Source organism: Rhinolophus ferrumequinum, chromosome 10, assembly GCF_004115265.2.
Source record: "Rhinolophus ferrumequinum isolate MPI-CBG mRhiFer1 chromosome 10, mRhiFer1_v1.p, whole genome shotgun sequence".
In the NCBI taxonomy this organism is placed as follows: domain Eukaryota; kingdom Metazoa; phylum Chordata; class Mammalia; order Chiroptera; family Rhinolophidae; genus Rhinolophus; species Rhinolophus ferrumequinum.
This window is the reverse complement of record NC_046293.1, coordinates 53,789,030-53,857,293: the sequence shown is the minus strand read 5'-3', so window position 1 is coordinate 53,857,293 and position 68,264 is coordinate 53,789,030. Positions and strand designations below refer to the sequence as shown.

Here is a 68,264-nt window from a genome sequence, read left to right as displayed (position 1 = left end):
ATGCTGAATACACATAAGAAAGAACTTGTAACCATGAGAGTTGTTAGACAGCTGTGTTCTCTGAATACACCCGGTAAGTTCTGAGATGGTAAAATTAACCTCACAGGGTGCCTTCTAGTTCAAAAATTCTGGTTAGAAATTTCCTTTTCCCAGTGTTTGGTGGTCTGTCTAATTCCAGATTCCTCAGGCAGTGCTCACTCAGTTTCCCATCTGGCCTTGGATCAAGAAAACATTTTTTAATCATATGTTACTCCTAAACAACATCTTCCTTATCCCTAAGAAACAAAACAAAATTGAACGAATTCAGGAAAAAATCCACCAGATCACTTATCAGTTTGATGTGGGCACAGCAGGCACAGTGGACTGAGGGTCCAGAGCCTTGGTGTCCATAATAGGCTGAAGTATGTCCCCCCAAAATTCATATGGTGAAGTTCTAACCCTCAGCACCGCAGAATGTGATTGTACTTAGAGACAGGGACTTTAAAGAGGTAATTAAGGTAAAATGAGGTCAGGTGGGTAGACTCTAATCCAATATGGCTGCTATCCTTAGAAGAAGAGGAGATTAGGACACAGACACAGAGGAATGATCATGTGAAAAAGACCATCAACAACAGGCCAAGAAGAGAGGCCTCAGAAGATCAACCCTGCCAACACCTTGATCTTGGACTTCTAGCCTCCAGAACCGTGAAAAAATAAATTTAAAGTAACTAACCTGTGGTATTTTGTTATGGCAGCCCTAGCAAACTAATACGGTGCCCACATATATCTTGGCCATTCACTTGCTGTGTGACCTTGGACAAGTCATTGAAAACTCTCCAAGCTTCAGTTTCCACATGAGCTCTAAGGTCCCTTCAGTACCTAATATTCTGATTCTTTATAAAAGGAAAGCCTGGTTATAATACACAATTTTTACTTTCTTGCCAATGATGGTAGTTGTAAGCGACACAGTTCCAGACACAATGTACTCATGCAATCACCTACATAGGCTGCCATCACCACATTATCCTTCTAAGTGTACAGTCACTTACACGAACCTTTCACTACTCTAAATGCCAGTGTCGACCCAGTTTACAATGCAAACATATTTGGGTCTCTGACTCTCAGATGCTGTTGCTTTGCATCTGAGAGTCAGTTTTGTTTCTCACAAAAATTGGTTGGAATGAGAGCATTTCTGTTGCCTGGTTTTGGTGAACATAATGCCAAATAGCCCCACTGGTTTATCTCTATTTAATTGATGGATCTTGTTTTTAAACTGTCACATTCTGTCCATATTTTTTGACTCATAATCACTTTGTGGCCATGCAAGGCCTAGTCAATTCCATCACCGTTATTCTTTGAATTGATTGGTAAATTCACTCAAAAGAATCAACCCAGACAATTGACACAGTCTCACTCATGCCCAGAGAAAGCACTCTCAGGCCATGTCTATAAGATGCCAAAACATCCACTTGGGTCAATCAATTCAGTGAAAAATCAGTCTAACCTACAGCTGTAGCACAGTGTAGGCAAAACAATGTTCCCTTGTCAGCCTGAGGTGACTTAAGTCTGTACATGGCCAGTGTCCTTCCCCGTCCTCATTGAGCTGGCTTGTTAGGATAAAGAAATGTATGTTCATCTGGACACACGCACACATACATAACATAACATGCCACACTATTCTTAGTCTTGTCTTTTGAGGACAGAAAGGACTAGGAGATAGAAAACTTGTGCTGTCAGGGGCAGTGGGAAGACCTTGGATGACTTAACTCAGATGCACATTTGCATGAATGTAACTCAGATTGGAGCTTTGGCCAATAACTGCCCCATTTAATGGGATGAGAGAGAAGGAGCCAACTAGAATGCGGCTTGGCCATGTAAACTGGTTATAAATAAAAATGGCCCAACGTGTATTTGCATACCTCTAGGCTTTTGTACTTGGCTTTTTATATTTTTATTCCAGGACTTGCATGTTTGTATTCCCACATATTCACATATACCTGAGAATTTGGGTGTGTGTTCCTGTTTTCCCGCATGCCTGAATTTGCTGATATGTACTTGTACATTTGCTTCTGTCTGTGAGTGTTTGTGTGTGTTTGTACATGGACTGTGTATGAGCAGGTAGACTTGCCTGTGCCTCTGTGCATATCTCCTTTTGGGTTTCTGAAAGAAAATGCTATTACATGTATCTGCATGTCTTTGGAGATCACTAACTCCGGTGAGACTTCAGACATCTCTCAAATGGCTGGCAAGCCAAGGATGAAATCTGATGCTAGAGAATGGTTGAGCAGGCCCTCTGCTCAGATCCCCTCTGGCTCAACAACTATTTTCTTCCAAGATGAGGTCTGCAGTGTCTTCCAAGAACCCCTTCTGTCTGCCTCCATTACATCTTGACCTCTAGGGTACCCTCTCAGCCAATTTTTAATGGACCTAATGAGTAGAAAGGAGTCTTTGGAAGTGAACTGGGAGTTTAAGATGAAAATAAAAAAAGGAAACTTCATCCTTTCATTCTCCTAATTTTCCCTTACTGACATTCATCAGCCCTGAGCCCGAGGCACAGGGGAGTCAGCTACTCTGCATTTTTTAGATCTTTGAACACTTTAAAAGCTAAAAAAGATTGCTAAATATTTTTAGGTAGGTATGATAATCATATTGTGCTTATGTTGTAAAAATGTCTTTATATAGAGATGTTCATTGAACTGTTCACAGAAGAAATGATATTACGTCTGGGATTTGCTTCAAAATATATGAGGTAGGGTTGTGTTCAATTTAGATGAAACTGGATTGGCCGTGAGTTGATCATTGTTAAAGTGAGGTGATGGGGACTTGAGTGTTTGATTATATTATTCTATGATTTTGTTTGACTTTTCTCTAGTAGAAAAGAATCACATTCAAGGAAGGAAGGAAGGAAGGAAGGAAGGAAGGAAGGGAGGGAGGGAGGGAGGGAGGGAGGGAGGGAGGAAGGAAGGAAGGAAGGAAGGAAGGAAGGAAGGAAGGTCACGTTCACTCAGGCATCTCCTCCTACTATTTCCCCTCTACACTCCCCATCTGGAGGTGTAGCTGAGACTATACTGATTCCCCCCATTATCTGGATGAGGAAGTGGAGGCTCTCATTGGGTAAGTGATTTGTTTAAGGCAACTGGGAGCGGAAAGCTCTGACTAGAATTCAGGCAGCCTGTCTTCCCACCGATGGTTCTCACTGGATTATGCATAAACATGAGCCTCACACAGCCATACAATATAGAGTTTGTGAGTAAATACCTATCAGATTAATGAAAGAACTGAGAGTCCAGTTACTCATACATTTGCATGGGGCATATCTACACAAGTATATGGGTACCCGAGGGGTCCACATTTGCATCTGCAGGGACACATACACACCTCAGTTCACATAGCTATGCTTTCCTTGGTTGTACACTTTAGATCACTTATTTTGAAAAGGTGTATTAGACGTGATATACAGGGGGAAAAAGAAAGAGATCAGATTGTTACTTCCAAGTGTGCCTATTCTGTGTGCTCATGTGAAGAGCTGGGCTATCTGCATACTCTCGGTGAGAGTGTACCAACAGGGAAGCTGGAAGGAAAACATGTCCCTGACGATGGACAGATCAAGCCCAGGACCACAGACACTTGGAGAGTTGGGTAAGGAAGGAAAAACATTGGCAGACTAGTGCCTTGTATAACTCAACATAACTGTAAGTTTGTACACAGGGATACAAGATATTTTTTTCCTCTCATACACAGATATGTTCAGATTTACAAAAATCATCTATATACTTCCATAACTAGTTTGTGTGCTGCAAACATCCTCCTCCCATAAGTATGTTATGTAGCCATGTCTTTAGCGAGAGGAATTCTGAGGGGGTGAGCACAGATTTAGGAGTCAGAGGACAGCAGTTCTAGTCTACGGTCCACTGCTTGCTGAGCATGTCAATTTCAGCAAGTCACATCACCCCTCTTTGGCTCAGTTTTCCCTTCTGAAAAACAAGATTAATATTAATAGCTAGGCCATTCATATCAAATAATGTTAAACATATAAAAGCTATTTTATCTATAAATATGTATTTTACTGTACATATTCATACTAAAAATAATAAATATGCACCTATAACATACATGGCACATATGTATGTTTCTATCTATCATCTACCTATGGGTAGAAAAATTGAGTAACTTGCCTAAGATAACACAATTTGAATACGGCATAGAATAGTGAAAGGATGATGGGTTTTGGAATTAGAAACACCACTAAGGAGCTAAAAAGGTGTCCAATATAATTATTGTGGAGTACCTTCTGCTGGTTATCTCAGTTGGTTAAATTAGTGGTTCTCAAAGTGAGGTCCAAGGATCCCTGGCGGTCCCAAAGACCCTTTCAGGAGCTCTATGAGTTCCTTTTTCTCCCAACTACATATCTGCATGAGGTGATGTACTTCATACACTTCAACCAAAACAATATATCACAACAAATTGAATGCAGAAACAGATACGAGAATCCAATTGTCTTCTATTAAGCTAGACATTAAAGAGGTTTGCCTAAATGTAAAACAATGACATTCTTCTCACTAAATTGTTTTGGAAAATACAGTTATTTTTCACAAAAAAAGTTAGTTATGTTAACATGTAATAGATTTATTATTATTTTAAAAGGTTTCAGTTTTAATTTTTAAGAAGGTAAATATTGATAGGTATAACCCACCTAAAGAAAGCTCTTTGAGATTCCAATAATTTTTAAGATTGTAAAGGGGTCCTGAGACCAAAAAGTCTGAGAACCACTGGGTTAGAGACTATTGTTGCTGAGGTCAAGGACCTGCCCAGGCAAGACCAAGCCAAGTAGCAAAATCCAGGCTGCTCTAGGCTGCTTGCCCTCCTGCCAGCGCTGCCACACCTCCTCATTAGTGCTCCCTGCCAGTCTCAGCCCATCCTAACAGCCAGTACCCATGGCCATCATGAGCAAAGAATTGGAGTGGTTCAGAACACCCACTCTGGGGTCAGGCAAGTCAGATAGGAATCCTGGCGCGGCCAGTGGAGCATATCATTAGCCTCCCGGCCTCCCTTAGCTTCCCTTTTTGTAAAATGGAGATATAACAACTTCCTTACAGTGTTATTGCAAGGCTGCATTGAGATAACGAATTTAGCACAGCGCCTGGCACATAGTAAGCACTTAAGAAAATGCCTATTTATTGTTAATAATAATAATAGATAGATAGATAGCACTTACTGAAAACCTACTGTATGCCAAGCACTCATCTAAGTGCTTTTCATACTTTAATCCACTTAACCGTCCCGTACCACCATAAGGCAGTTAACAACTTTAGGAGATAGTTACTCTGCAGTTGCTGTTGCTATTGTGGTGGTGGTAGTTGTTTCCTAGGTCCTGCCTATGGGCAGAATAGTGTAGATTGGAGGATTAGATCAATGTTTGTGGTTTTGATTTAAATCTGACATATAAACGAGAATATTAAGTGGGGAATCTGATCTCCCAGAAGCCTCTGACTCCCACCTTCTTCTTTTTCTTCTTCTTCTTCTTCTTCTCCTTCTTCTCCTTCTTCTCCTTCTTCTTCTTCTTCACCCAGGCTTAAGGAGCCAAGTTGCAGGATCAAGGGGGATCAAGGGTCCTTGGACCACATGGTCTTCAGCAAAGGGTTAGACCTTTGAGAACAGTGTAGGGGAAGGGGAGACAGCAAAAGCCTCTTTCACCATTGGCATCAGTGATAAGTCAAAGAACCTACTTCATTGGTGCTCTAGTTGGGATGTTATTCTCTTTCATTCATCACCTCTATACACACACACACGCACACACTCACACACACATCACTTTCAGCAAAGTCACCTACCCATGCATATATGAACAGAAGAAATGAATGTGTTGAGGTCCTTGCATGTATGTGTTATGCATGTTTTTAGGGTGTGCCTCTAGGTAAACACATTTGCAGAGAAAAAGGACTACGTGAAGTTGTAGACAGGAGGGAGTGACTCTCCCCAGTCTTCCTGCTTCCATCCTGATTAATTAGCGAAGATGCTATAACAAAATACAGGCTCCCATCTCCTGTATTTTTCTTAGGTTAGGTTCCCCCAGAGAACATTGTGGCTGGTCTAGGTCTATCCAACCAGTGGTACGGAGGAGGGGTAGGGGTAGTTCAGTTGCCTCTCATCACCATGGAAACTGAGTGGCAGAGCCACAGGGAGCAGGAATCTGGGGCTCTCGGCCAACCACCAGCCTTCAAGGAGAGAAGAGAGGGCAGGATCCCAAGCAGGGCTGGAGAGGAGGGAGAGAGGAAGACTTACTCTTTTCCAGCAGTTTCAACTGTGGGCATTAGGACAAGGACCTCGGGACTATTCCAATCTGGTATTGTGGGGTAGTAAAGTGGGTTGTTGCTAGAGACTGGTCTACCAGGCAGAGTTCAAGAGTCTTGGGCCTGAATTATCTGGACTCAGATCCAACTCAATTGACTAAGAAGATAAAAGACAAGCTATTGTCTGTCCTGATTGGGTTTACAACCCTCTCCTTCAAGCTTTGGAGACCACATATTCCTGGGTATGAGTGGAGGAAGGAGGAAGTGAGGAAGTCATTGTTTTGTTTCTTTTTTGGCAGACAGACAGAGAAGAGAGCCCTCCGAGGTGCACAGTGTGAACACTGCCTGGTCTCCTCAGTTTACATTGTGGAATTCTGGGAGGAGCTGAGGGACATTCTCATTTCTCAGCAAACGTTTCTGCAACCAAAGGAAGGGGCAGGAGAGGTGATAAAGAATGACCAGGTCAAGAGGTTAGAAAAGGCCATCTCTCATTTATGGTCAGAATATGAAGATATGTTCAAAATCTGGAGCCCAAAAGAGCCCAGCAAAGAACTGGGGCAATTATCTACATAATTCAGCACCAAACCCTCTGACCTCAGATGCCTTGCTTTCACCTGAATTTAATGGATAACTGTCCCTGAGAGAGAAGAGAGTGGTCCCTGGCCAGGCCAAGACTCAAATTGTGCAATTCCAGGACCCTTTCCAGCTGAGACAATGCAAGTGACTGGGAGTTGGGGAGAGGTCTCAAGATTTGGTCTCAAAGGTCTGTGGGCCCCAGGGTAGCAGAACAGGATAGAGGACAGAGGCTTTACATTTGTGGGCTTCTTTAACTGCTAGAGGTGGAGGGAGGGGGGGAAAGGGGTGTTGGGGGAGGGGTGGGCAGGAACAGATGCTTCCAGATCTAAAGAAATAATTTGAGGAAGAAAGACAGGAAGGATCAAACAGAGAAAGAGGAGGGGGAGGAGGGGGGAAAGGAAAGAAAACAAAGGTATAGTGGGGATCGGAGCCTCTTTGGTGGAGGAGAGATAAAGGGGAATCCGGGTGAGATGGCTAAACCAACATCTGCCCCCAGCTATAAAACCTGTCCTATTCGCTGCTGGCCCAGGGGCCACTATGGGGTGGTCATCTCAGCCCCTGAGATGTCCTAGATTGGAAGCTCAGCAAGAAACCTTTGAACCTCAGCTGTCCCTCCCAGATTGCCCCCACCTATGCCTTTTGGTTCCTCTTCCTCAGCTTTCTCAGTTGGAGGGGAGTTTGAGGAGGAACACTGGGGCTGGGGATTGTCCCAGAGGATTATTGCAGAATGAGAGGGAAAGAGGAGCAAGGATATGAGGAAATATGGAGCACAGAAAGCAGCAGGAATGCTGAGCAGAGAACTTGAAACAGCTGAGCAAAGACAGACAGACAGAGCTGGAGGCAGTCACATTCCAAAACAGTTCATATCATCAGAGAGACTGAGTCCAAGAAGAGAGGTTTCCTGCTGAGAGACCCACATCTCCCCATCTCGCCTTGAGCCGGGTCAGGAAGGTTAGGGTGAGGCAAGGGGCTGGAGAAAGGCAGTAAAGGCAGGAGCAAATATACATGGGAATATGCCATAACTCCGCCATTTTCTCCTCTCCCCACACGGTCTGCCTTTTTTCCCTCCAGCTTGAATTCGACCCCTATTCTGTAACCTTATTTTCCAAAGTGTTCCAGCTGAATGGAAAGACTCCACATGTAGAAAGTAAGAGCCATGGGGTGAGGAGAGATTGCCCCAACAAGAACGAACTGGCTGGTGGGGGACATCTTCCAAGTGACTCACCCCTGCCCCCATGGATAGCGCAGCCTTGTCCTTGCCCTTCTGATTTGAGAACGTGTTTCCCCTTTTTAAGAGCCCTGATCCTAACCTGGCCTCCAGAGACAAAAGCCAGGGGAAGAGGGAGGCAATTCTTCCTATGATTTGGAGTGGAGGTTGCGGGAGGACCCACTCTTGGCCTGGAATTCCTCTGATGGAGGAGACTGGGATTCTGTAGTTGCCAAGTCCCGGTTAGGGACGCTGCCACCACTAAGTAGATCTCCCATCTCCATCCCCTCAAAAATCTTGAGAGGGTCCCATTTCCTGCTCTTGTAACTCAGAAAACTCTCTTTTCATTTTTAAAGAAAATGAAATCTCCTTATCTGGTGATGGTAACAGCAAAGTATTGGTCAGTCAAGGAGCAACTGAGAGTCCGCTCCATTTTCTTGAAAAAATGGAAGGTGGAATAGGGCAAAGAAAGGGGAGTTGGGGCTCTAAAGGGCGAGACCCCGGGAGTTTACCGCGCAGTGAACCTGCTCCGAGGGCCACGCAGACCGCTGCCCCCGCCCCACGCGCTATTGTCCGCGTTCCGAGCCCGGGGTCGTGACCCAGCTGCACCCGGGACAGACGAGGTGTGGAACCCGGAGGAGGAGTCGGGCCGGCGCCGGCCTCTCGCTCTCGCCTGGGCCGGTGCTGGCCCCATTTCCCGATCCAACAGATCTCTGCCCCTCCGAGAAGGGGCGCCGGGACCCTGGAATGAAGGCAGCCGCTTTGTGCCCCATTCTCTAGCCCCCGGCTTCCGGGGAAGCCAGAAGTGGGAGCGGGAACCCGGGGTTGGGCTATTTGGCCGTGCCTCCTACACGCTCCGTTTTAGGGTTTCTCTGCCCAGAAGATAATTTCCTCTTAAAATTTACGATCCTGGGAAGGGAGGGTTAGAAAAGAGTGAGTAGAGGTGAAACTTCTTTGGGCTTGACTCACATACCCCATCACGGCTAGCAGAGCAGACCCCAGAGGACCCTACTCTTAGGGAATCTGGCAATGGCTGAGGGGACTGGAAATTTAAAATCGTCTCTTCCCATGTATTAGACTCTGTAACCCTATTCACCCTCAAACATACTCCCAGGCCCTTCCTTACCCATCCTTGTCTTCCTGCCTCCTGATTTGTCAGCTAGCTGGGCCTGCAGGAACCGGGAAGCAGGAAGGTGGAGCTGCAGAGGCCCTTACCCCTGCTTGCGTGAATGTGGGCTCGCTTCTAGATGAACTCTGTGCTCAAAGAAGCTGACACCAGAGAGAAAAAGAGAAAAATCTTGAGGAGTAGAAGGAGAGACAGGTCTGAGAAGGGGCCCCTGGACCTGGAGGGCGGTGAACAAACCTTGGTTTCCTCTCTGCTCCCCAAATCCAAAAGGCACTGGAGCTCCTAAAGCTACACAGGTTTCTAGGTGGCTGAGGTACCCCTTCAGGTCCCTGGTTCAAACAGTGCACGCTACCATTTTTAATTCTCAAGAGGCAGCTAAAAATCGGGTACCCAAAGTAGCCACATGCTGCAGGGGAAAAATAAAAATGGGGCTAGCGATCCAGGGGGCAGAAAAAGCAGGCCGAAAGGGGTGGTCAGTTCAATCAGAAAGATGGGTCAGAGGCAAATACTTTCTTTTCTACCAAATCCCCCAAATGTTTGTTTTGGGCTCCTGCCCAACCAGATAAATCAAGCTAACAGATTAGGAAGTTCATAAAATTGTATTCTTAGGTAATGATATCCAGAGAGGTAATAAATATTCCCTCCGCTCTGATGGCCGCTGGAGTTGGGGGAGCTTCCATCTCTTTTTCCAAGCTTGAGAAGGGTTTCTTGGAACGGGAATATTTTAATTAGAAATAGCTCTCCAAAGGTAAGGTGCCAGATAATAGCTGAACAGTGACTTTGTGAGGGCATGCTCCCCCAGAACTGGGCAAAAAGCAAAGAAAAAGATGGTAGAGTTGCCCCAGCCCGCTGCTCCTTCCCGTCATAGCACCTTTGATCTCAAGGTCCCCCTTCTTAGTCAGCGTCTCCTAATCTTAGAAAAGCAGACAAACTGTGCCTAGCAGGGGGTACCCTGGCCCCAAGCTCTGGAGAACCCCTCAATTGTTTTTTTCTTCCTTACCACTCCCCCAAATACACATACACATATACATCTAACATCAGGAAGATGTCTCTGGATCGCAATTCGCCAAGTCCATGCATGAAAAAAGCTGACATACAGCTTGCAGAGAAAACTTTGTAGGAAACTTCATACAAACAGCAGTGAGAGGCCCTCAGAGAAACAAAGTTCCCCTGTCCTTTCCCCCAGACTCACTTTCTCGGCTCTCTCTCTCTCTCCTTTTTGAGCCAAGTTTCTTCGCTCCTCAAGTACACGAGTCGGCGCAGAAACTCCATTTTCCCCATCCAAAAGCCTTCCCTCCCCAAGACCGGAGTTGAGATAAAAATTGAATGGCAAACAGAGACAGAGATTGAAACTGCTATGCTCCTCACCCCCAGAGCAGATCGAGTGCTAACTACTTACATGTCAAGGGGATTTTTGACCTGTGGGGATCTCCTGGTGCTTGGAGAGGACCTTGGAAGACTGGTCGTTTCACCCCGTCTTCTTTTTATTTGGCCATTGGAGAGAGAGATACAATGCACTAGCAGGCATTCATGCGCCTCGCCTCTCCCAGTACTCTGGGCAAGAAATCGCCAGCCCCACAAAAGCAGTGGCATCCTATTTGGAGACCAGGGGCTGAGCCAGGGCTGGCTTGGGAGGGTCAGAGATGGGGGTGGGGGAGAGGTCAGAGGCGCTGCCGAATATAAAGGCGATGAGAGAGAAAATGCTGTGTCCTCCCCGTGAACCTGGGTTGTGTCCTCCCCGCCCCCCCCCAGCCTTTCCCCCCACTGCTCAACCCAACTTCAATAAAAGACCCAGCCCTTGGCCCTCGGCTTCCCAGTGAGGCTGTAGCAGAATCGGATGGATCAACAGCAGCGGGGACAAGACTGCGGGAGCTAGGGGCCCTGGCTCAGGTTGGCTCCCCACACCCCTCAACCTAACACTCCCAGGGAGCCTGACCCCACTCTGGGTGGTCAGGTCCAAGGCAAAGGAGAGCTTTGGGGAAAAAGGAGAGAGTGGAGCCCACTGGAGGGAAGACCAGAGGCCAAAATCTTCAAAACCTCAAATGTAGAGGGGTTTAGCTTTGTTTTATTTGTCAAGAGTTATAGATTTCTGATATTTCACCGTTTCAGACCAAGAAGTACTGAAAGAGACAGAGAGAATGACTATGAGTGTATGTGTGAGAGGAGGAAGGAAAAACTAGAGTCCCTCTTAAAGAAGGGAAATAAAAGAACTGTTCCAATCATTTTATGCTGCTTTTCCTGAGCTAAAGAGTGTCCCTTCAGAAAGTTCAGGGAGAAGCTTAAGAAATAAAAGACAGTGATTTTTTTCCCCCTCCTTGCCTTCACCTCTTCCACTTTTGGGAAGAGAGGGGATAAATTCCCCTAAAACCAAACGAGCAAAGATAGGAAAGGTCTATGGATTTTAATTTCCTTTTTTTTCCTCCCTCTCTTTTCATCTTATCCTACATACAGGCTTGGAAAGACACCCAGTCCACCCTTCAGACCTTCCTTCCCTTTTCCTAAGCATAGCTAGACCCTCTCTTTCTGCCCCAAAGTCAACTGCCTCAAGATGACAGGAGCTACAGTCAGATTTGGCCACTAATTCACTTGATTACATAAAATAACTCCAGATAATTGTTGGCCCTGCTTCCTCACACTGTAGGCAGCATGTTTTTGCTGTCTCCAGGGCACCATTGAGGGAGGAGAAAGTAGACCTACAGGACCAAGTGATTTCCCCCAACACACACACACACCACTCCAAGTACCAGTCAGCAAGTGGTACAAGAAGAAATAAATCCAGAGCACACCAAACAGATTTTCACAACTTGATCTCCTTGTTGCCTTTTACTTCAGAATTTGAGAATAGAGGAAAGGAGTATCTCTGGTTCCCCTACATACCCCAGATCTCTTCGCCCTCTCTCTCTAATAGCCCTCTATCCTGAAATTTGGATAAATTGCCTGAGAAGCTCACCAACTTCTTCCCCCACCTTCTCCCAACAAACAAGCAAAAATTTGAGCAGGCCTTGCTTAGAGCTTGGTCTTCAGGACCAGAATTATTTGGGAGCCTTTGCCTTAAATTAATTATTCAGGTAATCCAGACCAGTTTTCTTAATTTGTTTATTTTTTGAGCCCCAAGGAAACAATTTTTTAAAAATTATTTACAGCCAGAGTCTTGTTCTAGCCTTCCCCCAGCCCTGCGGAACCTGGGAGGTTACAGGAAGACGGGCGGTCCCTGACTCTCCCTGCGTCTTTGCTCAACAACTGGCAGGTCCATTATAAAAGTTAGGGAAAAAATAAAAGTTCTTCATTACTGCAAGCATCAGGCTTTGAGGCCTACCCATGCAAGGGGGCCTCCCAGGCCTCTGGCCTCCACTTCACCCTTCTTTCCAAGTCTAAACAAACAGAGAAGCCATCCTGACAGGTCACTTTGCTGCTTCAGAATCACCAACTCAAAATCTTTCTTCTTTTAAGGAGAATGCATATGTTGAGGGGGCATCTTTCTTAATCCCTCAACCTAAAGGGCCCTAAAGGATGAAAACTCTTCTCTATCCTACTCCCTAAATGTTCCTTCTTGTCTGCAAATTAAGCAGGCCTACTCAGTAAGGAGAAGGGAAAGGGGAGAGAGGAAAATAGACAAACAGAAGTCACTGTGCCTAACTATAGAAAAATGAGACCCCCCCTCCCATCTCTACTGTAAGTACCCCCAGGAGAATATAGTCTCTGCAGACTCAGAGGGAAGGGACACGAGAAATCAGCCCTGATCTTTCACATTTCATCTTCTGAAGATACCCTGTCCCAACCCCCTTGCTGGTTCTTCTAAGGACATTGGAAAACTGGAGTTGAGAGTTAAGATTTGTGTATTTGCTTAGAGTAAACTTAGGCAACTATAGAAAAGGTGGGGTGTTATCAGGCCAGAAGGCGGAGGGGGGCAAAAGAAACCATCAGACATTGACGTAAAACTAATTCACATCCACTGGTTTATTATTGATCACGGGGCATTTCACATCAACACTAAAATTCTTTATTGCAAGTTTTACAATAATCAAGTAAATTCAGTCCAAAAACACAATAACCACAATGGGGGTGGGGGGATTCTACCTATAGACTGCCTCTCTGAACTGAAAGTTCATTTTAATTTTCTTTTGGCTCCTCAAACTGAACAGCTCTGAGAGGCTCTCCAGATGCATTTAGCTTTGTCTGCTGTCTTCCCCCCTCTCCTCCCAGCCTCCCCCCACAACAATAATACAAAAGAACTTCATAGCTTTGTTCTCCTTAAAATGACTTCCCCCTCACTAACCTCCCCTGGTGCATTTTCAATGCAAACGGCCTAAGGAAAGAGGGGGGAAGGAGGAGGAGGAGGAGAAGGATGAGAATTGGCTTAAAAATCTTTCCTTTTTTCTTTTCCTCATTTCCCCTGAAATTCACCCAAACCAGACCATCACACCTTGCAATATATAATTTTTGCAGCTTTTTTCTTAAAAAATAAATTACCCCCCAAAATGGCCTTAAAAAAAAAAACACCCAGCAGGTACCATGCTAAGACAACATCACATGCTTAAAAGGGTCCTTAACGGTAGAAGGGAGAGAAGGGCAGGGGGCTTGTTTGTTTATCTGTTTTGTCTGTTTGGAATTGACAAGGGATAAAGTGGGAGGAAGAGAGAAAAGAACCAAAATATATATATATTAAATTTATAAATAAGAGTCAATTTGTGTGTGAGGGGCGGATGGGGGCATGGGGTGGGGGCAGGATGTGAGTTATGTTTTATAACCTGGTAATGTCCTCTGCCCGTTGCTGCTCCGGCGGCGTGGCGCTCTGGGAGTGGTCTTCAGAAGTGCCCGGGGTGGCTGCTGAGAGGGTGCTGGGCGCAGCGCCGGCCGGGGGCGCTGACCTGACTTTGGTGTTGGGGAGTCGGTGGTCCTTCTTCCATTTCATGCGACGGTTTTGGAACCAGATTTTGATCTGCCTCTCAGAGAGGCACAGCGAATGGGCGATCTCGATCCTTCTCCTTCGGGTCAGGTAGCGATTGTAATGAAACTCTTTCTCTAATTCCAAGACTTGCTGCCGAGTGTAGGCTGTCCTGGAGCGCTTGGGTTCCCCTCCGTTATAATTGGGGTTCACTGGGGGAATGGGGAGGGGGAAAGCAAATAGTGGGGTTCAGAGGCGGCAGGCTCCCCGCCCCCCACCCTCACCCCAACCTCAGCTCCGTAGAACAGGAGGAGGGAGTGGTGGAAATAAAGTCATCAAGCTAAATGGGTTATAAAGAAGTTGAAGGAAGCTGGAGACTTTGTAGTGTAATAAGAGGGGAATCCTCATTGTAACGACACTGAATTATTTATGCGCCCTTAGAAAGCGAGCATAGTTTTCACACATACATAACAGATCGTAGCACATGGCTCGGACTGCCCAGAGTAGCTAAGCCATAAAATTTATGGGGGATGTAATTACCCATTCTCGCTCGTAAATCCAGTTCAATTGTGCTAACCCAGAGTCGCTCCTGGAGAGAGAGGGGGAAGGATAGAAAGGAGGACGGGGGCCGGAGGGGGCCGGGGAGGGTGGGGAGGACTGAGGAAGAGGGGAGGGAGGGGGAGAGCAAAAAGCAAAGTTGCCTACCCGTGCTAACGTGGATTTTTTTCATCCATGGGTAGACTATGGGTTGCTTGCTGGCGGCGCTGGAGGGATGGTCAGGGGCTGGCTGGCTGCAGGCTGGCGGGGCTGGGGACGGGGAGGCGGAGGCGCCTGAGAGAGGCGCCGGCTCGCAGAGCGGCTGTGATTTCTCGGGGTGGTGGTGGCCCGCCTGGGCCGGCCCGTGGCCTCGCGAATTGCCCGGCCCCTGGAGACTGGTGCAGCTATATTGGCGCTCAGGGTAGCTAGGGCGCGGAGGCGGTGGTGGGTACAGCTCCTGGTGGTGATGCTGGAATCCCGATTCCCTGGTCCGGCTGTAATATTCCGGACTGTGTTCAGGGATGTAGCTATTTTGCGAATATTCTTCGCATGGAGGAAATTTCGGATCGATGTAGTTAGAGTCCATCAAATACGAGCTCATGATCATTAATTTCTGGAGTGGAAAATAATTTTTCTCGCTTTGTCGTTTTTCTGCTCCATAAAGCCCTCCTACTAGCTAGCGACCCTGTAAAGTTACTTTCACCATGTGACTCCGCCGGCCAATCACACAGAGCAACTCAGTCCCCGGATAAGGAACCGAATCGCTTTATTCAAAATGTATCCAATTTTTTTTTGTGTGTGGTGGTGGTGGTGATGCTGGGGGGGTGGTGGTGGTGGTGGTGATGTGGGGTTAGCTGGCAGGGGCTGGGGTGCCCCCAGTGCATACCCCGCCGACTGACAACCCTCTCCTGCAAAAGGAAATGAGAAGCCCCCAGCTCCCCTCCAAAGGCTGGACATTGGGGGTGGGGGAAGTCGGGAGGCTGTGATTCAGCCCCCTCGCAGTGTCTCCCCTTGGGCCTCGGGTGGGCCCGTTGGGCCTCCACTCCTGAGCTTTTCCAGAGGTCTCCATTCATGGCGATCCTGTCTCAGTCTGTGTAGGTCACCGGGCAGCGCCCCTCTTTCGCAGGAAGAGGAAGTTGAATGAGGGCTGGAGTGAAGGTTGGATGGGGAGGGGCCCAGGCTTAGCCCAGGAGGCTGAAGAGCCAGGGGTGCCCAACCCCCATCCAAGGATACCAAAGTCCAGCCCCTATCTCCATACACACTCACCCAACCCTCTGGCCTTGGGGCCGGGGAGGCAGGGTCCCAGCTGGACCGGGCAGGTAGAGGCAGCGGGATGCAAATGATTCTGACGTCATTTCTGGAGGTCTGGGGGTAGAGGCCCCGCTGAAGAGAGACAGGAAGTGGTTGGCAAAAACAGAGTTCAGAAGCCTTGCCCTCCCTTAGTACCCACTGACCCTTCCTACCCCAGCCCAGGAACAGAGGATCTCTTCTACTGCTGGTTCTGTTTCCACTCTCCATTCCGTCTGGCCTGCTGCTTTCCGACAACTACCTCCAAGATTGCTTCCTAAGGAGCTGGGGAAACAGGAAAGCAACGTGCCAGGAGTCAATGCACTGTGATGGTGCCCAGCCAAGGGCCTGGGAGCTCTTTCTTCTCCATCCCCACAGAGGGCAGACCTAGCTAAGAGGGAGGCCTGTGTGGGTAAACCCTGCTTCTGGCCAGGAATTGTATCCATGTAACACATGTGTTTACATGTAAACACACATTCCCAAGGGCCAGCTCCAGGCTGCCTTCCAAAAGCTGAGGGGTGAGCTCACCAAGCAAGCTGGGGAGGCTGGGCGGGCCTTAGGGGTCTCCAGTCCATTCCCACCTCCTCCCCCTCTCTCTGCCACTTATTCACAGGAATACTCTGGTATTTGGGTAGCTGGGCCATGGAGGAGGGAGGGGGCAAGGAGAGCTGCTTTCCAACCCCCCCTCAGCTAGGGGTGGCCACGTCATTCCACCAATTCCAATTAACTGATCCCATAATTCAGAGTTGGGGGGGCGCAGGAGGGAGAGCCCAGGGAGGGAGCCGGGTCCCCTTGTTGTACTTGATAACAATTATAGTTTAAAATCATAGCTTGCCGGGGCTCGGCTATATTTTACTTGATAACAATAAAAGTGACACATAAAGTTAACTGTTTATGTTTTATTTATTAGACTAAATCTGCCAGCGGTGGTAGGAGCGCTTGCCTCGTCGCTACAGCTTTTATAGGGCTGTAAAACGTCATAAATCAGTCTCGCGGAATCGCCCGCACTCTTTGTGTCGGCGGCGGCGCAGGGCTGGCGGCCGCTGGCTGCCTGCTCCCTCCTTTCCACGAAAAGTCGTAATGTGATTTTTTCCCCTCTGATTTTATTATTATGATCGCCGCCGTGATTAGTCAATCTACCTTTAATTCGCCGCCCTACGCTGCCTCCTCCCAGCCCAGCCTGGTTGACACTTGAATAAGTACCCTTTAAAACGGCATAACAACTATTTGAGGGTTTAATTAGAACATCTGCAATTAAGGGAATGAGGAGGGGAAAGAGAAAAAAAAAAAAGCCCTTGTGAGAGAGAGACTGAAGGCGGGAGATTCTCAACCTGTCTCTCACCACCTTTGAGACGCAGGAGAGGGTCCCCACCTACAAATTAGGGCTTGCCCTGAGCGCAGGGATGAGAAAGATGCTGGGCCACAGCCATTGCCCAGAGGAGCTGATTCTGTCCTGGGCCCCTGGCCACCTTCCCTCCTCCAATGCTCAGGGCTCAGGTGTTTGGGGGGGGGGGTTGTCCCTGCATATCCCAAGAGGACAGTGCCCTGCCCCACTGCTACCAGGTGGGTGAGAGAACAGGAATTCCCTGGAGGTGGACCATCTCTGGGAGGAGATTCCCACATTTCCACAGTTGGTGAGAACCCCTGCCCACTCCTATCTGGGATCCCTCTGTGCATGAGGACTGGCTGGTTTGGTTGGAATTGGAACTTGGGAACTTGAGGAGGGGAAGGCTGCTGCTTGGTTGATAGTGGTTTGGAGTGTGGTGTGTGAGGGTTTTATTTTTTGTAATTATTGATGGTGGGGTGAGTTGATTATAAGATTCTGGAAGAGGGCAAAGAGAAACCAGTGCTGAATGCTGACCTACAGAAAGTCTAAACCACAGCCTCAGACTGCCCCATGGGGAGAACCAAAGCTCCAGGGATCTCAGGTAGGGTAGGGTGAGGGTTGCTGAAGGAGGAGAAAGCCTTCCAGCCTCACCGCCAACTTCCCTTATAAGCCGGCACCTGGATCAGGCTGCCCCACCCCATCATGGCTCGGAATATTCTTTCCCTCACCTGAAGAGGTGAGGTCTTAGCCTGGTTCTCCTCCTCCCAGCGCTCACACTTACCTTCTACCAGGCCTGCCCCCTTCTCAACCCTCACTTCTTCAATCTCTTCATCCTCCTGGGCTTGTTAGGGAGTCCTCAAGGTATTGCCCATCCCGCACCCTCAATCCCCAGGATTCTGAGTTTTGCAGGTGGGTAGAAGGAGCTAAAGCAGGAAACCCACTTTCGGGCCAGTATGTGTAAGTAGATACAGTGAGTTCAGATGCCTCCAACTGAATGTCAAGTCTGTCTTTGATTATTATGGCTAACAAATATATATATATATATATATATATATATATATATATATATATATACATATATATATAATTTATTAATATATTAAATGCCCCCTTGCAGCCATAAATAAATGTGGTTCTCATTCGAGGTTTGCACAGTTAATTCAACATGTACATCCAGAAAGTGAAATCTGGGAGATTCCCCCAAATATACCCACAGTCATCTACATCATTTACCCCCCCCCCAAAACAAGGACTCTCTTTGGGCTACTATAGGCAAGGAAGTCGTCTAACATATGGGGAAAATAGCAAGCCAGACTCCACTACATGCATACATACAAACATTTTCACTTATTACCAATACAGAAATCAACCCCCTTCGGAGGGCTCTGCACTTAGCATTGACTTAATGGGGTGGGGGGAGTAAAGTGGCTCTCGCCTGTGATGAATCCTGTATCTGGTCCTGTCTCCTTTTGTGCTTCACCTTCTGCCTCCTGTCTTGCCAGCCCAAGGATCTCTCCATCCCGGCTCTGCCCTCCACCACCCAATTTTATTTTTTATTTTTCTAACCACCTTTTGCCAGCTTCCAAACGCTCTCTGAATGCCCCCCATCCCATCGCCTTTCTAAATCTTGATCTGGTTTCTCTTTCGGAAACATGTTTCAGTACAAAGCGCTTCCCTTCTGACACCGCTGAAGAAAAATATGTGTCCATTGTGTGCGCGGCCTTATTGTGCCCGGATTACCATACTGACCGTTGGATAACCCATATTCCTCCCCTCCCCAGTAACAAGCTGCCGGCTGAGAGACCTCAGCGGCTCCACAGATTCTGTGCTGCATTAAAATCTCACCTCTCAGACTCCCTGGATTTTCCTAGGGGGAAAAATAAATGGGAAGACCAACTCAGGACTTGGAAAGGCAAAGAGAAGGAAAATGAGAGTCATTGCTTTCCCGGTTCTCAGAAGTGCAGGATATTTTTTGGTGTGTGTATGAGGTTTCTGTTGCTGTTGTTTTAGAGATTAAAAATTGAAACATGTCTCTTTCCTCTTCCTCAAATAAATTGACTTTTAGATGGTATGCAATCAAGTAATTCATTTCATTTTTATTTTTTCTCCAAGCAACTTGAGAACCCCAAACTAAAGCAATACTATTATCCAATTTTTTTCTGCGTGTGTGTATGTATGTATGTATGTACGTGTGTTTTTGTCCCTTTCTAATGCCAGCAGGCAGGGCTAATGTATGCAAAAGAATATGCAAATGCTTAATTGATTTTTTTCTTAAATCTCTTGTCAGTAAAAGTAATGAATTGGTCTAAAATGATTTTAATAACCCAGACGTGTCACCAGAAAATGCTCAACCTTTTTTTTTCCTCCTGGAATCACTTATAGTCTCAAAAAAAAAAAAAGCAATCATGGAATGTTAATTTGCCCCCCTTTAAAATATTAAAGATAAATTTCTCTTGTTTCTTTGGAGACCATAGGCAAGGTCCTTTCGTGGATTTCCCCCTCCTTGCTTTGCCTTCCTTGGAATTCAATTTTCCTCAAATCTCGTTTAAAGTGGCTTTTTAAAAAGTGGCTGCATTTTAATATTGGTTAGACAGAGTGACCTGCATTTCACCTCGGGTGTTTGACTTGTTCCAATAGGTCACTGCCATGGGGTTATTGATGGGGAAACTCCATTGAAATTTGTCTCTTCGCAAATGGCCTTTAGATCTTCTAGCGAGTTCAATAACTAGTTATAATGTGGAAGGGGAAAAATGAAGGCCCTGGGCTAACGAATTTGATGTTTCATTTTTATGCTGGAGAAATTGTTAGAATTGTTAGTTAGAGGTTGGGTTCCCCACCCCCTTCCTTGCTCATCCTGGCCTCACTGACCCCCGCTCCTGTCCAAGGCTGCGGGATTATAACCCCAGTAAAACCTGGGCTGGGGTGTCCCTTTCTCGCTTTGATGACAAGCTTTAATTCTTATTATTATGAATATTGTTGTTGTTGTTGTTGAGAATTCTAACTTAATGGCTATAGGAAGCATGCGCTGCTGGAGATTTGTAACCAGAACTTTCCTGTTAGAGGGGGGAAAGACTTACTTTTAAAGGAGCCTAAATGCGGTTTTGAAAGATTCCGGAGTTAGGCTGGCTTTAGGGTAGTTTATGGAGGGCTCCCAGCCTGGTGCTTCCAGAATTAAGGAGATGAAAGGAAGCTGGGAACCCTTTCCGAGGTTGATGAGGGCATCTGTTGTTGGCCTCTCAGCTGCCAGAGACCCATGGGATCAGGTACCCAGGACCAAAGAAGGGAGAGGACTGGGAAAGGCTAAAGATAGAGGGAGAATTCCATGGAGCAGGCAAAAGAATCCTGGGTCTCCTCCAGGGTCAGAGACAGGATTCATGAGGACTTGGTCTGCCTGCCTGGCGAACTTCACAAGAAGGATGCCCCGCAAAAGCCCAATGCCCAAAGACAGTGTATTTTAGTGAACTGGAGACATCAGAGGAAAACGAGGGGGGGGCGATGGAGATTTTATAAGGTTCCCTTTTCGCTGGAGTTCTCGAGGAGTGGGAGAGGGAGGAAAGGGCAGGGGAAGAGAGGGAAAGTCTTTATTTTATTCTCCCCAGTCCCAACCAAGTTGAGGAGCCCTTGGCGTCTCCAGAGAAGCCTCGGTGAGAAAGGGTTGTGTAGAGCTCGTCTGACCCAGCCTTACCAGCTCGTTACCATTATCAACATAATAACAAGAGCAAGAACAAAATCGAGTTGCCTGTGTGCCTTATTTTCTTCTTCCAGGAACTGTTCTTTCTCCTTCCCTGCCCAAAGGGATCCAGTTTGCTCAGCCCCAAATTTCCCCTTTAATAGTCCATCTACCCCCCTATCCCTTTTCCAAGCCTGGGCCCATAAATGGGAGTCACTCCAAAGACAAGCCTCGATTCCTGGGGTGGGGGAATCAAGGCCAAAGCCGATATGTAAGTACCTGAAACTAGGGTGCCAATTCCCTGTATCCCCTCAAACCCAGAGGCAGTATCTCGGGGCCACCTGCGCTCTCAGACAAACTTGCCTAGGCAGATCCGTGGCACCACTGGGATGCAGGGAGCAGTCCTTAACCACACGCCACAACCTCATAAAAGTGGGAGAGCCCGAGAAAGGGCCATCGGCGGCTTCAGGATCCGGCCTGGGAGAGGACACCCAGCTTGCTCTTCCCAGCCAAGCAGGAATCAATAGCGATCTGTTCTAAACTTGCCCGCAGCCCCTCGGCGCTCGGCCCGGGCGGACCAGCTCCTTCCCCTGCGGTTAGCCTGCCTCGGCCCGCACCTTGGACACCTCCTCCAAACTCCGGACCCCCAGCCTCTGCTCTCGCCCTTTCCCGGTTTTAATTACGTGATTGATTTTCGCCGGTCGGGATGTCTCTGCCTCCAACTGTTTAAATCTTTCGGCTCTTTTTGTCTTTCCGGGTCCTCCTGACGGGCTGTAATTTAGAGACTGCCCCTCGGGCGGCCTCGGTCCGGTCCCGTTGCTGCCTCGCCCTACACGCCAGCGAAATGGTCCTCCCTGGCTCGGCGCGGCCGGGTCTGTCGCCGGCCCGCCACGCGGGGCTCTGCGACTGTGGTCCTGCCCATTCGCCTTTCTGAATTATTTTGTGCTCCATTATTCTCTGATAGAGAAAGAGTCCGTGTTTGAGTTCTCACCGCACGCCTGGGCTGGAGCTAGGCTGCCCGAGGTGCTGTGTCTCCTCCTCGCCCCGGTGAGGGTGTATTACGAGGTCTGCATTGGGACTTGAGGAAGCGCGATGCCTGGCTCCGGGCTTGGCAGGGAGCTCCAGCCACGTCCCCCAAGACCCAGTCCCGCGCCCGCGGCCCAGAAGCGCCCGGAAAAGCAAATTCGGCCATAACTTTCCACCACTAAGCCCGAGCGGGACCGCAGGGCTGGAGGCTCAGAGCCCCCAACCTGCACTTGGCCGTGGGGTCTGGTGTTGCTCTCTAGCCCCAAACAGAGGCCCCTGGCCCTGGCAGCCCCGCGGGCACCCGCAGCGGCCTCGGGCACCTCAGTCCAGAGACACACCGGGCAGCCCCTACGCCGGAGGGACTGAAGGTGAGGGGAAGGAAGGGAAAGAGGGGAGGAATTTTCATTTATGAGTAGAGTAGATTTGGGGTGGGGATCGGAAGGGGAAGACATGAAATAAAAGAAAAGGAGCTCCTTCTCCCATTTCCTCCTCCAGAAGAATAAAAACTTTCCTCCTCAAACCACTGGTATCCCGCTTAATGTCTCATCTATTTACAACTAATAAACACTTCTCTGATTATTTTCCCATGGCCTGTTCATTCTTTGATCCTTTCCAAAGAGGCAAGGAGTTACTACTAGCAGTATTTTATGATTATATTTGCTTCCTCCGGGAGAGGAGAGAGTTGGGAATGTCTTTCTCACTGGGGAAGAAGTTCAGTGAAACTTGTGTTGGTCACAACCTTCTCCCTGTCCCCGAATCTACAACACCCCAATCTCTGCTCCCCCAACCCCCTTCCCCCCACAGCAATGTTGCCGGGTAAATAAGAGTCCGCCTGCCTGGCTATTAGGATTCTGGAGACGTTGGCATCTGTAGCAATCATTAGTCAAAGCCGCGGAAGCCAAAGGAGCCGAGGAGTTGGACAGAAAAAATCTTGGAAATGATATACAGGAGCCGCCAAGGCATCAATCCCGCCGATAAGAGCGCGGCTGCTGGGAGCCAGGCGGCCGCTTAATTGGGCCCTGGGCACCAAGAACAATTGGGGAGGGGGCACCATCGAGTCGGGCAGTGACCCTGGCATTATTTGGGCACACTAAAAAAATAGTCCGGGACTTGAACACCCTTTACCCAAAATGTCAAAGGCCCAGTTGGGTTGTGACAGGGACTCTTGTGCCTCTGTTAGCCTCTCCACCCTGGGAGCTAAGAGGAGCTGGGCTGAAGGACTCTCCCCTTTTTTCTCTCTCCTTCTCCTTACTGGCTGTCTTAGGAGGTACTGCAGGTTGGGGAGCCTGGGCTGGGACTTCAGGTCACAGGGACAGCCTGGAGAGAGGCTGTCGTCCCTACAGTGGGTTTTCAGGGATCAGATAATTCAGTTAGACTACATTTGAAGATAGCCTTGGAGATAGAAACAGAATCGCTCTCTTTAATAAGTAAAATATCAAAAGATATTTGCTCCCCGTCCCCACTCACCTGATGTCTTTATTGATCACAGAGATAGAGAGATAGAGAGATGCAGTAAGTTTAAATCCTTCCAGAGGGAGATCCATGCCCTTACATATAGATGTATGCATTATGGAACCATCTCTAAATATATGCTCAAATATTTAAGTTTGCAGCAAAACTGCAAAGACTATAAAGATCTCCAAATATGCAGCTTCAATATGTAGCTATTTTATGAGTTGGGGTCCTTGCATAAATCTAGATAAAATTTTCAAAATAGAGATCTAGCAACATGCATAGTTCTTTTCAAGTGAGAAAAAAACACACCAAATATTCATCTAGATGTTTAGAGAGAGCTGTACCAATACATCCTAGCATATACATCCAACACTATAGAAAGATTGGTAATGTGCGCACAGGAATTCGACAGAGGACTGTTATGTTCACTGTGGATCTATAAATCTAGAGATCTATAAATCTGCATTTAAATGTGGAATAGAGAGGGATATAAAACATACATCCTGTTATAGAGACATAGAGCGATCTATAAATACATTTTCACATGTACAGCTAAAGGATTGCTCAGCTCTCTATAAAGACACGTGTATTTGCGTAGAGTCCTAGGAATGAGGGCAATTCTCTAGTGCTTCTGGGTTTGGGATATCCCAGCCCAGACTTCTTTGGGAAATGAATGAAGGTAAACTAGAGCCTATAAAAGTGCTAAGAGGGCCCAGGAACTCATTTAATCTATGGCCTCATTTCTGGCATATGGGGGCATTTCTCTGGCAGTGGAGAGGAGCCCTGATGCCTGGGCCTGAAAGCGTCCTGACTTATGGAGCTCAAACTGAGATGGAAATAGAGGGTTCTTCACTGCTTTGCCCTTCAGCTCCCCAGCCCCAGGCTCAGGGGAAGGACCCAGTGGGAAGTTGGGGTGTCTTTAGGAAAGGAAGTCTCATTAACATTACAAAATGGAGCCATTTAGGTAAAATATGATTTTGTTTGGAGACAGCTCAGTTAGAGAGAGATGTGACCAGGCTGTAGGCTTTCACATACACGCTTGCACCCATCTTAATCACATAAAACCAGTCACAGACTGCAGAGTCTCCTCCACGCACATAGCACTCTATGGGGTCTTCTACCTGCCTCATTCTCATCCCTTCCCTTCATGAGCTTTCCTTTATACACCTTGTCCCAGCTTGTCAAGAAGGGGTTTGGGGCTCATAAAGGAGTCGTAGGAAGACAGCAGCTTCAGAAGAGAGCAGAACCCCCAGGAGTCTTGGTCTCTACCACCAGACTCAGAAGCTGATTGTCTTTGATGGTAGTTCCTTTTCAATTGAAAGGTTGGGGGACCAAGGTCTGAGTGGATAAAAGAAAATGAAAGGTTGCACAATTTTTAAATATGGAACTTTGAGGGGGAAAAATCACCAATGAGCCCCTTTCTTATTGGAGGTGGAGGATTTTGGGAGACCTGGATTTCCTTTTATTTTTCTCCTTTAGTTTACTGGGGAAAGGGAGGTATAGAGGGGCCCCAGGTGGTCTTGGGGAAGTGCAATCTAATCTAGCTAGCCAGATTGGGGGAGAGTGATTTACAAAGCAAAACCTCAGATGCTACTTCCTGAGAAGTCACCAGATCAAAACAGCCTCCTCTAGGCTTTTATGACCGGGTTGCTACTCCTAACAGGAAAAGCACCCTCAATAAAACCTCCACTGGCCCACGCCCCTATCCTCTATCCAGAGGAGGGGGAGAGACACAATCTAAAAGGAGGGTCCTGACCCTTACTCCCTACACACACACACACACACACACACACACACACACACACACACGGTTTTCTGGCCAGAAAGTTGACTTTCTAAAGTATTTACTAGACAAGATTTTTGTCCACCATCTGAGCAAAGAATCAGCCCTGAGAAATTTGGAGTTTGAGCCTGGAACAGAGGATAGAGGGGGATTTGATCAGATAACGGTCTGGCCTAATAGCCCCTTATTGCGTTCCAACCCCCCACAACCCAACAGGCCAACAGGACACAAAAAGGTCATCAAGAGCTTGGCTGCCACCATTTGTGGGGGATGCTCCAGGGTTTTGGTTTTCCAGAGAGGCAGAGGGAGGAAACTCAACAGTTGCCCAGGGCTTGAGGGCCGGGGTGGGGAGGGTAGGACAAATGGTCTCCAGGCTGGGCATATGGGAAGAACGAGGGAACACGAGGACTGGGAAGTGGTTCAAGGCTGGTGTACTGTGGGCTTCAGACCTCTTTCATACCACACTTGTGTACATACATATACTTCTGCATGTTCAGGTGTGGTGTTTGGGGCCCAGAGGACTGGGAGAAGTAGGGATCTTTTTAGGGCAGAACTCAGCCTACTCTACCTCTCTGAAAGCTGTGGCATGTGCAGTAGTGAAGGATTCTAGAGAACTGAGCCCACACATTCCACCTAGCCCATACATGTCAGATCTTTCTCTGTACTTCTGTCAGGTATAGAGAAGTAGCCTCCCCCAACCCCTGAACTGGCTTCCCAGCATGCCTAGAGCCTTTTATTCAACCTTTTATTGTAGCTTTTAAGGCCTGGTCATCAGAGGCTGAACAAGGTGCTGGATTACCTAGTGTAACTTTCCCAAGTCCTAAATTTCACCCCCACCCTCCCAGGAGGTGATTCCTCCTGGGTGTCTCGGTTCTCTTTTGCCCCTCAGTGAGCCTTAGGAATGGGAGCGGGAGATGGACGCCACTGTTCTGTAGGATTCAAGGACCAAGAAATCTCGACCATCCCAGTTCCTCAGTCCAGACTCCTTGGGCTACTGGGGCCCCATCAAAGCCATGAAGTAGATATTATCAGAACAGACACAACATTCTGGGTTACAAGGGCACAATAAAAGGGGGTATGATTTTCTTGGCCCTCTAGCAGCTTAGTTTCTTCCTTATATTGAGTCTGTAACCCCAAAAGCCTTAGCTTGGGGTCCTGATTCTCTCCCTTCTCCACCTCAAAGGGCTTTAGGGTCTCCAGTCCCACTGAGAAGGAGGCTCAGAGTGGTGTTTGTCTCCTCAGTAAAGCACGGAATTGAAGCCCAGGACGATGCTGTTTCAAATCAGAAACTCAGCCCAAAGCAATTAACACAGAGAAGGAGAGTCAAAGAGACAGATAAAGTTTGCATGGATATTAGGAGGGATTGAGGCAATAAAATCTCTCTTCTCAGTGCCTGCTTAGACTGCCAATCCCTCCTATCTTTCTTTTTCCAACTTCATGGAATCTGGAAACTCCAGTGTGAGAAATCCACTGGAGGTGAGGTGTGGTCTCTGACAAGACTATCATACTATCTACCAGGGGAAAACAAGTATATGTGCTTTCATCCTAACTCATGAAAGAGATCAATGAAGCAGTGTGGTTGAAGGTGACTTGGGAAGTGGGGGCTTGATGGTTTCTGAGAAGAGCTGCCCTCCCTCTGGCTGCACATTCAATCCTTCCCACCTGGCCCAAATCAGCCCTACCCAGAAGACAAACAAGCAGGAGGATGCTGACAAAGCTCAACGCAAACTAGGCTACCCCTCGCAGTCCTATACCCTTGGCACCCCCGGAAGAGGGCTTAGAGTTCTGGGTGGCATAAGCCCATCAGAACTCCTACCCCTCAGTCAGCTCAAAGAGGGCAGGAAATCAGAAGGAGAAGGGGAGGAGAAGGAAGCTTAACCAGAAACTTAACCATAGAACAAAGCCCTGAAGACTTGGGCCGGGGAGGGGGGGGGACAGTGAGGGGAGAAATGCCTGCATCTGGACCCACTCCATGAGTGGATTGGCTCAGGGGCCAGTCGAAATATGTTCAGGAAACACAAACACTTCTGTCATACACGCACCCACGTAAACATACACCAAAATCAACACCTTCAGTGGCCGTGTCCTTTGATAGCAATTGACCAAGACACAGGATTATCATGTAGTCTATTATTATTATTTATATCTTGTTAAAAGAATGGAAAGGAAAGGGACTCAAGCAAATGCATCCACTGTTTAATATGGGGAGTCCGGGTGTTCTGTGCTTACTCCCCTTCCCAGAATCCTTCATTCAACTAGCTCAAAGTTATTCAAAAAACTACAGGTACCAAATACAACTTTCAAAAAGTCTCCACTTTTGCTCCCCTCCCCCCAACCATGCCAGGGGCAGTTTGATAAAGCTAATGGTTCCTGAAGCATTTCCAAAAACACAAATCAAAAGAAGTCTCTTCTAATCATTCCACCTGTCTCCAAGAAGATCAGAAGAGAATGGAAACTTGTACAAGGTGAGTGTACAGGGAATAATCACAGTCAGCATTTGAATTCAGGGTTGGAGTTCATATCCACACCTGCTGCACAGCCTAATCTAGAGTCTACATCTATAAAGCCCAGAGAATTGGGTATGATTACACAGGCCAAAATGGGAGCAATCCAGAGGACACCCTCACAACTTCAGATCCCGGTATAACTGAGATTGACTTCGAGGTACAACTTTGTTAGAACTATAGGACACAAGCCAAAGACTCCTCAGAGCTGGTTCAGGGACAGAGGGAGGGGACTAGAATATTTGTCCCCCAGCATCATTGACCCCCTTCCCATCTGAGATAAGGCAGACCCAGGAGCTAAAGAGGGTGGTGGGGAGAGAGAGCAAGGAAAAGGAGTTCGAGGGGTAGGGCGAGGCAGACTAAGTACTTTTTGGCTGATTGGTTGGTGGGGGGCATGTGACCCTGCTTAACACATTCCTGATTGGTTGTTTGACCTCTTCTAGGGTTAAAGACTTAGGAACAAAATTTAAAGCTTTCCGGGTTGGCTAGGGCACCTTGGCACCTGATTGACCGCCCATCCCTCGCTTCAGAGACACCGCCCCCCCACAATTCGGACTTGAGGGCGGGGAGGGGTGGGAAAACCAAGAACCTTAGGCCCCGTTTGTATTGGTCTTACTTCCATTTGTATTTGACCTACAAAACAGTAAAAAACTGGCTGATGTAAATTATTTGAAAAGAAGGACGATCTATTATTACTGGGGGAGGAAAAGGAGGTGATATTTAAATGGAATTTCTTAGGAAAAAGAAAAGGGGACTAAGAAGTCAGAGACACCGTCCCCCACCCCCAAGAGACGCGGTGTAAATCTGTAAAACAGAAGCACACGCATACACCCCTCTGCAAGAAGCGGAAGGGAATGGGACTGAGATTTGGCCAGGAGTCAGGGAGGCCGGCGAGTCTTGCCTGGGTGTGGGTCTTCGGCTCTGGCTAAATTCTTAGTTAAAGAATTTAGACTCGCTCTTCGACTCGCTCCCTAAGTCCTTGGGGAGGTCGGAGGGAAGGAAGAGCCGTTCGAGACCAAGGGAAACTCCATTTCTCTGCTGCTTGGATGGAAAGTTTTCAGAAACATTTCAAAATCACAAACTGGTGGAGAAGACAGAGTCGAGGAGGGATGATAATGAGGAAGGGAGGACCTGAGAGTTAACTTTTCAGATGGTCTGCTGGGGAGAATCCTCTGGGATCCTAAGTCTGCCCCGGGAAATAAAAGAGTGGGGAGGAAAAATGAGGAAGTCGAGTCTTGGCGAGGGAGTGAGGCCAAGAAGGAAGGCGTCGGGGGAGTATTCCCGCCCGGCGCCCGCGCTCCTCACTCAGGCGATAGACAGCTAGAGCGAGGACTGGGGTTCCGGCTCAGACGCCGGTGTCTTTGGGTCTCTGTCCCCCTTCACCCTCACAGAGTCTGCCTGGGTTCTCCGTCTCTGCTTGATCCCTGCTTCTTTTTCAGTATTTTGGGCGGCGGGGGCAAGCTTAACAGCGTACTCTCCGCATTCCCCAAACGCACCTCTTCACAAAGCGGGTGCCCAGAACCCCTCGCGCCCCAAGGCTGCACTCCTTCCCCCCGAAGGTGCAGACCTGATTCGCGCCCTCCGCTCCCTTCCACTTTCCAAAGTTGCCCTTCCTGGGCCCGCCTTCTACCCTGTCTTTCTTCCCTGGAGATTCTGGCCTGTCCCCTTGGAGGAGCCTGAGTTCATACATTGTCGCTTTCCTGGCTTAGATCTGGGTGACACACCGAAGGGTACTCACTCACAGGTGTGGAGGACACGTGCCTCCCTTGCCTGACGCCTCTGCTGCTCCTTCCTAGAAACCTGAAGGGAGCCCCGGCCTGAGATTGGCCCCAGGGCACCAGGCCCATATTGGGCCCTGATGGCTCCATCCCAGAAGCCACTGTCTCCTTAGGGCTGGGGTGCTTTCCTGGCCAGCCTAGTAAAGACGTTGCCTCCATCCTCCCACCCACTTACACTCCACTCACAGCAGAACCTCTAGGCCTCCATGGCCTAATTTTACCTCAGGAAAGGGTTAGGGATGCCAGGAAAGACCCCAACAGCTGGGGGAAGAGGCATGAAATCACACTGGCCCCAGAGAGGTTGGGACAGCTGCCCACCCAGGTCTGGTAGTGAGGAGGAAGAGGATGCTTTGGGACGTCTGGGGTTCAATTGGCCACCTTCAAGATGCTTCTGCCATTTTAGGTCGCAGTCTGTGGGCTCAGAAGTCCCAAAGCCCTCCTTCTCCGTCTTCCTCCCCAGCTGCCCACCCTGCCTGGGCTCTGAGCCACTGGCCCCTCCCTGGATCAGGGGGTCCCAGAGGCACTTTGCGCTTGCGCCTAGAGTTTACACACTCCTCCGAACACCAAACACCCATGTGTTTACCACTTTCTTCCTTCCTAACTGAGGAGGGAGAAAGGGTCATGGAGCTCTAAAGAACCCAGGCTTTTCTTTATCCCAGTTGCTGGAGGGAATAAGGAGCAGGGAGGGAGGGCTGGTCTGGGGAGACAAGCTCCCCCATCCTCTTACCTCCCAGCGGCTTTTTCTCTTCTCCCACCCCAGCCTGGGGATGCCTGGGAAGGCTTTCTTCCCCTCCCCTTAATGAGTGGGAACTGCCTTCTCTCATGGAGGAGGAAGATTAGGTAAATGGGAGAAAGGGTCAGAGAGAGAAAATTAACTTACAGCGTTCGCCTGGGATTCATTTTCAAAGATGTAACCTCTCACCATCATCCCCAGCGCCGTAATCCCCTCTAACTGCCAGGCCCTCTGTCCTAGCATTAAACCTCACCAGCAGCTGCGTGGCTGGACAGTTAAGATTATATATGATGTAAATATATTGTGGGTTTGTCAGCTCTCCCTACACCATAAAACTTGGTTTAATGACATCACGTGGTCCCCCAAGAGCCACTCACGGGCTTGCCTTCAGGCCATTCACATAAATAACCTCCAAAAGTTTCAAACTCCTAAATTCACATAGAAGCAGTGCGTATTTCTCTAATGCTCAGTTACACTAAAAAGCCCTTGTGCTGCTCCTTTGCCCCACCCCCACACCCCCCTTGCAGGGTGGGGAGGGGGGAGAGGGTGGATCCTTATTTATTTACTTACTTATTTCCATAAGGACCTGTCGCCTTCGAGGTCGTGTTGATATTTTTTTCCTCCTATTTTTTTTTCCTCCTCTCTCCTCTAATTGCTCAGAGTGGGCCGTATCCCCCTCTTCCCACTCCCCCGGGAAGGTAAGTCACGTTTCTTCCCCTTCTTTCTCACTGCCAGAGGGGGTGGGTTTCAGGGCAAAGTGGAGAGGCAGGCTCCACGGTCTCTGTTTGGAACCCAGAAGCCCCTCCACTAATTCCCCCAGAGCAATTGCCAAACCCTGGTACTTGGAGGTTGTTCCAGGAGGCTGGCTAGTGGGGGAATGACCTAGATTCCAAAGTAGAAGCCTTTGCTCAGGGAGAAAGCAAGGGTCTGGGTTGTACCCACTCCCAGTGCAGGGGAGCAGGTCCGAGGCCTCTGGCTAGGTTGTGGCTGCTGATGCCGCTGGAGCAGAGGCTGGCTGGGCGCAGACCTGCAGACTGTGACAGGAAAGGGGGAAAACAGTCAGGCATGGCTGCGTCTACCCAAGCCTGGCCAACTTGAGTCAGTCCTCCAGCTCCTTTAGGGAAAGAGAGGCCCAAACCCTGTGGGGAGGAGGCAGTCAGTGCAGGGTAGGGCTGATATGCCCTGCCCAGCGGGTCTGAGCAACATTGCCCTCACCCTGGCAAAGCCCTTGGTTCTCTCCCTGGGGCGGTGCGTCCCCTGGGGAGGAAGTGCAGGGCCTCGGCAGCCTGGGAGGCTGGGGCGGGTGATGGCGGGTGCCACGGCCTCTTTCTTAGTTAACTGTTACCCATTGGAGACGCCAGTACTTCTCCACGCTTCACCGCTCGCCCAATAGTTTTACTCAGCATGGAGAAAAAATTAAAATAACTCCCTGAAGAAAATTACACATTTTATTTGAGAGAGAGAGGGGGAGATTGAGAGGAGATAAGTTGGTGCTGGGCTGGGTGGACTACTGTGTGCTAGTGGAGGAGAAACATTACGGGTTCCCTAACCTGGACTGAGTAAGGGTGAAGAAGAAGGGTGCAGCAATGGGTGCAGTTCAACAAATATTTGGTGAGACCTCCTGGCATGAAGTAAGGAAAGGTTCTTGGGTCTTTTAAAAAATGACAGACAGGTAGCTTAAGCAGTAGGATGTGGAGATCAGTCCTTATAATAAATCCAAGGAGCATCTGAATTAATAATCATAAATATTTCCCTTGCTCCTCCCCAGAGCCTCTCTGCTCTCTTTCCCTCTGGGCTGCTGGAGCAGCCTTCTTGCCCAGCTCCTGCACCTCTCTCCACCCCACCTCTCTCCCAGAGTGGGGGGCCTAGGCTTGGCTCCAGGAAATCACCCCATTGTGGGAGGCAGGAGAGGAAATGCTGTAAAGTTTTATGGACCCTTCCCACATTTGTTTCTTCTAAAAGTACTTCCTCCCCCATTCCATCCCAAGAGTCGAGCAGAGCAGAGCCTGGGCCTAGGCCAGCCTCAGGCACCACCTGAATTATCTGCCTTTTCCCCTTCTCTTCAGCCCACCCCCCTACACAAAATCCCAGAGACTGAGATAAATGATAGCAAACAGATACCACTCAGGCACTGGTCTATGTGGCGGATACAGTCTGAACCCTTCCTGCCAGTCATACTACCCTCCCTACTCCCTCTTCCCCAGTATCTGAGAAAGCAGAGCCACACCTCCTCCAACTCCCCCAGCAGTATCAACTCTTTCTGAGGATCCTTCCGAGTCCAAATGGGCCCTTAGGCTGAGGGCTCAGTCCTCCCTCTATGTCCAGTGAGACCCCTCAGGGACCACTTAGTCCTGGGTCTTAAGAGACCAAAAAGGGCCTGAATCTGAGCAGTGCGGAGATAGATTACTTCTGGCATGCAGTGAGGGTCGCTGCCAGTCTAGAGGCCTAGAATCCACTCAGCCAAGGTGAGAATGGGGTTCAGAGGCCTGCATGCCTTGGATAGCCACAGCAGGGGACAGGCCAGTACAGGTGGCCTGGGTGCCCTCCGCTTCCCCCAGAGGCCCTTCTTGAAGCCAGGGATCAGGACAGGAGCTCAGTTTCACCTCCCTTGTCTCAATATCCCCAGAAGCTCCTAAAAATTCCTTTAAAGAAGTTTAAAGGCTGTGGGCCATCTCCCTACACCCCACAGACCATTTAGACAATTTTGCCCCAATACATGCCCCAAACAAAGAGGATCTGCTGCATCTTTAGTCCTGTTCTCTCTTTGTCTTTATTTGATATGACAAAATATAGTTTCAGGAAAGACCTGGAGTCAATAAATAGTTGTACAATAGTGATGGGCCAGGATGGCACAGAAAGTCATGGTAGGGACTACTGGGCAGCCAGGAACCTCGAGAACCGCTTGCTGGTGTCCCTGGGGTAGGGAATCCAAATAGCTGAGCTAGCTAGTGGTCTGAGGCTAGGGGCCTGAGAGGGCATGCAGAGGGTGTAGGCTGGAGAAGTTCTCAGGCTTTGGGGTTGAGGGAGAAGGTTTGGAGAGCGTAGGTCAACCAAGGGGGCCCTAGCGGACTTTCAGTCATCTCCCCCTTTTCATATGCAAATTATTATAAAATGAACATCTAGAGTTTAGTCGCTACACGGAAGCCACCCCCCTCCCCAGTCTGGCGCCCGACTCCCCCAGGCACAACCCCTCTCTCTCCGGCCTGGCCAGCCTAAACCCGGAACAAAGAAGAGGGCGAGGCTGGAGGGTCGGGGCGCGGGGCCTGCGGCGCCTGAAGGGCCCACTTTAACTCAAGCGGGCCACGCTGGGGCTGGAAGCCTGAGAGGCGGCCCAGGCCGGGTTCGGTCAGTGCCAACCCGTTAGCCACAGCCCCAGGGGAACCCCTGTGGAGCTTGCCCTGGGCCCCGGTGCTGAGCAGAACTGAGGGGAGTCCAGACAGCGCGAGCAGCCCCGTGGGAACCTGGGGTCGGTGGGGATGCAGAATGCCAAGGGAAAGCGCTTTTGTCTGTGAGGCCCGGGAGCCGGTGCTCCAGCCACCGCCCTTGCCCCAAAATATAGAGAGAGGAAACCCGAAAAGGAAAGGCGCGGGGAGCAAAGCGGGCTCGGGGTGCTTTCGGCGGGCTTCCCCGCTGCCTCTAAAGAGCCTCTTTGCTTTTCATTTTGGAATCTTTCTTCCACTTCATCCTGCGGTTCTGGAACCAGATCTTGATCTGTCTCTCGTTGAGACACAAGTTGTTGGCGATCTCTATGCGCCTGCGGCGAGTGAGGTAGCGGTTAAAGTGGAATTCTTTTTCCAGTTCCAGAGTCTGGTAGCGCGTGTAACTGGTTCGGGACCGCTTGCCGTCCGTCTCTGGAATATAAACCCCCCAAGCCAGGAAGGGGTGAATAGCGTACAGCGCCCCAGCGTCCCCACCCCAGCCCCAGGCCCCCACCCGCGGCGGGAGGGAGAGGAGGCAAGCAGGACGAGACAGGCCCGGCGGGCCGCAGGCGGGCCCGGCCCAGCCCAGCCCAGCCCCGGGAGAGGCGCCTCCGCCCAGGCAGGAAACTTTCCTCCGCAGCCTTCACTCAACAGCCGGAGGGGCTGAGGGGTGGGGGGAGAGAGAGACCCAGGCTCGGACCGAACAATAAGCACCCTCGAGATCCGAGCACCGGGGACCCCCCTCCCGCCCCTCCCGAGTCGCTGGAATCCTCCGGAGCGGCGAGTGCCGGCTGAGCCGGCTCCACAGGGGAGGGAGGGAGCCGCGGGGGGATCCCCGCTCTGGAGCCCCGCGCTCCTCACCCTTTAGATCCCTCTATTTTTTTAACTCCCTCCCTCTCCCCCAAAAATTGAATATTGCCTTTTATACACGTTTTGTTCCTATGATCCAATTATGTCGTCGTAAATTTGGGCGCACACAGCCTCTAAGCCTTTTAGTGGACAGTTTTACGAGCCATTGATGCCTGGATCGTAAAATTTATGGCCTCAGGTTTTTTTTCTTTATTTGCCCCGCATGGCCTATAAAACCCAGGCGGACCCGAGCGCGCAAAATGAAGTCCTAAAGTTTACCGTGGCTCATGTGCAGTTTGGTCATCCACGGGTAAATCTGTGGCGGGGCCGGTGGCTGGCTCAGTCCGGTAGGCTGCCCTGTCTGCGCCTGCTCCTCTTTGATCTCCCCACTGCTCTTAGCTCGCTCCTCCAGCGCTGGGCGAGCCGCCTTCTGACTGTACATCCCGGGGTTCAGAGGAGCCGCTTCATCTCTGCCCAGAGCGTGTCCCGGAGCGGCCGCGGCGCTGCAGGCGGGGCGGTCGGGGTGAGCCCGGGGGTTGGCAGCCATGTCTACCCCGTGGAGAGAGTTGGAAGGCGCAGGCGGTGGGAAAGTGATGCTTAAGTCCAATCCGCCGTAGCAGTACCTGGATGCCTGCACCTCTGAGGCCGATCCATAGTTCCCACAAGTTTGCATGTTATAGGCAGGGATATTGGGGCTCTGCTTATAGAATGAATTGGCTACGTAGGAGCTCATGGCGGGGAGGGCCCAAAAAAATTTCTGCACCCTTTTTGATTAAGGGTGATTTGTGACTCTTTGAAGTTGAGGGGTTTTTTGTTCTCCAAAGTGCACAATTTATAGGTGGAGATATCTCTTTCTTTATCCTATGCGCTCTTCCCAAATAAGGGAGCCTTAAATAGAGTCACGTGACTCGAGCGGCCACTCATAAATTTGGCTTGATGACCTCCGGGAGGTTAGTGATGGAAGCCGGCGAAACGCATCTTGATATGTTGGCAAAGCCCAACCAAGGGGGAGAGGGAGTGAGAGAGAAAGAGAGAGAAGGGGGAGAAAAAAAAAATGGTTCTTGGAATTGGGGGGTAGCCGGGACAACGAGCCCACAGCGACACCTGGTGCCTACTTAGAGGAATTGCAGTCTGGCACGCCGGCTTGCCTTCCAGGCCGCTGGGTTTTCTAGCCTGTAGAGAAGCGGGTTGTTGCTGCAACAAACCTCTGAAATGGCCTTTCACATTGTTTTTTTTTTTAAAAGGAAAGATGGGGCCTCATTTGGGATGAACTGAAGGTTTTTTTGTAATAGATAGCTCCATCCTCTCCACCTCAATGGCCTTCCAATCTTCAAAAATAGCTGACGAATGGGGATTTAGGTGAGGGGTCCCTGTCCAGGTTGGACATCTGAGGGGCTTATCTCAGGTTCTCTAAACCAAATGTGGAGGTCCCTCTCCTTGGGGATCCCAAGACCCTCCTACTGCCAAGGAGGTGCTTGTCAGCATGAAAAGTGAACCAAGCCTCTGGAAACGTAGACAGAAGGGGTCCTGGGTGGGCAGAACTAGATGGGGTGGGGTGTGGGGGGTAGTGAGGCTGAGTGCTGAGGACTCTGGGATGAGCCTGGAGGTGAGGAGCCAGGAAAGTTGAGTAGACCTCCTCACCATGCCAGAGACCCCAGAATGGCAACAAGGCAATTTTCAATTGTGTGTGTGTGTGTGTGTGTGTGTGTGTAACCAGACACAATAGCCTGAAGGACTGCTCTGTCTCCCTGTGTATGACCCTCAAGTGGTACCTATGCCAGATATTTTGGATAGAAAATAGATATTACTTGAGGGAACAGAGAAGCAAGATTCAAGTCTCCACAAATGTTTTATGAATAGGGCAGAGGAAAAAGCCCCTTTTGTGCCCTATGGGGAAAAGGCCTCTGGACCAGGCTCTCCAGGGACTTGGATCCACAAGGTCCACCGGATAGCAATTTCTGAGCTATTTGAAAGCTGAGAAAGGACCTGGCTGGGGGTGAGGGGATGGGGGTGGACAGGGCAGGCGTCTGGGCTACCTTCACAGCCCGTGGCCAGGGGCTTTGCCGCCATTCGGCCCTTTCCGACCCCTCTCCCCTAGCCCCAAGTCATATTCTTTCCTGCCTGCCTTTCCCCAGGAAATCTCCGCCCCTGCCAGGAGAAGCCCCCCTCCCGCCACACCCCACCCCCCGCCCCCCGCAAGTGGAGGCGCTGGAGGGGGCGCTGGCAGGGATCTGGAACGTCTGGAAAACTCTGGCGGATTTTTTCCCTCCGGGAGACCCCCTCACTACCTCACCCCTAGGTCCACTCAGGTTTCTCTGGCTGGGCTTAGGGAGAGAAGGCCTGAGCTGGGGAACGGTTAGGGCCTGGTTGCACTCCTCACCCGCTGAGTTTGAGGGGAGAAGAAAGAGTGAAGAACCAGACTGGGGCTGGGGCTGTAAGGAAGAAGGAATTTTGTCCCAGCCACGTCAGGAGTCCCAGAGCAGGCGAAAGCTCAGTTTCCAGGCTTTCTTTTTCGAGATGTCCTTGAATCGCTCAATCCCTGGCGAAGGGCTCAAATCCTGCGGTCCTCTCTTTCCCCTTCGCTCTCTGCCTCAGCCACGTTTCGCAACAGTCGGCCTGGCGCAGGCGGGGGGCTGCTTACAGGGCGCTCCCTCCTCACTCGGGGGGTGGGCGGGGGTGTCCTTGGTGCCTGGATAATGCTGCTTTTCTGGCTTTTGGGGCTCGGGGTTCAAAAGACAAGAACCCCAGGGTATCACAGGCAGGAAGAAAGGCCTGTGTGGGGCTGGAGACCAATGTGACTAACCCCGGCTCCCTCACTACCCCTATCGCAATCCCATGCGGCCTTTTTTACGGGGTGAGTATGTTGTTCGGTGTAGGGAGCCCAGAGAGGCCTCCCAGCCCCCCAGCGAGATCACCAGAAGAGGAGACCAGGGCTGGCGCCTGGCTTCGGGCAAGGCTAGTGCAGGGGCTGGGGGCTTGCAGGCGGCGAGTAGACGCGTAGCACTGGGAGCCTGCTCCAACTTTCACCCCGAGGCCGGCAGGCGAGCGAATTAACAGAAATCCCGATATAAACTTTTAAAAATAATATCAGTTTTATTAAATATGCGAGAACGGATCCAGAGGTCGGATTTATACAGGAGGGTAACACGAGGGGATTTTTTTAGAATTTATTTTTTTTCTCCTACTGGCTAAACAAACGTCATTCACTTTTTTTCTCTTTTTGTAATTTTCCCTCTTTTTTTCCTTTTTAAGATGGGATTGGAACACGGACGGTGCTAAACATAAATATAAATACAGAGACCACAAATACAGCTAAAAATATTCACACAGAAACGGTCACAGTTTGTAATATGCCATAATGACCCCCAGGATTCTTTAAATACAATTCGCCTGGGCTGGGCATTTGCTGGGGCAGAGGGGCCGGGCAGGGACTGCGGGGAGGCCCTGGGGGTTGCTGTGGGGCCACGACGCGCCCTCCTTGGGCCTCCCGCCCTCCCCGGCAGCCAGGCCGGGCCCTGAGGCCCCGGAGCAGAGGCCCCGGGCCCGGGAGCCGGCTCTCTGCGCGGGGGCAGGGGTAGGGGGCACAGAGGAGGTGGGAGGCCAAGTCCTCTTTTGCAGAAAGATCTGTGGACTGTGAAGCGAGGTTCAGGGACGGAGCCCCCAAGGCCTGGGCGGGGGAAAGGGCCTGCAGATAAGCCGAGAACGAGCTAGCGAGGGAGCAAGGAGGAGGAGACGCGTGGTGAGAGAGTTTGTGCGGTGAGGGGTGGGGGGTCCAGAGTTGAATTTCAGGTCCATATCTGACTCCCTAATTTTGTCTTAGGGAGTCAAAACACACCAATTGTGCCAGTGATAAATACAGAGTGTGTGATTAGGAGGGAGTTGGGGGAGCGAGGGAGAAGGAGAGAGAGGGGTGGCAGGGACAGTCCTGGTCACTCTTTCTGCTTCTCCTCTTCTGTCTCTTCCCGCTTTTCCTCTTTTCCGCCCAGGCTGTCGGCTGCGGCCCCTCCGCCGCCCCCTGAGAGCGTAGACGTGAGATTAGATTCCTTTTTCCACTTCATCCGGCGGTTCTGGAACCAGATTTTGATCTGTCGCTCGGTCAGGCAGAGCGCGTTGGCGATCTCGATACGCCGGCGCCGCGTTAGGTAGCGGTTGAAGTGAAATTCCTTCTCCAGTTCCAGGGTCTGATACCGCGAGTAGATCTGGCGACCGCGCCTCCGGTCTGCTCCATAGCCGACCCCTAGAGATCCAGGCACAAAACACACTAAAAACAATCAGCAAGGCTTCCTCCGCAGACGATTTAGTCTAGCAAAGTCCTGACCCTCCCAACTTGGCCAGCAGCTCAGAGCCCCCTCGAGCTCCAGCCTTCTCCCCTTTGCCCTGCCCCACCCCCACTGGGGGTACAGCCAGGATCCCAACTTGGTTCAGTTTCCCCCATAGGTTGGTAGGTGTGTGTCCCAAAGAATGGTGTGTGTGTATGGGGGGGGGGGGAGGGGGCCAAGAACCAGGCAGTAAAGCTCTAAGTCTAAAAGCTGGTTTTTGAAAAATCCCAAACACTGGGGATGAGGGCCCCATTTCTCAACGACTGGGCTTCCCCACCTCCCCAAGCACCTTAGCTTCTTGGAAACTTCTCCCCACTTCTCTGCTCCCTCCTCTCCCCCTCCCTTCTCCTCAGCCTGACTCGACTTTGGGGGTTCCCCTACCCCCTGTCCCCTCCCCTCATCCCCTGCCCTGTTCCTGCCCCCTCGGCTCGTCTTGGAGCTCTCCAATCCGTCAGGGGCCGAGGGGGCCAGGCCCCTGCGAGCAAGCGGGAGGCGAGCAGAGGGGGCAGAAGAGGGGGCCCTGTCTCGGCGTCGGCGAGGAGACGAGCGTGATTGTTTTTATGGGGCCATAAAAAACTCTCTCCGCCCGTTCTTCTAGGGAAGCCGGTCATAAAGCCAGTTCAGTTTATTTAATTTATATCTTGGAGCTGTAAAACTCACCACTGTGCGAATTCATTCGCTGCATCCAGGGGTAAATCTGGATACTGGCTTTCTGGTCCTGGGGCGCAGTCCTGCCCTGCTCAGAACTAAAATCCTGAGCGATTGAGGTCTGTGTGTTATGTCCTAAGGTGTTTTGTCTGCAGTTTGAGAGCATGTCTTTCTCCTGGTAAAAGGAATTAGATCCATAGTCATACGGCCCCCGGCTGGAACTGAACACGACATTCTCCTGTGGCGAATAAAAGGGAGTCGAGTAGATCCGGTTCTGGGCAACAGCCGCTCCATAGGTCGAGAAATGCCTCACTGGATCATAGGCGGTGGAATTGAGGGCGACGTTGGGGAGGACGTCCTGGCCCCCGGCGAGGTGGCAGGATAAGGAAGGGTTAGTGAAGTAGGAATTCATCCCTTTGCCTTTACCTGGTCGGGCTATGATTTCTTTAATATTTATTTCTGTCTCCAGTTTGTACTCGGAACTAGATGGTTATAGGGACGGCTCCAATCCAGGACAGACAAAATGACAAAGTCAGCTGACCCCCTTCCAGCCAATCGCAAGCCAGATGTCAAGAAGGGGGAAAAAAAATCGCTTCTGCTTCTGTTGATTCCCTAGTTGAGACTAAGTGTGTGCTTTGAAAGTAAGACTTGGATTTCTTTAAAATATATATACGTAAGGGAACTGATTTGGAGGTGAAGGAAGGGTGAATGTCCGTGAGCAGGGCCTTGGGGCCCAGGGAAGGAGAGCTGCACTCCAAGGAAATCCTTCAGCCCCAGCTAACTTTGCTGTGCAGTGGCCAGAGCCAGAGCTGGAGAAATCCCTGTATTTTCAATCTGATTTCATCTTTTATATCTGCCCCCTTCTAAAATTACATCCTGATTTCTCAATGGGAGGAGCTCCCTCCCAGCTCAGGGGGGATCCCCAGAAATCCTACAGGAAATCCTGGTTTGACACTCCATGAAGTGAGTCCTCATCACCAAACCAGTATATTTTTCCCCCAATTTTTTTTAAAAAATCAAAAGTAGGAAGAAATTGCAGAAAACATGATGCTCAGAGGAAGGAGAGTGTGGCTGAGAGTCTTAAATGTAGGGGGGAATGTGGGGAGCAAGGGGGAATGTAGGGGCTTCAAGGAGTAAGGGTGAGACTTCAAGGTAGATTGGCAGAGCTGAGGTGGGCAAAGGGGCCAGGCATCTGCTTTGCTGTTCCTCCTAGCCCCTCTGTGCCTCCTCCTCAGGACCCCCTTTTTGGGGAAACTCTTGCAGCATTTATCCCTAAGGGGGAGAATGTATAAAAATACAATAGAAAAGGGAGAGAAAGAAGTAAAAGGTGGGAGAGAGAAAAAGGAAGAAAGAAAGGAAGAAGAAAGAACTCGGAGAGTCTTTCTAGACACATCAACTCCTGTTTATGTTGGTGAGAATTTATGATTTGGAGCCTGCGAGGGCTGGTGGGATAATTCACATAAGATCCAGCCAGAAAGAGAAGGCTAGTGGGGCTCTGATAGACAGTTAGCGTCTAGCAGGCTAAAGCCCGTGCACAGGTCAGAAGCCCCCTGCCCCCTCCGGACTCTCTGCCCTGCCAAGAGAGGTGCCCCTGGACCTGAGCTCTGGGGCTTGGAGATTCCAGCAAAGGGCTCCTAAGGAGCTCTCACCCAAGGGCCAGTCACACCTAGTGGGGCCCATCCTCTCAGCAGCCCCCACCCCCATTTCTTTCCATCTTGGGGCTGAGAAAAAAGAAGAGAAGGTTAGGAAAAGGCAGCTGAGTTCGAGGCTTCTGAGGAAGCCGGCAGTGGGCGAACTGAAGCAGCGGAAGGTGTGCAGATGGGGTTTTTCTCCTGATTAATCCAAACTTAATTTAATATGGTAACATAGGCTGAACATGCTTTGAGTCGACAAAGAAGGGGCAGTGGGCAAGCGAAGGGAGCAGTGGAAGCTCATATTTTTCCCTCATCATTTTTTTTGGGGGGTGGCTATAACAAGGACCCGGATGTCGCTGGATTTTATGATCTTTTCCTTCTGTGTAACAAAGCGGAGTAATCAATGGGTAGCAATAAAGCCATAAACGGGACTACGCTGGGAAAAAACTCGTTTATTCATCTTCTGTAACGTTAAGGTTTCCCTGGAGTGTCGCTAGGGGGGAAAAATAAAGTTTCAAACCCAAAAGCAGACAGTGTGTATGAGCTGGTGGAGACAACATGTTAGTTAATACATGAACCTCGTTAGGGATTGAAGAGTCTCCCTGCCAGACAATTTGTGTTGGCTTTTAAAAATACAGTCCCAATCCTTCAGAAAGGAAGGTAATTTGTTTGCATTTAGAAGGGTAGGGGAAAGACCCCTATAATTACAAAGATCTCCCCTCTTGGACCATACTTTCTTCTCCTCAAGGAAACGAAGGTGAAAGGGTAGAGGAAGTTTCTTAAATTAAGAAAGAAATTTTGAGATGAGTTGTCTCATTTTGGGGTGACATGGCAGGTACACAAATACAGACACCAGCGTGAATTGCTTCCTGCTCTAGAATCCAGCTGTCCTCAAATTCATGGCATGCCTGGACAGAGGTTTCCAACAGCTGGCTGGGGCTCCAGGCCCCCTGGAGGGCAAGAGGGAGAGAGAGAAAGAACTAGGGGCGGGGAGACCCAGGGGGCTGAGCTAAGGAACAAGTCAGTGCACCCCTGGACACAAATCGCCACTCTCAGAGTTCCTAGCCTCATTTCTGCCCTAAGGGTAGGAGTGTAACACGTAGAATAGGCCAAAGAAAGAGTAAATTCCACCCCCCCATCTCAGAGAGAGATTGCTAGAGGGATAAATCATGTCAGTGATATTTCCTTCAAGATATTAAATTGTTGCAATGTACAACAAATTGAATGATGGAAGATAGGATGTCTTAATGAGGTTTCGCTTTCAATGAGTGTTGATTTTCTATGTATTTTTAAATCTCTTTTATGGGCGGGTGCGGGAAGGAAGGACCTTGGAAGAAAGAAGGGGCTTCTGGGGAAGCATGTGCTGAAGCTCCCCAGCAAGGATGCCTGGATTTCCTTGAGCCCTTCCTAAACCAAGTCTGGAGGGGAAAGGGGCCCCAAAGTTGGGGAGAGTCTCCTTTGGTGCCTAAAGGCGGTGGGCGCTGGGGGTGGGCGACTTGAGGAGTAGAATGTAAGTCTCAGCCCCGGAAAGTTAAGTGTTTTATTACGTCCCTAAACAGAGGGCAGAGACTGAAAGGTCTCGCCGATTTATAATGAACAGAAACCAGCTGCTGGGGGAAAAAGACAGAAATGCTGGAAGGGGGACAGAAGAGGAAGCAGAAACACAAATAATTTCCCCCAGAATTAATTTCCAACACACTCTCTTCCATCACCTTCCGTTTCTGAGGAAAGAAGCCTCCTTCTTTTAGTTAGATATTTAATTATGCAGCTGAAATTTGCTGGAAGGATTCGCTCCAAGGGGGGAGAGCAGGTCAGATGAGCCCGATCTTCCCTCCATTGCATTAAATTTTCCTTTTCTCATTTCATGTTAATTTTATTATTATTATTTTTTTGTGTGTGAAAGAACGACTGTCTATGGGGGCAAAGCTGGGATTTGGGTTTTTCTAAATATATTTATATTTTCCTGTTAAATTTGTCTGAAAACAATTATGGAAACTCATCAACAGAAGCAAGAACAGATGTTTTATTAAAACTGCAGTTGAGCTCTGTAAATATGCACAAGTGCTGGGAAGGGTGGGGGAGAACTTGTTCTTTGTTTCTATAAAACAAGCCTAGAGAATCAGAGAACACCCCCCATCAGGCCAGTAGGTCTCTGAGTCGCTCTGCCCCTTCCGCCTCCGGAATCAGGCATTCCGAAGGGGTTTGTCGGGCGAGAGCAGATTTTCGCTTTGGGAGCTGTAATTAGTGGATTCAAAAACAGAATTCAAAAAACACAGAACAAGAATAAAGGGGGAAAGTTGCCGCTCACAGCTCCAGTCCCCCCCAATCCAAAACACATGCTTTTCATGAGTGCTAATTATAGGAGGCGAACTTACTGCAGGCGTGCCATAGGCCTGAGTGGGAGGCAGTCACTGGCCTGGAGCCCCCAAGGATAAGGGTCGCATTGGAGGCTGGGCACTTGAGGGTTTCCCAGGGTGAGTCAAGCACTCCTACTCCAGCCTTACTCTGCTCCAGGCCACGGACTGGGGGCCTGTGGACCTCTGAACTGGGGAGAGGGTGGGTGGGACTGGACTTTGGTCCGGAAGGTGTTCGTGGGCAGGCCTCACCTTGCTTGCCTTTGCTTTCCATTCTGCTCTGGGAAATATATTAATTTCTTGGGGAAGGGTATCTGAAGTGAGAGGGATAAGATCTGGAATTTTTATTTGGGGACAAGCTTTTCCAGAGGTCCTGCTTAGTTTGTGTTCTGCCGGTCTTCTCTCTCTCCTCAGATCCCACAACTCTGCGCGGATGTCTGCGACCCACCCAGCCTTGCACAGATACACACACTCCATTCCTGGCTGCCGGCACCACCAACTACAGCTTGGAGCCTACGGAGGCTGCTCAGGGACCTGGACATTAGAGCTGTAGGACTCAGGGCTCGGTCTGGGCACTGGACTGCCTGGAAGCCACTGCAGCTGCCCGACCCCCCTCCCCAATTCTGGATTTCCAGAGCGCGAGAGGAGCGGTTGCCCTACCGGCCCCCTTTGTGCCACTGGGCGAGGGCTGAAATCCCCTTTGCAGAGAAAGCCGAGTTTCAATAATTGTTCAGCTTACCTCACAATCGCACTGTTTGGTTAAGGCTTTGCTGTTCTAGAGCGACTGCTCAGTTGGCCCGACTGGCTTATGATCAGATTTTTTTATTTAAAAATTAAAAGAATAAATCCTACTCCAAATGATTAGTGTTTTGTGCATAAAAAGGAACTTATGTTCCTTTGATCTCCACAGAATCCGGAGTAAAAAGGATTGCAGAGTCTCTCAATCCGCCAGAGAACCTGAACGCAGGGAACTGGGTCTGCTTGGGGACACTAAAGAATAGATCACCCTAGGAGCCCCCAGTTTCTCATAGTGGGGGAAGTTGTCTGAGCACATACCTCCCCATACGTACACTGCATTCCCCGAAAGAATGTTCCTTCTCCTTTCAAAGTTCAGGCATGGAGACACTTGGAGAAAAGTGAAATTTGACACATCCAACCCGGAAATGGAATCCATTTGGGGGTACTGATATTCTGGGGACAGGGCCCAGGCTGGCCAGCTGAATGAAGTTGGGGGTCTGCAAAGAGGGGGGGAAGGAGGCAGAGGCCAGATGGGGCATGTCAAACGCCTGAGAACTGCCCCAAACACTCCGAGGCCTGGGCTGGCGACTTCTCTTTCGAGCCAGGAGGTTTAGAGGCTGCCCAAGCTGCTTTTGTTTTATTTGCCATTAAACAGAGAAGAAAGGTACACGGAGGGCTTTGCTAACTCACATCATATTTTCTCTCCTCCCTCTCTCTTTCCAGATTGCTGCCTGACCTTTCCATACTACCACTCCACTTAATGCTACTACCATCAGCAGACACCAACTCCCACACCGGCATTTGTTTGGCTTCTCAATTCACTTTTCAGGCTGAAGGTTTTTAAAGTAAAATAGGTCCCCCATCACACTCAGCCCTGAGCCCCTGTTGGTTCCCTCTGGAAGAAATCATTTCTGACTTGGCCCCCAGGCCTCCCACTTCTATCCCAAGCAGCTGATTATCAGCTGAGGATGGGTTATGAGGAGAGCCCTCGGACACAGTATCTCATCCCCACTGGGAATGGGGAGAGAACTCAGACCCCAGTGATATTTCAGGGAGGTAGAGCAAGTGGTCCTGCTTCATCCAGGAGGAAAAATGAAAAACCAGAATGTTCAGAAGATTTTTGGCCCCCAGAATGAGGCCAAAGGATCCCCAAACCTCCTGGCTTCTCTTACACGCTTCCATACTGAGCAAGGACTGCTTAGACCCATTTTGGAGGTTTATGAGAATTGTAAAATTCAAGAACGCGGCATTTATGACGTCACAGTGAGTTGTCATGAGGAAATTGTAAATGTCATAAAAGTTATATATAGCAGGAGTTTTGTGTGTTGGTGCCCTGCCTCCTCTCACTTGTTTTTCCTTTTCCCCTTCTTCTTCCCCTGGTCTAAGTTCTCCCACTTGAAAATAAAATGTTATTATGTTCTGGAACAATAAGCCAACAATGAAACATATTCCTCGTTTCCCTATAAATAATTTTATCCTTTATTGTTTGCAGATCTGAAAGAACCATTTAATCTGCACTGGTGAAAAGAGGGAAAGAGATGGGGAGGGAGAAATTAATTTCAGAAATGAGAATATTACTTACTTCGATGATACTCTTTTAGATTTGATAGCCAGGAGCAAAATTAGAGGCGAACAGCGGCCTCTCTGACTCTATACCTGGAGGCATTGGAGATTTATAGGATCTTTAGCAAAGGGGCAATTTAATTTTGTAGGATTTGCTTAAATTCACTGCTATTTTGGGGGGCTGAAAAGGGAGGGTGAAGGGAGAGCGACATGCTTTATCTGCCTTTATGAATCCGCCAACATTATCCTGATTTAAAATCCAACAACCTGTGTCTCAGGGAAAATTCCTGCAGAAACGAGTGGGGAGCAGGATGAGGAGGGCTCAACTTTCTCCATGACTATGGCCCCCTTAACCAAGCAGTTGCCAGGGGGAAGGAAGAAAAGCTGAAGGCAAGGGGAGGGCTCCAAGTCTCTCCACCACCAGGACACTGGAGCTTTATGATGTCCCCATAATTCCCCTGACCCTATAAACAGCTGCCTTATTTTAGGACAATTTCTGCTTCCTCCCCTCAGAAAAGGAGAGTGAGGGAAGAGGTAATGGCGGGAGCAGGGTGCCGGAAAGGGGAGGGAGTTCGGGATAGCGCTGCACTTTGTTCTCCTCGTTGAGTTTGCTGGTTTGGCGGGTTTCTGACGCAGGGTGGCAGCAGACAAAACAAGTAAACAACTCACAGACACAATAAACAGGGGCGGCTACAGCACCATGGCAGAGGCCAGAGGCCAGGGGAGGAGCACAATTTGGGGGTAATGTCAGCCCAGCACCCCAGGGTGCCCTAGGCCCAAAAACCTGAGGCTGCTCTTGGTGCCAGTGGAGAGAAGGTGGAAGAAAGCTGCATGCCTCAGCACCCGCAGCATGTCTGGACAAGAAAGTCTTGGGAGGAACTTGATCGCCTAGGGAATGGAGGAAAACCCTGACAGCCCCTCTCCTGTCCTTACTTTCTTTTGTGTTTTTTTCCACAGATATTTATATTTGCCCCATTGCTCTGCCTTTTCATGGCCCCACAAGGGAGAAAGGCTAGGAAAAGAGACTGGTTGCTTCCCAGTCCCTTCCCACACTTAATGCTCCAGGCCCACAGGCGGCCAGACCCAGCTTCTCTTCTGGCACTGCCCTGTCAGCCTTCTCCCTGGCTTAGGTAGCAGACAGGATTAAAACGAAGTCCCATTGATAAACAGATGTCGGTATTTGGGGAAATTGGAGAGCCACTAATCCGCCCTATAGACAATGCAGGCCAAATCTTGGGTCCCCGTAAGGGGACAGGCTGAGCACGGCCACCGGACAGACGTTCACTGCACACCTACCCATTCTGGCACCTTCTCCACTGGCCTTGCCAAATATCCTAGCCGGCAGCCACCCGAGACCACTGCCCACAGGCCACCTTATTAACCATTCCAGTCCCCTTCACTGTCCTAGCAAGGCTTCAAGCACCAGGGCCCAGTCAACTGTTCCCAGGGCCACCTTACCCACGAGTTTCCCACAGAACTCACTTTCAACATAACTGGGTTCCCCTAATAAAATAGTCTCTGAGCTGGGGAAGTTTGGAGGGAAGCAGAAGGGATCAGTATTTCCCCCAGCCCAGTTGTTTGGACAGTGACGACGACGACGGCAATAAGGTCTGAGAAAGCCTTTGTAGCATCCGTTGGTTACTGGAACCCGCATACTCCGATTCCAGCATGCACACATTTCCAGCAGAGCATGCACAGAGCTTTCTTGTTGCACCCAATATCTCCTTGAGCCCATGCCCATCTAGTGAGGGCTAACAAAATTTCGCATGCACATAAAATGGTATTCAAGCAAATATAGGCATGGTAATATACAATTAACCACCGAGGAAATATCAGTCTGCATATATTCATGCAAAAATCTGAGTCTGTACATTTAAGCCTGTATATAATAAGCGTATAAAGCTACCAAGCCTGGTTTTGGAATACAACAGCCAACCCAACAAGGCCACCTTCTCGAAACAAGGTCTCATTCTTCGTGGGGATCACAACTGTCAGACCAGGAAGAGAATGGGTTTTCTCTGCCCATTTCTCCCTGGCTAGGAACTGGCGAAGCAAATACAGCCCATGGCAGGGCTGACAAAGCCTGTTAGGGGCAGGCTTGAGGTGCCCAAAGAGTGGGCTCAGAGGGGAATGCTGAGGGCCCTGGCTCCAGGGAGTGTTGCCAGATGCTGACCCACAGATTCAGTGCCTCTGCTCAACCTTAGCCCTGGGTGTGCAGAGTCCTTGAGCCAGATTCTATTCTCAGCCGCCCTGGCCAGTATTAGGTAATCACAGCAGTGCTCTCCTGCACTAAGAACCATGTCTACAGGGAATTTGGCCTGCAAGGAGACTGAGGGTTGCCACTGGTGGCCCCTCTTGTACTTCTGTTTGAGCGCCAGAGAGGAAGAGAAAGAAGGGAAAGAAAATCGAAAGTAAGGAGGAAAGGAGGGGGCTGGCGTTTGGGGCCGGGTTTATCCCCTGGCCAGACTAGAAAACTGGAAAACCAGGGCCAGTCTCTGTTGCTATATTTTCTCTGCACCCTTCTGTCTAATGAAGCGGAGGCTAGAGGTGAAGGTCTTGGGGGCCTGCAGGACCCTAGCCAGGAAGAGACATTAAATTCATTGATAAAAAGATTATATAAGGACATCTCAGGATGGGGCTGTTAACCCGTCAACCAGGAACCCTAACACCCTGAAATCTCGCCAACAACACATTCGGTTACATCCCTGTAGGCCGAGAGAAATACTCCAGCCGTGCCCAGGCCCATCCCTCCGAAGGGAGGGGGGCCCAATAATATCCCAGGTGAATCCCCACTTGCTTGAATGGCCTTCTCCAGAAACTGTTTCCCTGGGGGTTAACAAAGGAGACTTGTGCCTCCCCCCACCCAATACAGTGCGGCCATCCGCAGAGGCTGGGGGCAGATAACGGCGGGAGCAGACAAAATACAGGCGAAAGAGAGAAATAGAGGCCTCACCGGTCCGCGGTTCCCACATTACGCCAGGAGAAAGGCTCCCATTTTCAGGCCTCCAGCGCCCCTCCACTGGCCCACTGTTCTCCCCTTGCCCTTTCCAGGTTCCACAGACTCGGGGGCTCGGTGGCCAGGCCCTGGCTCCCAGGTCGGCAGTCCCTGGGCCGCGCTGGAGCGGCGGGAGAGCGCGCGACAGCCGGAGCAGGCGGCGGGCTGGGCCCATTTGGGGAGAGCCAAGCGCTTTTCTTGATCGTAAACAAGGAACGCGAAATTAGCCCCTCGGCAGACGCCTCTGCCGACACACAAGTCCTATTGGGGGGGGGAAGGGGGAGAGAAAATGCCATTTCTTCCCCCGGGAGAATACCTCAGAGGCCTTTATGTCGGCTGCGAAAGGGGAATTTTGTGGGGGGCAGGAGAGGAAGGCAAGGGGATTGTGGGGGGAGGGGAGGGAAGATTCACCGTCAACTCGGACCCAAGGGGTTTGATTTGAATGCAGTCGAACTATATTTTTAAGAATTGATAAAAACAGATTCTCTACCCCCAACCCCCAGGCGACCGGTCAGGGTTTAAACAGGAAATCGAGGAGCGATCCCCTCCCCCACTCGGGCCAGGCGGAGAAACCCAGTCGCGCCTCTGGGAGAGGATGGGGTGGGGGGCGGACTCCTGGCTGGGACTGAAGGTGAGTCGAGCCCCCAGACTCTCGGCCCTCTTCAGGAATATGCTCCCCCCTCTCCCAGCACTGGGGTGTGTCTGCCTGGGTGTGTAAACATTGCGTGTGCGTCGCCCTTTATAAACAGAACCTCACACATATAGTGGCCACCTCGGACCCAGGCCAGGGAGCAGGGCGGGGTCATATGTCAAACTGCAACACATTCAGGGCCACGTACATTTGGAAGAAATTAAGCCACTGTGTTATGAAACCATATGTGTCGGGTTAAGACTATACAACACGCCATTAGCACCAATTATTAGGAGGATCCCGAGCGCCCAAGACCCTCCGGGCCGTCCGATTCTGACGTCCCTACTTCAAGAGCCAGCTGCGCCTTGAGTCCTCACTGCCTCCACTCACCCAGAAGGCCCCGCCAGGGAGGCCTGCGCCTGTCCCCACCCAGCGTGGGGCCTCCCCAATTCCCATCTCCGCCCAGGCAGGTCAGATCCTAGCCAAGAGCAGCCAGGCCGATGTGGGTGAAACACTCCAGTGCGTATCCTGGGTGGGGTCGCCGCAGATGGGGGTGGGGGACGCCGCGCCGGGGGAGAGAAAGCAATCTGGCCCTTTTTCTCCGAGCACAAGATGGCTTTTGAGTACCGCGTCCCCCACCCCCACCCATCCACCCGCAGTGCAGAGCACCTCCCATCTTTCCATCCGCCGGAGTGGGGGCGGGAGCAGGGGGTGGGCAGACGCTCTCTCCTCCGCTGACGCGCACCAGCCACCAGCCTCCCCCCTAATTGCCAATTAACAGGCCCCGCCGCGCGCCAAGCAGCGCTCTCTTCCTGCTCCGCGGCCCGGCCCTGGGCCCGCACTGCGCATGTGTGAGCTGTAGCAGTCGCGCTCTCGGGGAGGGAGGAGGCTGCGGAGCAAGGAGGGGGCGCTGGAAAGTTTGTTTGGGGGTTGGGGGGGCCGACTCTGCTCAGGGGGCAATGGTTACAGCCTATAGGTTATCTCTCCTGCCCTGGAGTTTGAGCTTCCGGGCCCCCTCCGTCCAATTCCCATCAGCCAAGGGGCCGCAAATCTATATAACAGGTAAGAACACGGTGGGCATCAGGCAGCCCGTCGGTGCACTAGACCCCGGCCTTGAGCCCCACAGGCGCAGTCCTCTTGCCCCCTCCGCCCTCAACTTCGGCGCACAGTGACATCAGGACAACACACTTCCCCCACTACCATATTCCGGCTTAACCCAATTTCTCCCCCCTTCACTTTTCCTCCCCATAATTGCCACGCGCCCACCCTCTCGCCAGCCCCCTCTCCTCTCTAACCAAGACCAGCCGCTGCTGTCCTTATCTTGAAACCGCCACCCAGCTACGGACCATTAGTTACATATTTGAACCAATAAGGAAACACTTACCGGGCGCTGCTGTCACTCTCCCTCTCCCTCTCTCTCTGCCTCTCTCTCCCACTCTCTCTCTTTCTCGTCTTCCCTCATTCTGTGCCGCTGCCGAGCCTGTCTCAGCTCCACACACACATATATACTTTATATAAATTTAAAAATAAAAAGAATAGTCCCAATAATCAAAAAGCCAAATAAAAATAAGGAGAGTTGCAAGAAGGGGGCAGGAAGGAGAGCCTGGGAGAGGGGAGGGGGGAGGCATTTGCAGCTCCAAATCTCAACTGTTCCCGAATTCCCTCTGCCCCTTGGGGGGCTGGAGGGTCGGGAAGGGAGAGAGAGGTGCCCTCAACTCCTGCCTCTCCCCCTCCCCTCTCCCCAGGTGCCCCCAGCTTCCGGCAACTCCATCTGGGAGGAAAAAAATTAAATGGGGGAGAAAATAATTATGAATCAGATTAATAAAAAAAAATACTGGTAATGAAGGGAGCGCCCAGCGCAGGTTTCCCTGGCAATGGTTAGGCTCTTACAGGGAGGACTGTTCTGCGGAGCGCTCCGAACGGACAAACCACAATAAAAAGTTCACGTTCATGGATGGAATCCACATGACTTCTTGTGGCCAATCCAACTTGTGAGTCGATCGTAAACTTTTATTACTCAGCTGTAAATTTTCTGCAAACAACCGGGAATGCGATGCATTTGTGTAGCGTGTGCAAATGGGCGCCGCGGTCGCCATGTTTACCCAATTCTCTTGGAGAGGGAGCATCCCCCGACCCCCACCGCACCCCCACCCGCCGCCCACTCCCCACGGGCAGAGCTGCTCCTGGCTGGCGTAGAAAGGGCAAAGGGGGACGCGAGAGGAGGGAAGGAAAGATTCTGGTGCTGAGTGGGCTGCTTCCTTTTGCTATGCCGAATTTTAAATATTTTCCTTAATAAATGGGGTATTAAGGTTGGATCTGGGGGAACCGAAGCTTTGCAAAGGTTTGTGGCATTGGGGCAGTGAGGGCTGGCGGGGTGAAGGGACTGAGAACAGATGCGCTCTTTACCCCTACTTTTTTTTCCCCCTGGGAAGAGAACAACATCCTTCCCCATGGGTGTCCCAGCTGCCCCCCACTCCATCCCAGACAGGAATGGGAGGGGCAGGCCGCTGGTTATGAGGCTCATAACCAAGCCTGACCTGACCGTGGTCTGCGAAGCGGAGAGGGTTTCGACTGGCCCTGGGCAGTCAGTCCTTCCCAAGCAGGAGGGGTGAGAATTGGGGGCAGCCTCCAGAACCCCCAAAGCACCCCTCATCCCCAAGTTCATTTTTCAGAGAAATTTACATTCCCCCCCCAAGACCATCCCTAGTGTCGGGTCTCCTCAATTTCGAGGTTCATTTCATATGGCAGCTTACTCCCAATCTTTTTAGAATTAAAAATGAAATTAAGGCTCAAGATCTTGGTTCCCCCTTCTTTTGCCTTGTGGTGCAAGGCAGTTTGAAGCCTTTTCTGTCTTGTCAGGTGGCTCACACCTGCCCGTCTTTTTCAGAAAAATTCTGGTGTCCAGGCAGCTGAAACACAACTTGGAGGCCCTGAAACCTTACCCTTCCCTAAATTCCACCTTCCGTGCTAAATTCTAAGCACCCGAGGCACCCTCACCTCCTCCAGACCCTGAATTTCGGAGATGTGTCCAGTGTGGGAGAGCCCAGAAATATTCCCCCATAGAGACTCTTTGTCAATCAGTCGCAGCCCAGCTATTCTTCCCACCAGCTGGAGATTTGAAGGCCCAAAGCTCTCCCTTAGGTCCCACATGGAGCTGGCATGGGGGACTTCCAAGGCTGGGTGCCCCACCCCAACCAACAGGGGTCCCTCATCTCCTCCCTAAACTTCCTCCACAGTAAGCGAAGCAGTTCCCTCAGCCGGATGCAGAGACTTCGTTTCTTTTACAAACCCACCCATAAATTTTATAACAGGTAGTTAAAAATTACGACAAGGAAGGGCTGGCCCAGCTTTTCACAATGGGCCACAGGCAGAAGGGGATAGCGCTGCAGGCAGTTCACCGGAAATTTTACTTCTAGTCTGTGGCACAACCTGTCCTGAGTTCGCTCTAATTGGGGCAGGGTAACTTTCTCCAGCCAGCTCCTGGGCAGGGGCATCTCATTTGGAGAAGAGGAGGCTGGGGAGGGCAATCCACTCTCCCATCCTAGGGTCGGCCAAGGTGCCCGTTAGGACACTTACTACCTCCCTCACCCCTCATGTCCCCGGCAATCCCGCATCTCCCCTGCTTTCTGCAATGAAGTGGGGAAAGAGAGAAAATGCTGAGAATTAAAAAAAAAAAATCCAGAGAAACGAATTTGCCCCCCAACTTAATAGCTGCATTATCCCGTCTCTATGGTTGAGATTAGAATAATAAATTCAAGGCGGAATGAGGGAGATGCTTCAACTCAGCATTTTGAAAGATACTATTTTTCACAAATCACAAATAGCTTTCGGAAGCCACTTTGATTGGCTAATAAAAAAGTAAAGAATGGGAGAGAGTCCTATCTGCTGCAGCCGAATGGTCCCCATTCCGGTAATGGGACGGCGGGAGCATTTGGGAGGACGCGTTTCTAAAGAGAGCGCATCCCGCTCGCAATTAAGTTCCCCCATAAAACGGGTTTTACCTCCTTTTCTCTGCAAACGAGAAAACGGAGGCGGTAGGCAGAAGGGGTGGAGGAGCTGGTGCTGCAAGAGGGGGCGGCTGGAGCTTTCTTAGTCTGGCCCACCCGATGCTTCGCATCTCAAGCGATGCCCGGCGCCAGACGCACCCCGCCCTCCGACGCCGGGCTTGGGGCCACGGGCATTGCTGAGCAGGGCCAGGGATGAATGGGACATTTGGTGTGGGGAAAATTCGGCGAGGTCCTTTGGAGCTACTTAGTATATACAGTTCAACCCACTCGGCTACTGGACCAGCGATTTTATTAATAGCAATCACAATTACACATTTAAAAATGAAACGGCCCTCTGCCGGCCCTCGGCCCGTGGGAAGGCCTGAGGTCGGAGCGAAATGCTTTCTTTTCGGGCCTCCCCGGCGGGTAGCTGGTGTCTCCCCCAACAAACGGGGTTACCTGGCTGACGCCTCGGCCCTTCGTAAGGACCCCAGGTTCGGAAAGATATCCCCCAAAGCTGCTCAAAGCTGTTCCCGGCTGCCCCCAGTCTGTGCTTCCAATCCGCAGCCTCTCTCCGGCTGCAGGAGTCCCCATCCACCATACCTGACCCAATCCTGTTTTCAGAACCACTTTGTGTGGGAACCAGGGACCCAGATGCGGGTGAATTTACGCAAAACAAGAGTCGGCCTGGGCCTAAGTCTGGGAAAATCATTGACCAGGAGAGAGAGAGAGAGAGAGAGAGAGAGAGAGAGAGAGAGAGAGAGAGAGAGAGAGAGAGAGAGAGAGAATCTGGCCTCAAAAATATTTCAGCCTTTGGGGATCTGGTTTTTAAGACCAGAAGATCCCATCCCCTCCCCTTTCCCCCACTCCTGAGTCAGATGACTTGTATCTCTGGAATTTGGTATTATTTGACCAGAATCTTACTGGCATAAACAGATTTCTCTGTCTAGGACCCTCCAGGGAGGACTGAAAGACCCATTTGCCCCCTGAGTTCCTTAGCCTTCGACCCTTTATTTTTGGGAATGAGGAGTCCAATGAAGACTCTTCTTACCCTGCTGTGGCTGGGGTGGAGGGACTGTCCACTCAGCGGGCCTGTTCCCTCTTCTCCAGGCCAATAACCCGCACTATGAGGGCAGGGCAGTCTGCCCAATTGCCAAGGTGAAGCTGGGAGCAGGCTTGAAACAGCCAGAAGAGAGGCTAGAGCAGATGTAAGTGGGCTGGGTGACAGTGATGGCTCTATGCTGGCTGAAATTGAATTTCAGAATGTGGACCCAGGCTGCTTGGTGTACCAGCTCAGTCACCTTCCCCTTCTTTCCTTTCCCCCCAGGCTTAAGCTTCCTCCTCCCCTACCCATAGCCATCTTCCAGCCAAGTCCTCCAGACTGCCTTGAGCCCCATATTATTCCCACCTTGTTCACTGTTCTAGTGCTGGGTGCTGGGTGCCCAGGGTTGGCCATGAGGGGCATATGGAGATCAGAAAGAATCCCACTGCCTCATCCTCAGCCCCAGGCCCTGGAAGAAAAAGGCCTAGCTGCAGGAGGGGTATGGGGGGAGATTCTTTGTCTGGGCTCAGCCCAGGGCTGGGGAAGAGGAAGGTGAATAAGTGGGGAGATGCTTTCTCCCCATTGGAATCCTGGCATCCAAAATCTCACTTTGGAGCCAAGCGTCTCCTAAGAGCATACTGCTCTTCTTCCTCCTGTTCACCTTCCCCCTCTTTCACCTGCCCTCCCAGCCCAGCCTGCCCTCTCAACTCCACATTGAGTTTGTCCCACCCCAAAGTCAGACCAGTAGAGGAGACCTTTTCCAGAGTGTTGGGAAAGAAGGATAAGGAGGGTAAAGGGGGTAGAGAATAGGGGGAGCACTGGAGTAAAAACAAGTAATTCCAGCTTCAAATTTTTTTCTCTCTCTCTTTTTTTTTTTTATTATGACTCACGTATACAATACAAAGTACTTGGACCAGGAACAGGGCTGCCGGGACACAAAAATCTACATTCATAGCTGGACATAAAGACAAATAACCAAAAATTATTATTATAGATATATTTTTAACGTTTTTTTCTTTCGAGCACATTGCATAAACAGAGAATTCAAGACAGAGTTAACTATACATTCAGTGCAATTTAGTTCTACTCTACTGGGGTTAGAAGCACAATAAAAGCGCACAGGACCGGCGAGCTAGGCAGTCTCAGTTGTTGGGTTTCTCTTAGTGAAATAAGCAGCAACAAACGACAACAAAACCGCATTACGAATACTCTCAAAGCAGGATTTCTTTCTATAGGTAGTGATAAAATACGCTGGAAGTTTCTTTATTTTTTTTTTATTTAAAATTTTTCTCTTTTTTTCTCCCATATTAGGATTTTTAAAAATTTCTTTTTTATGTTTTTCAAGGTTATTGCAGGTTCCCTTTAGGTAGTATGTTAAAGATTTATTATCAGTATTATTATCATTATTATTATTTTCATGATTATGGTGATTTCTGAGCACTAACACTAATGCAGCTCAGAGGAAGCTGGGCCCAACAACAGAAATCAGACAGCGAAGGGGAGGAAGGCATGGGCCCAAGTGACCATGGGATGACTAGGTAGGATTTTAGCGGTGACTGCAGGCTCCTATCTACCCTCTGGAAAAGGGGGAGGGGGGCAGATGGCAGAGACCCGCATCTCCTTCAGGTTTCCATCAGGTTCCTAGAGAAAGTCAAAGGGTCTTTTCTAATGGGGAGCCCCAGGGAGGGAGAGGGGATATTCCTTGCTATCATAATTTCTAAATTTCTTTAAACATTTTCCCTCTCCTTTCCTTCCTTCACTTTTTCTTTACTTTCCTTTGAAAAGGTGTAAATCTAATACACTAATTGTAGCATAAAAACAAAGCCACGAGTCTTCTTCCACATCTTAAGGGGGCTCCCCTCTAAAATAAATACCAGAGAAGCAGGGAGGTGGCAGTGTGGCAAGAAGGGGCCGAGAGAGGGGGCAAAGAGGCCAGGTCTCAGACCTTAAAATCCAGGCAGGACTCCAAAGGGTGGGGGTAGGGACAAGTGTGTGTGTCGGGGCAACGACTGAGACAGAGACTCCGAACTTTTCACTGTGTCTCGGTCTCCCCCTTTCAGTCCCCGAACAAATAAAGATCGGGGGAAGTCCAAAGGTAATAAAACCAGAGCTGCAAGTATCTGACAGGTAGTTAGAGTTGTGAGTGTCATTCTATTCTCTATAAAAGCAAATGACAGTCGTAAACTTCTCAATTTATCCGCTACCATAAAATGAAACTTCAAGGGAGTTGCTAAAGGGGTGGGGGGAATCTCTCTTTTTTGCTTAGTCCTTGTTTTCTTCCTTTTCCTCCTCTTCTTTCTCCTCTTCCTCATTTCCTTCTTCCTCCACCTTCTCCTCATCTCGGGCTCCGGGCAGTTTATCCTTGTTGTTCTCCTTTTTCCACTTCATCCTTCGGTTCTGGAACCAGATCTTCACTTGTCTCTCAGTCAGTCCCAGGGCGTGAGAGACTTCAATCCGGCGCTTTCGTGTCAAATAAGGATTAAAGAGAAACTCCTTTTCTAGTTCCAAGGTCTGATACCGGCTGTAAGTTTGCCTTCCGCTGCGCCGCCCCGGAGCTGGACAGAACAGAACCCCAGTCTTGTTATGTTTGGGTGGGGGCTCGGCTTTACCTTGTCACTCTTCCTCCCCTTAAGTCCCCTACCTCTGATCTCCCCAGCTTCCCCTCCCTCCTGCAGAAAAGGCAAGAGTGGAAAGCAGGCTACAGCAGGAAAGTTTGCGGGCTTGTTTTGGTTTGGCTTCACCTTGGGAGGTGGGGTGGAGGTGGGGGCAGGGACTGGGGTCTTTTTGGAAACTGGGGAATGGCAGGGGCCAGGGGAGCACTGCAGAGTCCCGTACTCCCCCCCTCCCCCACCCGTCTGCAGTCCCAGGAAACTGGCCCTTGCAGCTTTGTTTACAAGTGCAGAGTGGCATTTGGTGAGCAGGGTTGGGGACAGTCTGTTTCCAAAAGAAAGGAAAAAGGTCTGGGGGTAAAGAAGAGGGGCTTTGCTCGCTGCTCCCTCCTCAAATCTCTCTGCCTAATGCTTTGCCAGGAAGAAAAATAATTGATCTCCTGGAATGTATCACTGTTTGGCCTGATTGCTAACTGGAGACCAGCAAATAAATCACGGGCCATCCCCGCTGGAACTTGTCGCTTTCTTGCTTCCCCTTTTACTTCGAAATTGGGCCATGAGGGGCCACCCTTTGAGGGGCTCATGACCTGAGCCACTCCGAGGGTCTCAGGGAGACCCCACAAGCCTTTGATTGGGGACAGTTTGGCTAGGGTCCCCAGAACCTCACAGCTCTCTAATCTGAATGGCCTCTCTCTTTTCCAGCACTCTGTTTTCTCTCTGGCTTCTTCTCTTCTCTCCAACTGAGGGAAGTACAGCAAAGTTGGGGCAATGGCCCTAAGGTTAGTTCTCTGAGAGGAGGCAATGGGTGTCCCAGAGAGCCAGAGCACCTGTTCTTGGGGTCTCACCGCCATCTGACCCAGCTAGGAGAGGGAAACAGGGGTCTCCCTTTCCCCTCAAGACAGCCTGGCCACTGTCCTGAACTAAGGCTCTGTGCCTTATGGAGACACTGGTTTGCTCCAAAGGCTGATAACCCATCCTCAGGCCCATTCCCAGCCACCTCCCCAACTCTGAGTTTAGAGATGGCAAGAGGAAGAGACAGACAGACAGAAGTGGAGGAAATGATTTTTAACCCTTTGCACCCAGACACCACCTTTCCCCCCACCTTCACCCCAGTCCCCAAAATATTCCAGGCGAGCCCCGCGCCCCATCCCCAGCTGAACCTCCCAACCTTGAGAAACCCACTCAGGCACAGAGGTGGGGCTGGGGAGACCCCAAAGGCAGGAGGGAAAGCCAGGGCAGACAAAAAGGAGGCAAGGGAGGGGGGGAAGACCCCGGAGCGCGGGAGACCAAGGGGGAAAGAGAAAAGACTTCTCACCGTGGGGTCTCATCCATGGAAACATGAGGCTGGGAGACGAGTTTTGATTTAAGTGGCCTTGTCCTTCGCTACTGTTAGTGTTGGCGGAGGATTTACAGTCGGGATATTGCACCACGCTCGCCTCTTGCTGAGCCCCATAAAGGGACTGTCTGGGGAGCGCCTCGTAGCCATAGAATTTGGAGGCGTCTCCGTGGCAGCTCAGCGAGCACGGGTTCTGCTGGTAGCCCGAGTTGGAGATGCCCGAGGTGCCGTGGTGGAAGAAGTCTTGGACGTGGTGCGAGGCGTGCTGGAAGCCCGGCGCCGAGCCGCCGGGCCCGTACACCAGCGCATGGCTCCTGCCCACGCTCTGGGGGAACCGGCAGTCGTAATAGGCCGGTTCCAGGGACTCGCCGCCTTTGTATTTGGAGAACAGGGGGTTGACGAAGTAGGAGCTCATGCTGGGCACATGAAAACCCGCCGCCCCCTCCCCTCTGGCTCGCGACTCCCCCGCCCGGTATCCCCGAAACTCCCCTCCCCCCGGGAGCGAACCCCCGGCCGGCTGGCTCCCCGGGGCTGGGCCGGGCTGGGCGGGTGGGGGGCGCCGGGTGCCGGCCGGCCGGCTCACGCAGCTCCCGGGCTGGGCGGGCGGCGGCGGCGGCAGCGGGCGCGGCGGCGGCGGCGGCTCTCTTCACTGTCGGTAGGTAGAGCTCGCGCTCCCTCACTTAGCTCTTTCCTTTAACAGCCCAGGCGAATTCCTCAGACTCCCGGCGGTGGCGGCGCTTACACGCGATTCGCGTTCATCAATCCACGACATGAAGACAGGCGAGAGAGAGCGAGAGAGAGCGAGAGAGAGCGAGAGAGAGAGAGAGCGAGAGAGAGAGCGAGAGAGAGAGAGAGAGAGAGAGAGAGAGAGAGAGAGAGAGAGAGATGGCGGGGGGTTGAGGGGTTCAGGGCTGGGGGGACCTAGAGGAGGGGGAGAGGAGGAAGGGGTGGGATAGTGGGATGGGGGTGTGGTATATATGTGTGTGGAGGGTGGTGAGCCAGCCCCAGCTAATGGCTGGGGCCAGTTTTTCCAAGGTGCGCACATTCAGATCTGAAGGTGTCTCTTCCCCCACTTCTTTTTTCCTTCTTCTCAGATAAAGATACCTGAGCCAGCAGGTCAACTCAGGTTACCTCAACAGGTATAAGAAATCCCCCCAAGGGGATTGAATGCCAGCAAGGGAGAGCAGATCCCCTAACCAAAAATATGGGATCCCAGGGGCGTCCTTAAGTCTGGGGACTTTGAGGAGGAACAAGCACATCATATTCCCAAATACTTCACGCATCAGAACTCTCCACTGCCTGTTGCCCCTCTCCAGTGTGGGAAGCTGCCCTGTCTTCCCTAGGTCCTTAAGGTTCTCTTGCCTGCCTACTGTGGGGTAGAGAAGAGGGCCAGAGGTGGGGGGGGCACTGCATATACCCAGTCAGGGCTGCACTGTCCCTTCAGACACCAGCTCCTGCCTGAGGCACAAAGCCTAGGCAATGGCCAGGAGCTTGGCTGGGGGCTCTGAGAGCAAAGCTGCTTGTGGGACAGAGGAGAAGGCAGCTGGTGGGTTCCTGGCTTCTGGCAGAGCTGATTCAGGATGTTTCTTTTTAGGAGACTACCTGTATTTGGGTTGGAGGAGACTAGAGCAGGCCTCTTATGTGTTACCCTAACCCCATAGGAAATGCCAGCTTGCCCTGGAGGGGCCTCCTGGCTTCACCACACCCCTCACTTCTGCCGGCAGGCTGCCCAGGCCAGAATGTGTATGGGAACTGTCAACAGACACTCTTTAAATATTTACCCACACTTTCTCTGGGGGGTTCCCCATCCCCAAGACTGGGTAAATTCAAGTTAATTCTAATGGATGAAAGAACCTTAGTCCATCAGCACCTTTCTCTGGCCATATGTGTGTACAGTTATGTGGGCTGAACAGACAGAGAGAAAAGGCAGAACGTGAAGAGTTGTGGATATGTGTGCTGTGTGCATACATGAATAAAAAAGAGGAATAAGAACGATTTTTCCGGTGAGGTTGTTACACATAGGCAACACTGAGGCACACTCGGGATACACACATAGTGTATGTGCTACCTTCCACCCTGAAAAACATCAAATGTGTGCTCGCTAAACTATCATGCATGCCTGTCACCTCACAGACACTGCACACACGTGCACACCCAGGCACACAAGAAAATAATACTCGACAAACACATATGCATATTTAACTCTTTACATCATGAAAAAATTGCTGCCCATTTTCCTTCCATATCCTGGAGTTTCAGGGTTGGATAAGAAAGGAGGTGGTTAGAAAACCAGATCTTTTTCTTCCCTGTCGGGAGCCTAGCTCTGGGAATGGAGGAAGGAATGGCAGTGCAGGGGAGGATGGTGTTGATAGAATGAGCCCCCTCACACACCGGATCCCTCTATTATCTAAATAATTGCTGGGGAAATGGCCACCCTCAGCCAAATTCTCAAAGGAGATTCACTGGTGCCCCAGCAAGAGACACTTCTTCAATCCCCTGAATTTGGAGGAATGCACCCCCATCTGAGTTAGGGACTGCCCACTCTGCAAAACCCAGAACACCGGCCCTGGTGCAGCAGGAAGGGAGGGTCAGAGGAGGGCTGTGCCAGGGCTGTAGGTCTCCCTAGGGTCCAGGATAGTGGGGGACACGATAGGGGTCTCCTCCACTAGCAGAGCATGCTCCAGCCTTGGTTCCAGCACTGCCTCCTCTGAGCCTGCTCTGCGGGTACCGAGCTGAACGAGATAGACTATGGGTTCCCAGCATCCGGGTCACTGAGGACTGTCATAAATACTTTCCCTTCCCTGCCTGGAAAAAGGAGGCTCGGCAGGCCGGATCCGCTCTGGGGCCTGTGCCTTATCTTTTAGAGGGTAGGGGATATCTCGACAGTTTATGGTCCAACGAAAACCCTGCCACACAGCGATTCTTCCGGGCCTTTGTGTCTTGGAATGCGACTGTCCCGAGCGTGCCGCCACCACCGCCTGCTTGGAAAGCCCACCAGTACTGAAATCCCCGGCTGGACTTGGTTTCACCTTTTGGGGGTCCCTCGCCTTTTCTCTCTTTCTTTTAATTGTTTTTTTCTTTTACACGTATCTGGTTGATTTCGCTCCCGAAGCCTGGGAATAAAGGAACCGCAAGCATCCATCCTCGCTGGGGCGTCTCTGTCCCTCACCCCGAGGCCTGCACCTCCCTCCTAGGTACCACGGATTTATGTTCGTTTGTCCGGGTCATTCTGCCTTTTTGTGTTAATTACGAGCTGTCTGCTTCGTGCTTATCTCCTCCGCAAAGCGATTATTTTTGACGCCCGCCCTCCTGAGCCTCCTGAGCCTGCTGCCAGAGAGAGGGCCCATCTCCAACTGCCGCTCACGATTTATTTACACCTCGCAGGTGAGAGAATTGATTTGCTGAGAGCCAGTGGGGCCGGGCTGGGCAGGGGCGCGGGGTCTTCTCGCCACTACTCCTCGGAGCCGGGCCTCAAATGTCAGTGCGGCCAGGAGGACCGGGGACAACACTACCGCCTCTAACATTGAGCAACAGCGCCACCTCGCGTCCACTTGCTCCAATACAGTCCGGCCGGGAAAAAAGTCAACAGATAGCAAGCAGGTCCCAGGCTTGGCCCAAAGGTGGGAAATGGGAGGAAGGAGTTTCCAAATGGGTGCCAGATGGGGGGGAATCCCCGGAAGGGAGTTTCCCCAGGACCTCTGTTCTTTTGTTTTGTAAGTTCTCGAAATGCACTCTGTCAAAAGTTTTACACTATTTTCTTTTTTTGTCACCCTCTCTTCCCGCATTAAGAGAGACTGTACAAAGGAACTGCCGCGATCTCCCCACCCTTCAGGCGCATTTCTGGACTGAGAACACCTCCACGCACGCAGATGCACGCTCCGAAGCCCCGGCGACCGCCTGCCCGCGGCGCGCTCCTTGAGCTGCTCGCTCCTCTTACCCTGCCGCTGATTCTGCACCGCCTGTCCCGCCGCCGCCCGCAGGACTTTGGGGTGGGACTCTGACTTCTACCGGCTGTTTGCCCCCCGGTTTGTAGCCCATCCCTCTCTCTCATGCGTGCCCTCTCCACCTCTCCCTCCCAACCAGTGAGGTCCTGTTCTCCGTGGACCATAGACAAAACATTCCTATAATCCGATTTCAAAGGAAAGAGTGTCCACCTTATTTAAACCATAAAACAATTAAGCCCAGACGTCTAGCCAGCTCCGCGCTGCTGTTTTGTTCGGCCCCATTCAGAATCCAGAGCAGGGAGACAAACAGCACCATAAAAGTGGCATTTCGGGGCTGCGGAAATGTACCTATCCGCTGCCTTCCCAAGTGGAACAACCTTTGGGGTTTTGTGATTCTGACAAAGGAGCAGAGGTGGGAGGGGAAGATTAGGGAGGGAGGGCGTTTGCTAGCCTCTGTTTCCTCCCAGCTTTCGTTTCTTTCCCCAGATGTGTGTTGTGTTGTTGTGGTTTTAATTCACAAATTATAATAAATAAAAATCAAATCCAAACCTGACCTGCAGGCTGGAGCCTGAGCTGGTGCTGAACAGTGGGCCGGGTCTGGTGGGCCTACTCTGGATCCCACGCTCTCGTCAGGGACCTCGAGCCCTGCGGCCCTCCTTCCTGCCGGTGTTAAGGCCAGCTCCGGACAGGCTGCAGGCCGCGCTGACAGACGAGGGAGGCGACCGGGCCTTGGAACAGGGGCGGGGTGGAAATCCGGAAGGGCCGCCGAGCCCGGCTGGGAGAGAAGCCCGAGTCCCTGCGGTCAGGACGGAGGCACATGGGTGCCTTGTCCTGCACTGGCTGCGGAACTGAGGCCACGGTCGCAGAACAGCAAAATGGCCAAGGGGAGGAGTGAGGAAGGGAGAAAAGAGAGAAAACCACAAGCAAAGCACCTTTCAAAAGGACCAAGAAGACAATCGCTTCTGGAACTGGGGAGGAGGTCTCTTAAGCGGGAAAGAGGAGAGGGTGCTTCAGCGACTGGGAAAACCACACCGTCGTTTGCGACTTTGGACTGTCCCTCTGAAAATATTAAACAAACAAAATGTTCACCCCTTCCTAAATTCTTCCAGACCCCAAAATTGGAGTGATTAATGGAAGGAGAGGGTAGGAGATTCAAATGATGGGGAGGGGCTGGTCCCTACAAGTGCCTCGCCAATCCTGTAAGGTGATGCGATGAGGGGAGCTGCACATGGCCTGAAGTCCCCAATTATTTTCTTTTATGGTGGTATTCCCCAAGTATTCAGAGCAACACCCTGCACCCTCTCCAGCCTGAGATATTAAAGGGCTATATTTCAGGCAGTCTGAGTTTAATAGTTTCCAGATTGGGGGATTTCCGAGAAAGGGGGCGCCCGGGTAGAGGCATACCCGGCAGCTTGTGTCTGCTTCTGATTAGCAGATGAAAACTGCCAGTTCTGGAGAAGGTGCTCTGGGGTACAGTGCAGCTGACCAGCTCCATAGGGCTATTATACACACCTCCTTACACCCTTGTGCCTGAGGTCCCGGAACCACCAGAGAACACCCCACACTTGGCTAATCTCTGACCAGCTTCCTTGGGCCCTGGCTACGCCATCCCCCAGAAATGCTGCAACCAAACAGCATAACCCTGTCACCCCCAGAGCAACATTCAAACTAAACATCAAAGAGAGAGAGATTGAGAAGGAAAAAGAGAACTAAGAGATGGAGAGAGAGATAGAGAGAGAAGCTGAGAATGAATTGGGAAGTAGAACTAAATCTAATTCTGATTGTATTGGCTTTGCCATCTTTCACCTCCCTTCCTTCCTTCTTTTCCTTCTTCCCTCCCTACTTCCTCCTTCCCTCTCTCTTCCCCCTCCCCACATCTTCCTTTTACTCTCCACACGGTCCCCAGTGCTTGTTCTGCTCCCCGAGGCCTGTTGGCTTTCCTCCTGCTCACCACACACCCTCCCTACCTGCCCCCCTCAGCCATCTCTCGAAGCACCAATGCAGCCAGGCAAGAATCCAGCCTGGGCCCTCACCCAGCACCCAACTTTCATCTTCACCTATCTCTTCCCTCCGATCTCATGTACTCATAAATTATTGCAATTAATTACAGCCAGGGAAAACCATTCATGCTGTGCCCCCACCCCCTTGGACTCCATCGAGCTACCAGGAAACTCACAGGCAGCCAGCAGAGCAGGCACAAACTATACCCTGGCCACGGCAGCCTCCACCCCACCCCTGGAGACCTCACCCCCATCCCACCCTGCCTGGAGAGAAGTGGCAGGCACTTGCCCTTCCGAGGTCGAGGGAACCCCTTCCTGGCTGCAGCCTCCCCCAAAGGATTTGAGCACTTGCCTCCTCCACGACAGCAGCCTGGGAGCCACAGGGAGGAGAAATAACGAGAACTGGATGCAGTTGGGTTTCTGGTTTTTTAAGTGACTTCGATATATTAACACAGAGCTGTTCTACCATAACAAACAGAAGCACATTACAGGACGGACGCTGGGGATGAGAGGAAACACTGCTATGTACACACCCGAGGCGCCGGCCTGCGCCAACGGACCCAGCCTGCGCCGTCCGGCCCTCGCCCCTCAGCTCCTGGGCTGGGAATCGTTATTGTGTATGTGTGTGTGTCTTTTTTGTACAAAATCTGCACGCAGAGCACCCCAGGCCTGGGGAGGGATGGCCCGGACCAAATAAAACACAGGAAAAAAAATCAGAAATATAGCGATTCAAGTACTGGCTTCTCTGAAGAAAGGAGGGGAAAAATCACATTTGTGTGTGTCATTTATTTCAGTTGCGCTGGGAGAAGAGAACACGGCTTCTCTCCCCGCCTCCTGCTCCTCGATGGGTAGAACTAACTCTAAAACACCAATTTCTCAACACTGAACCCTCCCAAATCGCAAGAGTTTTCTTTTTCCCCTTCCTTTTTTTCCTTTTTAAGCTGATTGGCTTTTCTCTATCTTGCTTTTTCCTTTTCTTTTTCGTGCTCTCTCCCGCCTGGGTTAGGGTTTTTGTGGGGTTTTTTGTTTATCCCTTGGCTGTGCCGAGGCAGCAGGCCGGGGCAGGGTTTAGGATTGCTCCTTGTCGGTTTTCTCTTTATTCATCTTTTTCATCTTCATCCTCCGGTTCTGAAACCAGATTTTGACCTGCCGCTCGGTGAGGTTGAGAACCCGGGCCACCTCATACCGACGGTCCCTGGTTAAATACATATTGAAGAGAAACTCCTTCTCCAGTTCCAGCGTCTGGTACTTAGTGTAGGGGCAGCGCTTCTTCCTTGTGGAGCGGGCGTGGATCCAGTTGGCCACGGGGTTGCCTGGAGGGCCAGACACAAGCAGAGGTCAGTGGAGCCCCTTTCCAGCCCAGGATCCCAGCCACCCCATCCCCCAGGCTTAGCCAGGATCCCCAAACCCAATAATTGAACCTGAATTTGGACACGTTTTGCTTTAGGAATTTTCCCTAAACACACACTCCTTTTGCGTTCTGCCCCCTCCCCATCCTCCCCCCTTCAGTTTCCAGCACCTAAAACTATAGGAAATCGAAGCTATCAAAGACCCTACAGTCTGGTCCTCAGCTTCAAGAGTAGTAATTCGAGAATATCCTCATAAAAAGTCCAAATTCCCGACCGTTTCATAGGCCCATAAACGCTTCTCTCTCTTGTTTTTTATTTTTATAGCGAGGTCTCTCTCCTCCCCACTTCCCTCCTCCTTTGCCCCCTCCCATCCTCCCAGCCCACAACCAAGTCCTGAAATTTCAGCAGTTCTGCTTCCTGACCGTGAGAGTACCTAAGCCCGTCACTACCCTCTCCAGTGCCTGTCTCCGCTGTATGAGTTCAACCCTGCTGAGGCGAATTCTCAGGGTGATGCTGGGCTGGGGAAAAGCCTTTTTCCTCTCCCTAGAGAGCTGCTGGCCTTGGGAACAGGCCCCCCTATATCTTAGCTTCCCTGTTTGGCTTCCAGTGCCCCCCTCCTGCCAGCCCCAGGACAGGCTCTGCAGGAGTCAAGCCTCCAATTTCAGGTTTATGGGAGTAGCTGAGGGCAAGGAGGGAAGGCTCAGAGAGGTATAATTAGGCCCTGGCCCCTTATGGGGCTGGAGGAAAGGATTTCCTGGAGCCCCCTCCTGGGACTCCCCCAGACACTTCCTCACACCCAGGGGGCTGCGCCCCCTCCCCTGCTGTTTCCCTTCTTTCTCCTTTCTCTGGCCCTGCAGCTCCCACCTGCCCCCCCCAACTACCCCTGCTCTTCTCTGCAACACTTAGAAGGCTCTCAGCTCCCTGATTGGAGTGTGTGTGTGTGTGTGTGTGTGTGTGTGTAGTTCTCTAATCTGGGGAGATGTCTCTCCCCATTCCTCAGCCCTGAACCTCCATTCTCAACCCTCTCGCCTGCAGACCCTCAAAAAAGGGCTTTCAAGTTTAAAGAGACTGGGACCCCACTTCTCTCCCCCAACTCTGGAGGTCCTGATCTCTCCAAGTTCCTAGGCTGTGAAATCCCCCAGACCCTTCACTCAGTGCTCCTGGGAAAGAAGTCCATGGACCTCCTGTCTTATGAATCTCTAGTGGGGTGAGGAGCCCCATGCTAGCTGGGAGGTAGTGGGGATTTTTCTCCCTGGGGTATCTCCTCTCTGCCCCCAGTGTCCTCCTCATCTCTACTCCATCCCACCTCAAACCATAAAATGAACCTCGCCCCCACCCCAATCCCTGGCCCTGTCTGCATTTCTGCATTTCTTCGAAAGTAGCGACTGAGCCAAAAGCCTGGGCTGGGGATGTGGGGGCGGGGGTCTCTTATCAAAGCCAGCTCCTGGGAGAGGAGCCCCTTCAGCCCTCTCCCAACCTGGCTCCTTGGGCCCCCTTCTCAGACCTTCCTGCCCCTAAAAGCTCCCCAAGGTAATTCGCTTTTATTGAGTCCTCGCCCCCTCGCCCTCGCCCCTCTCCCGCGCTCCCTGCGCCGCTCCGAGGGGCTGTAATCTGGCTCCCCCCGCCTGGCCTCCCCTCCCCTCCCGCGCTGGTTGTAAAGGAAAATTGCTCCCAACTTACTGGGGTCCAGGTCGGCCTTCTCCTCTTTGTGCTTGCTGCCGGCGAGGGCGTCCGCCTCGGGCGAGGGCAGGGTCTGCGGGGCGCGGTCGCGCAGCTCCCCGGGCGAGCCGTACATGTAGTCCGGGTAGCTGCGGCCGTCTCCCGGGCCGCAGTCGGCGCGGCGCCCGGGGTAGGCGTCCGGCTTGAGGGCGTAGTGACGACCCCCGGCCGGGAAGCTGGGGAAGGAGACGGCGCCGGACAGCGGCTCGAGCCAAGTCCGCATGTAGCGCGTGTCGGCGCCGAGGTGGGGCTGGGGGCCGTACGGGTGGTACACCACGGACGACTGCGAGGGCACGGGTGCCCACGACGTGCTGAACACGGCCGGCTTGGGCGCGAAGCTACAGGACGGAAAATCGCTACAGTCCGGCACCAAGCCGCTGGGTCTGGCGGCGGCGGGGTGAGCCCCGGTGGCCGGAAACCTGGACGCTAGGAGGTCTTCATTGTCGTGAGAGATGAGCGAGTCCACGTAATAGTTACTGATGGGCCCCGTCGCCGACATCGTAACGGGGTTTTACATACATAAGATTATTGTATGAACTGTATATGTACTTTTTATCTGCTCACAGAACAATCAAGGCAGGTAATTATTTTTCCAGCCTTTTCCCCGCAGCTCATTGGCTCCCCGGCCCCCACGTGATCGTATTTACCCAAAAATACGGCGCGGATCAATGCGCAGGGGCTTTTTTTTTTTTCTTCCTTTCCACCCCCCCTTCTCCCACCCCCTTCTCTGCTGATCCCCGCGACCTGCGTTTTCCTGGGGGTCCAGAACTCTGGACCCAAGGCATCGGCCACCCCCTCAAGACAACTCGTATCTCATCAGAGAACCCCCTTGCCCCTGTCCACCATAAGCAGATGGACTCCCGCCCCCAACCCCAGGAGGATTTCTTAATGGGGTGAAAATGCCAGTCCCCGAAGCCAGGGTTCCCGGACCCCCAGGGCTGAGCTGGGCGCGGGAGCCCCGCAGGG

The 68,264-nt window shown here is 51.0% G+C and overlaps 5 protein-coding genes and 1 long non-coding RNA gene across 8 annotated transcripts in view; 1 reads left to right on the top strand and 5 right to left on the bottom strand.

The window, feature by feature from the left end:
* Positions 1-13,111: 13,111 nt before the first annotated feature.
* Positions 13,112-51,220, bottom strand: HOXC4 (homeobox C4). 2 transcript variants are annotated; one of them, XM_033118511.1, is made up of 4 exons: positions 50,698-51,220; positions 15,867-15,983; positions 14,769-15,213; positions 13,112-14,275 (listed from the first exon to the last, which is right to left on the bottom strand). In XM_033118511.1, the coding sequence occupies exons 3-4, from the start codon at positions 15,205-15,207 to the stop codon at positions 13,920-13,922; spliced, it is 795 nt and encodes a 264-aa protein (XP_032974402.1). In that variant the 5' UTR covers positions 15,208-15,213; positions 15,867-15,983; positions 50,698-51,220; the 3' UTR covers positions 13,112-13,919. The 2 variants fall into 2 exon arrangements, with proteins under 2 accessions (XP_032974402.1, XP_032974401.1); XM_033118510.1 differs by lacking the exons at positions 15,867-15,983; positions 50,698-51,220 and having other exon boundaries at positions 14,769-15,295.
* HOXC5 (homeobox C5) lies at positions 32,910-35,239 on the bottom strand. Its single transcript, XM_033118514.1, has 2 exons — positions 34,711-35,239; positions 32,910-34,014 (listed from the first exon to the last, which is right to left on the bottom strand). The coding sequence occupies exons 1-2, from the start codon at positions 35,162-35,164 to the stop codon at positions 33,800-33,802; spliced, it is 669 nt and encodes a 222-aa protein (XP_032974405.1). The 5' UTR covers positions 35,165-35,239; the 3' UTR covers positions 32,910-33,799.
* Positions 37,500-51,220, bottom strand: HOXC6 (homeobox C6). Of its 2 annotated transcripts, XM_033118513.1 has the most exons (3): positions 50,698-51,220; positions 39,411-39,756; positions 37,500-38,668 (listed from the first exon to the last, which is right to left on the bottom strand). In XM_033118513.1, the coding sequence occupies exons 2-3, from the start codon at positions 39,562-39,564 to the stop codon at positions 38,361-38,363; spliced, it is 462 nt and encodes a 153-aa protein (XP_032974404.1). In that variant the 5' UTR covers positions 39,565-39,756; positions 50,698-51,220; the 3' UTR covers positions 37,500-38,360. The 2 variants fall into 2 exon arrangements, with proteins under 2 accessions (XP_032974404.1, XP_032974403.1); XM_033118512.1 differs by lacking the exon at positions 50,698-51,220 and having other exon boundaries at positions 39,411-40,360.
* Positions 51,221-55,625: 4,405 nt separating this feature from the next.
* HOXC8 (homeobox C8) lies at positions 55,626-58,968 on the bottom strand. Its single transcript, XM_033117536.1, has 2 exons — positions 58,266-58,968; positions 55,626-56,896 (listed from the first exon to the last, which is right to left on the bottom strand). The coding sequence occupies exons 1-2, from the start codon at positions 58,699-58,701 to the stop codon at positions 56,604-56,606; spliced, it is 729 nt and encodes a 242-aa protein (XP_032973427.1). The 5' UTR covers positions 58,702-58,968; the 3' UTR covers positions 55,626-56,603.
* Positions 58,969-61,207: 2,239 nt separating this feature from the next.
* Positions 61,208-62,673, top strand: LOC117029152 (uncharacterized). The gene is made up of 3 exons (XR_004424189.1): positions 61,208-61,480; positions 61,572-61,670; positions 62,076-62,673. It is a non-coding gene; the product is annotated as an uncharacterized LOC117029152 (long non-coding RNA).
* A 1,974-nt stretch (positions 62,674-64,647) lies between these two features.
* The window catches only part of HOXC9 (homeobox C9), a 4,793-nt gene continuing 1,176 nt past the window's right edge, over positions 64,648-68,264 (bottom strand). Inside the window, exons 2-3 of the mRNA XM_033117761.1 lie at positions 67,260-67,835; positions 64,648-65,543 (exon numbers count right to left, since the gene is read on the bottom strand). Coding sequence (XP_032973652.1) covers positions 65,299-65,543; positions 67,260-67,797 — 783 coding nt within the window. The 5' untranslated portion in view covers positions 67,798-67,835 and the 3' untranslated portion in view covers positions 64,648-65,298. The remainder of the gene's footprint in view (positions 65,544-67,259; positions 67,836-68,264) is intronic.

Excerpts from the sequence above, each read along its gene's own strand:
- HOXC6 (XM_033118512.1), bottom strand. The coding sequence starts at position 39,810 with ATGAATTCCTACTTCACTAACCCTTCCTTATCCTGCCACCTCGCCGGG. Across the intron at positions 38,669-39,410 it reads GCGAATGAATTCGCACAGTG|GGGTCGGCTATGGAGCAGAC; the intron begins GTGAGTTTTACA and ends CTGGATCTCTAG.
- HOXC8 (XM_033117536.1), bottom strand. The coding sequence starts at position 58,701 with ATGAGCTCCTACTTCGTCAACCCCCTGTTCTCCAAATACAAAGGCGGC. Across the intron at positions 56,897-58,265 it reads TCCATGGATGAGACCCCACG|CTCCGGGGCGGCGCAGCGGA; the intron begins GTGAGAAGTCTT and ends TGTTCTGTCCAG.
- HOXC4 (XM_033118511.1), bottom strand. The coding sequence starts at position 15,207 with ATGATCATGAGCTCGTATTTGATGGACTCTAACTACATCGATCCGAAA. Across the intron at positions 14,276-14,768 it reads AAAAATCCACGTTAGCACGG|TGAACCCCAATTATAACGGA; the intron begins GTAGGCAACTTT and ends CCATTCCCCCAG.
- HOXC5 (XM_033118514.1), bottom strand. The coding sequence starts at position 35,164 with ATGAGCTCCTACGTAGCCAATTCATTCTATAAGCAGAGCCCCAATATC. Across the intron at positions 34,015-34,710 it reads CAAACTGCACATGAGCCACG|AGACGGACGGCAAGCGGTCC; the intron begins GTAAACTTTAGG and ends TTTATATTCCAG.